This window comes from Cervus canadensis, chromosome 4 (genome assembly GCF_019320065.1).
Source record: "Cervus canadensis isolate Bull #8, Minnesota chromosome 4, ASM1932006v1, whole genome shotgun sequence".
In the NCBI taxonomy this organism is placed as follows: domain Eukaryota; kingdom Metazoa; phylum Chordata; class Mammalia; order Artiodactyla; family Cervidae; genus Cervus; species Cervus canadensis.
The window spans coordinates 90,545,593-90,612,308 of record NC_057389.1 but is presented as its reverse complement, the minus strand read 5'-3'; the positions used below and the strand labels follow the sequence as shown (position 1 = coordinate 90,612,308).

Below are 66,716 nucleotides of genomic sequence, written 5' to 3'. Positions count from 1 at the left end.
GGGAGTGGGTGCTGGGGGTGGGCAGCCAAGTTGTTAACATGAGTGACCATCCCTCCTGGCCTGATTGCTGAGCACTAACCGTCACCCACTAATGCCCCAGAGGGCCCCAGGTATGTCTCTCCTGGGGAGGGCGGGGGGAGGGGGGTCGGGAGACTTGTCGGGCGCCTCACCCCCTCACCCCCGGTCCCCGCAGGCTGCGTGTGGCGCTACGTCCGGGCCAGTGCCTCCTACTGCCCCTACCTGCCCCCGCTCTGCGACCCCAGGGACGGGCACCTGCTGGTGGATGGGTGCTTCGTCAACAACGTGCCAGGTCAGCGAGCCCACGGGGCTGGCCGGGCCTCTGAGTGTGTCTGAGTGTGCCTGTGCGTGTCTGTGTCTGTGTGTCCCGCTGAGCAGGCTCCCTGTGGCGATACGTGCGTGCCAGCATGACGCTCTCGGGCTACCTGCCGCCGCTGTGCGACCCCAAGGACGGGCATCTCCTCATGGATGGCGGCTACATCAACAACCTGCCAGGCAAGTAGCCACCTGCTCGTCCTCCTGCGCGGACACACGGGCGAGCTCACAGCCGGTATGTGCATGTGTAGGATGCACGCATATGCTGTGTTGGACAGGCACGTACACTCACAGATGGGCGGGGTGCCTCCACCACCAGCTTTCTCTCACGCCTGCTGACTTCAAGCATGCAGATGAGAGGCAGGGGCATTTGCAACTTAAAATTCCATACACACAGAAGCGTGCAAACACAAATAGACACCTATGCTGGCTACACAGATGCTTGAGGTCCCATAAGCCAGGGATCCACATAATTCGCTTGCACGCCAAGTTTGGCCCTCTGCCTGATATTATAAATAAAGTTTTATTGGCACACAGCCACTCCCAGTCATTTACCTTTTGTCTGTGGCTGTGTCTGTGCAGCAGAGTCAAATAGTTGCATCAGAGACCACATGGCCTAAAAAGCCGAAATAATTTTTCCTCTGACCTTTTATGGTTTGCCAACTCTGGCACAGGCAGCCCATATAGATACATGCATCAACACAACCACATTCACGTGAGCAGGTGTGTACAAACTCTGGTGCACAGGCATGCTTGGACGCACAAGGAAACATAGACAGACGTTGATCTAGGGACATGTGAAAGGAATACAAACAGTACTGGGTGTATGTACAGAGGAATACCCTACCCAGAGGTGGGTGTATTCACAAACATACAGACAAGAGATGTATATGTCTGATAAAGGTGCATACGGCATGCGCACACACGCAAAAATTTGTGAGGGACACAGGCAGTCTGATGGAGACTCAGGTGTCTTTGGGGAATGGGCGTGGCTATCAGACCTGTCCACAGGCACCCCCAGACCCACGCAGGGACCCTCAGTGGGGCACACAGACTGTGACCTCAGCACCCCACACACACTGTACCATCACTCCACCCTTTACCCTATCCATCCTGCTCCCCTGAATCTCCTTAAACCAGCTCTTTGCTCTCTGTCTCTTGCCTCAGTCTTGAGGTCTCTGGTTCCACCTGGATCCTCTTTCCTTCCATATCTCTGGCCACTGACCTCTGTCTCTTTCTCCCACCTGTCTCTGTTGCTGTCTCTGGTCCCCTGGGTTTTTCTTCCCTTGGCTCTGTCTCCTGGTGTCCTTTTTTGTTTTTAGCTGCTCTGGGTCTTCAATGTGGTATGCGGGCTCCTTGGTGAGGTATTTAGACTTTCTTTAGTTGCAGTGCAACAGGGCTTCTCCAGTTGTGGCACAAGGGTTTAGTTGCCCTGCGGCATGTGGGATCTTAGTTTCCTAACCAGGGATCGAACTCATGTCCCTTGCATTGGAAGGTGGATTCTTAACCACTGGACCAACAGAGAAGTCCCTCCCTGGGTGTCTTTATTCCCACATCTCCCTGTCAGTTTCCTTCCACCCCTGTCTGCCTGCATCTCGGACCCTCTGTCTGTTTCCATGACTGATCCCTTCACCTTTCTTTCCTGATGTCCTTACTATACTCTCTGTGTCACTCTCCTTCCATGTCTCTGTTTCCCATGCATCTGACTTCCTGTCTCTTTCCACAGTGACTTTGTCCCTGTGCTCCATCTTCTCCATTCCCTTGGCCCTGGTTCCCCAAACCCCAAAGCTCCAACACCCGACCCCACTTCCCACACATCATCAGCCTCTACATCCATCCATACACACCCCTTTGCATGCCTGCATGTCGTTCGCATGGTTTTTTTGCATGACCATGTGAGTGATGGTGTTTGTGGGACTGGGTTGATCTTCCCTGCCCCGGTACTGGTGGGGAGCCCCCGGCTGACTCCCTGGCCCCACAGCGGACATCGCCCGCAGCATGGGTGCCAAGACAGTCATCGCCATCGACGTGGGGAGCCAGGACGAGACAGACCTTAGCACATACGGGGACAGCCTGTCTGGCTGGTGGCTGCTGTGGAAGCGGCTGAACCCCTGGGCAGACAAGATCAAGGTTCCAGACATGGCAGAGATCCAGTCTCGCCTGGCCTATGTGTCCTGCGTGCGACAGCTGGAGGTTGTGAAGTCCAGCTCCTACTGTGAGTACCTGCGCCCACCCATTGACTGCTTCAAGACCATGGACTTCGGAAAGTTCGACCAGATCTATGTGAGTTGGTGGGAGCCACCTGGTGACAGTGTGGTGGGCTGGCAGACCTTTACTCCTGAAAGCCCAAAACCACAGAAGGGGAAATAGTCTAGGGCTGTATTTGGGATCTGGGGGGAATAGAACAGTAATCAATTAGTGATGTCTACAATGACTGTCACAAGGGGGCGTGGCTGCACATGCGCTATGTATGAACTACCAAGGAAGTTGCGCTGCCTGAAGCACGGTGTAGAGATTTCTAACACCATTTCTGTGTTGGTGGGAATAAGCACCACGGTCAATTAGTAATGTCTGCCACAGGTTTGTGATGCATTGAAAGCAGCACTGTGTAATGTGCCACTGGTCCAGAAAAATGGATCATAGTGCATGCCAAGAGAAAATGATCAGAAGCTGGGGGCTTCCGTGGTCCAGTGGTTAAGATTCCAAGCTTCTGCTCCAGGGGGCGCGGGTTCAATTCCTGGCCGGGGAACTAGGATCCTGCCTGCCGCATAGTGCCGCCAAAAAGAGAAAAAAGAAAGCATTAGTAGCTGCCTGTCCAGTGCTCTGAGTAAAAAATGTTTGATGCCCTTTCCAGGCTCACTGGGAAGGCAAGCCGTGATGGATTAGTGATGTCTGTAGTGGCCATGGGAAATGGTGATGTTTAGGGGTATAGCACATATTTGCAAGGGCTTCCCTGGTGGCTCAGATGGTAAAGAATCTGCCCACAGTGCCAGAGACCCAGGTTCCATCCCTGGGTCAGGAAGATCCCCTGGAGAAGGGAATGGCTACCCACTCCAGTATTCTTGCCTGGAGAATTTCATGGACAGTGGGGACTGGTGGGCTACAGTCCATGGGGTCTCAAACAGTCAAACATGACTGAGCAATTAACAGTTATTTGTAGAGCTTGAAATAAGCTTGCACACTGCCACCTGTGTCCTTTTGACACACTCCATGGTGCTGAGTGGGGAAAAAAATATGTGCTAAGACAGATTAGTAGTGTTGGGCAAGGGCATAGGATCAAGGATGTGGGGATGAGTGTGCTAAGTACACCCAACTCTGAACTTTTAGTCTCAAATGCCAGCTCCTACAGAGCAGCAGGCTTCTGAGGGGCCAGGGGAGGGGCAAGCAGGGTGGGGATAAGCGGAGAGGAACATTCTGGGGGTCGCATACATGGCCCCAAGCCCCCTTCATTTCCTGCAGGATGTGGGCTACCAGTATGGATCGACTGTCTTCGGGGGCTGGAGCCGGGGCGACATCATTGAAAAGATGCTCACGGACCGGCGGTCTGCCGACCTGAACGAGAGCCGCCGTGCAGACGTAAGCCTGCGCCCTCTTCCATCGGCAGGGCCCCTCCGACAACAGATTCTCCCCACCCCAGTTCCCTCTGGACCCCTCCCCCCCAGCACCCCCCAACACACACACCTCAGATGACCAGCCTCATCCACATCACCCGTCAGGTGCTCGCCTTCCCCAGCTCCGGCTTCACTGACTTGGCGGAGATAGTGTCCCGGATCGAGCCGCCCACCACGAGCTACGTTTCGGTTTCCGACGGCTGTGCTGATGGTGAGGGACCGAGGGCCACCCTAGGAAGGTGGGGATGGTATACGTGGCCGGGGAGGTCAGACCAGTCCTGGGCCGAGTCAGCTTCATCCATGCCATTCCAGGGGAGGAGTCGGACTGCCTGACGGAGTACGAGGAGGACGCGGGCCCCGAGTGCTCACGGGACGAAGGGGGCTCTCCGGAGGGCGCAAGCCCCAGCACTGCCTTGGAGATGGTGAGAGGGGGGTGACCCAGGCCTCCCTCCCCCCGCCCACACAGTGAGGAGACTCTGCTGACGTGCCCCCCTGGCCTGGGCTATGTGATGACACACGCAGGGCGTGGGGGGCCACCCCTTGTCCCCACAGGAGGAGGAGAAGTCGAACCTCCGGCACCGGCGCTGGCTGCCGCAGGAACCCTCCAGCCCTGCTGCGGATACCTGAGGACCTCCAGTGGGGTCCCCGCCTTGGGCTGGACAAGGGGTGAGCCCTGTGGGGGTGGCTCACTCCCCCTCTGCCTGCTGCTATGCCTGTGACCCCTTGGGTCCCCCTTGACCCCCAGGGCCCACACACTGGACTGGCCTGTCCCCCCTCCCCGGCATGGGGGAGGGGCAGCACTGCACTGATGACCCTCGATCAGTCACACCAATAAACCTTTCCCTCTTGGAAGTGGCCTTATGTCATCTTTGGGTTCAGGGGGCACCTCACTCCACCTTCTATGCTCAGGATGGCTGAGGCTGGCGCTGGAAACAGCCTTGAGCTTGTCACAGTGACCAGTGCTCCCAGCCTCCGGCTGAACATCCCCCACTCCCAGTGGGAGTGCCTGCAGTCCCACTCGGTGCGGGCTCTGGACCACACGGCCTGCAGATGCTGTGAGCCTCTCTGGGGATCACGGATGCCCATTCTGGCACCCCTCATTTTCCATACTGGGTTCCCACAGCCTTCGCCCCTTGACTAGTCCTACTGTGTGCAGAAGCTCCATGTTTTCTATGTGTTCCTATTGTGTGTACTCCTGAGCCTGGTCCCCAAAGGACGTCCCATACATACACGCATGAACGGGGCTCAAGAACTTCACTCTCGGAGGCTCCCAGCCAGTTTCCTCTACTGTGTCCTGCTGGCCTGTTGGGGCTCCCCATCACTGCCTCCCCCTCCCCGGAGCCAGAGCGGGGATGTGACAATGGGTGGGCTCATTCACAAGACTATCTTGCGGGCAGCGGGGAACCCTGGATGATTTTTTGTTTGTTTGTTTAGTTGTGTGTGTATGTTTTATTATAAAATATACATAGCATAAGAGACTTCCCTGTCCATCCAATGTTTAAGACCCCATGCTTCCAATGCAGGGAGCATGGGTTCGATCCCTGGGTGAGGAACTAAGATCCTACATGCCACGTGGTATGGCCAAAAAAATAAAATTTTATATGTATATATTTAATTTTTTTGTTTTTAATTGAAGTATAGTTGGTTTACAATGTTGTGTTAGTTTCTGGCACACAGTAGAGTGATTCAGTTATATATAAGACATACATTCATTTTCAGATTCTTTTCCCTTACAGATTATTATAAGATACTGAGGATAGTTCCCTGTGCTATATAATATGTCCTTGTTGGTTATCTGGTTTTTTTTAATAAAGTGAGAGTGAATGTTTTTATTGACTCCCTATTTATTTGGCTGCTTGGGGTTTTCATTGTGGTATGCAGAATCTTCGTTGTGTCATGGGAGATTGTTCATTGTGGCACATAGACTGTAGTTGCAGCTCACAGACGTTACCAGCTGTGGCACATGGGCTTAGTTGACCCTGGGCATGTGTGAAGTGAAAGTGTTAGGACCCCATGGACTGTAGCCGGCCAGGCTCCTCCATCCATGGGATTTTCCAGGCAAGAATACTGGAGTGTGTGGCCATTTCCTTCTCCAGGGGATTGTCCCATTTGTTTAAAATGTATTCTTTTTTAAAATTTATTTATGGCTGCTCTGGGTCTTCATTGCTTTTGGTGCAGGCTTTCCTCTAGTTGTGCCAAGCAGGAGCTGCTCTTTGTTGTGGTGCATGGACTGCTCATTGCTGTGGCTTCTAGTCACGAAGCACAGGCTTAGGCACACAGACTTCAGTAGTGGTGGCTCATGGGTTTAGTCAAAATCTTCCTGGACCAGAGATTGAACTTGTGTACCCTGAATGGCAGGTGGATTCTTATCCATTGCGTCACCAGGGAAGCCCCCACTTGTTTATTTTCTGTTTATATTTCCATTACCCTAGGAGACAAATCTACAAAGATCTTCCTGTGGTTTCTAAGAGTGTCCTCCCTATGTTTTCCTCTAGGAGTTTCATAGGATCCATTCTCATATTTAGGTCTTTAATCCATTCTGATTTTCCTTTTGTGTATGTATGGTGTTAGAGAATTTTCTAATTTCATTCTTTTGCAGGAAACTGTCCAGTTTTCCCAGCACCTCATATTGAAGAGATTGTCTTTTTTCCTTTGTATATTCTTGCCTCCTTCATTGTAGATTAATTGACCATAGATGCATGGGTTAAAGCCTCTTTTCTATGTGAGGTGACACATTCATAGGTTCCAGGAATTACATTTTTGGAGGGAATAGAAATTATTTCGCCTACCATAAGTTCTTAGGAGAAGAGAATGGCAACAGCAACCCACTCCAGTATTCTTGCCTGGAAAATTCCATGGACAGAGGAGCCTGGCAGGCTACAGTCCATGGAGTCACAAAGAGTCAGACACTACTGAGTGACTAACACTTTCACTTTATAAGTTCCTAAGTTCACAAGCTAAGCCAATAGAAGACCCTCAGTGAATTATGGTTGTTACTAGGATGATCAGTAGGTCATTATTGACATTATGACTATTTATACCTGGAACTTCAGCATCTCGAGGGTAGGAACTTAGTCTCCTGTGTCTCCATTGTTGAACCAATGATGGCTCCCTTCTGGGGAACAACATCTCAGCATGTCAGCACCATGGACAGCGAGGGTGCTATCCAAGGTGCTCCCAAGGCCCACCTCCCTCTGCCTTCACCTCCAAGCCTCTGACATCCCTGCCCCCTCCAGATCCTGGGGAACACATTAAGCTGAAAATTAAGCCCCGGTCTGTACCCTGCAGACGTCTCCACTATAATTGTCCCCCACTCCATGCTCACTTGCTCCTCCAATTCCACTAGCATTTCTTCTGCAACTCAAACTCTTCATAGATTCCTGCCTTGGAGCTCTTTACTCTGTGTAGTCGAATAAGTCTATTCTCAAATATTGCCTCTTCAGATTGTCTGAAAGTACTGTCTAAATCAGTTTCCCCACTCCCACTGCCCTGTTTTCTTGCCTTTTTTTTCTTTTTAAAAAGTCTTTTGGCAGCACTGCGCAGCATGCATGATCTTAGTTCCCTGACCAGGGATCGAACCCATACTCCCATATTGGGAGCATGGAGTCTTAATCACTAGACTCCCAGGGAATTCCCCTCCATGCCCTTTTTTAAAAATAATTTTGTTTATTTATTTATAGCTGTGTGGGTCTTTGTTGATGTGCGGCTTTTCTCTAGTTGTGGTGAGCAGGGGCTACTCTCTGGTTGCAGTACTCAGGCTTCTCATTGTGGTAGCTTCTCTCATTCCAGAGCATGGGTGGGCTCTAGGGAGATCGAGCTTTAATAGTTGCAATGTGTGGGCTCAGTAGTTGCAGCTCCTGGGCTCTAGAGCACAGACTCAATAGCTATGGTGCGTGGGCTTAGTTGCTCCATGGCATGTGGGATCTTCCCAGACCAGGGATGAAACCTGTGTCTACTGCATTGGCAGGCAGACTCTTTATCACTGAGCCACCAGGGAAGCCCCCTTCCTTGCCTTTTAATCATACTTACTGACCACAGTCACTTTACTTGTTTATCATCTGTCTCTTTTTGCTCAAATATAAGTTCCAACCCTGGAGGAGCCTTGTGCAGAAGAGCTTTTAGCCCATAGTAGGATCTTAGTAATGTTTGTCTAATGAGATCAAGCTCTAGGGGTAAAGCAAAGATACCTGAGGAGTCCCCTATGCTCTAGGAGTCTCAGAAACCCCACTTGGAAGCCACATAACATCCTCTTTCCCTTAAGCACATATGAGCACCACCAGCAGCAATAACAATGACAATTTTTGGAGAGAATTTCCATATATCATGTCTTGAGCTGATGCATACATATTCTCTCTTTGAACTCTCACAAAAGCTCCATGGACGATGTATATTATTATTATTATTATTATTATTATCCCATTTCATTGAAGAGATAACTGAAGCGCAAAGAGAGGGTCAAGTGACACAGTTGCTAAGAGATGGAGCTGGTTTTCATATTCAGAAGCTTAACCACCAACTTATACTATCTCCCTGGGAAGTGGATTTGTTGAAGTTTCCTTACTAGGCTGCATTCCTGTGGACAGCACTTGATCCTCAGGAAAGAAGTTCTCTGTGGACCTGGAAGGGGTCCCCTGATCACCCAGCTCCCTTCTCTCACTGATGCTGGGAGGGCTGGGACCCCTGGCACTGTGGAGTTGAAATGAAGTCTGTAATGGGATGATTTTTGTTGTTGTTGTTCAGTTGCTAAGTGGGGTCCAACTCTTTGTGACCCTATGGACTGCAATATGCCAGGCTCCCCTGTCCTTCACTGTCTCCTGGAGTTTGCTCAGATTCATGTCCATTGAGTCACCGATGCTATCTCATCCTCTACTACCCCCTTCTCCTTTTGCCCTCTATCTTCCCCAGCTTCAGGGTCTTTTCCAATGAGTTGGCTCTTCGCATCAGGTGGCCAAAGTATTGGAGTTTCAGCTTCAGCATCAGTCCTTCCAATGAATATTCAGGGTTGATTTCCTTTAATATTGACTGGTTTCATCTCCTTGCAGTCCAAGGGACTCTCAAGAGTTTCCGCCAGCAACACAATTAAAAAGCATCAATTCTTCTGTGCTCAGTCTTCTTCTCCCACATCCATACATGACTACTGAGAAACCATAGCTTTGACTATATGGACCTTTGTCAGCAAAGTGATGTCTCTGCTTTTTAATATACTGTTTAGGTTTGTCATAGCTTCCCTTCCAAGGAGCAAACATCTTTTAATTTCATGGCTGCAGTCTCTGTCCACAGTAATTTTGGAGCCCAAGGAAACAAAATCTGTCACTGCTTCCCCTTTCCCCCCTTATATTTGCCATGAAGTGATTGGACTGGCTTCCATGATCTTTGCTTTTTCAATGTTGAGTTTCAAGCCAACATCCCCCCCAAATCCATACATTGAAATCCTTATCCCCAGGACATCAGAATTGGACTTTATCTGGAGATGGGGTCTCTAAGAAGCAATAAAGTTGAAAGGAGATAATTGAGATGGGTCCTAATCTATTATGTGACTGGTGTCCTTAAAAAAGGGGGGAAATTTGAACACAGACACGCATAGAGGATGATGGGGAGACACAGCGAGAATATCACCTAAAAACCAAGGAACCCCTGAGACCTTGAGAAGCTGGGAGAGAGACATAGAAGATTCTCCCTTACAGCCCTCAGAAGGAGTCAAGGCTGTACTGTAGCATCTTGATCTTGGACTTCTAGCCTCCAGAACAGAGAGAATCCATTTCTATTGTTTAAACTACCCTGTCTGTGGTCCCTGGCTGTGACAACCCTATCAAATGAATAGAGAGCCCTTGGTTGGACCCAGGTGCATGAGGTATATGGGCTAGTGTATCAGTCAGGAAAATTTAGATTATACTAACCAGGGTGCATAAAATTTAGATTATGCAGATGACACCACCCTTATGGCTGAACGTGAAGAAGAACTAAAGAGCCTCTTGATGAAAATGAAAGAGGAGAGTGAAAAAGCTGGCTTAAAACTCAACATTCAGAAAGTGAAGATCATGGCATCCGGTCCCATCACTTCATGGCAAATAGATGGGGAAACAATGGAAACAGTGGCAGACTTTATTTTCTTAGGCTTCAAAATCACTGCAGATGGTGATTGCAGACATGAAATTAAAAGACAATTGCTCCTTGGAAGAAAAGTTATGACCAACCTAGACAGCATATTAAAAAGGAAAGACATTACTTTGCCAACAAAGGTCCATCTAGTCAAAGCTATGGTTTTTCCAGTGAACTGTGGTGTTGGAGAAGACTCTTGAGAGTCCCTTGGACTGCAAGGAGATCAAACCAGTCATTCCTAAAGGAAGTCAGTCCTGACTATGCACTGAAAGGACTGATGCTGAAGCTGAAGCTCCAACTCTTTGGCCACCTGATGTGAAGAACTGACTCACTGGAAAATACCCTGGTGCTGGGAAAGATAGAAGGCAGGAGGAGAAGAGACGACGAGGATAAGATGGTTGGATGGCATCACTGACTCAGTAGACATGAGTTTCAGCAAGCTCCGGAAGTTGGTAATGGGCAGGGAGGCCTGGCGTTCTGCAGCCTATGGTGTTGCAAAGAGTCGGACATAACTGAGCGACTGAACTGAACCAGGGTGCCTAAAGAATAGAAAATTAATTTCTCACTCCCAGGATGTATCCATCACAGATCCACTGGGAATTCTTTCCCATGTGCCTTCACTCCATGACCCAGGTGATGAAGCAGTCACTACCTGGAATGTGTCAGGACACCATAGGAGAGGATAGGAACTCTCTGGAGGGCCTCACGCCAGCCATTCAATACTCTGGCCCAGAAATAACACAGCATTTCTGTTCACTTCTCATTGGCCAGAACAAGTCACGTGGTCCCACCCAACCAAGAGAGGGCAGAAAAGAACAGCCCTACCCTGTGCTCAGAAGAGACAGCATTGGAAACATTTGATGAATATTCATCACTAATAGAGTTATTCAGATTTCACTGGATCTTCTTCAGCTGTTTTGGCTACTTCTCTCTATTCCAAAGCTTGAGCCTCAGCTAACTCAGAAATCTCGGGGTTCCAGAGGCCTGACCCTGGAAATGCCCATATAGAGATTAAACAGCAAAGTGACAACTATGTTGGACCCAAGACATCTGGGAAGTTGAGTTTAAAAGACTTCTTATATACAGAGTTAGCTTATGGCCTAGCAATACCACTCCTAGGTTTCTACCCAAAAGATATGAAAGTATATGTCCACAGAAATGTTGTACATGAAAGTTCAGGACATCATTCTTCATAATAGCCAATTAGATGCCCAACCACTGATGAGTGAATAAACAAATTGTGGCATATCCATACATTTGTTTGGACCTAAGTGGCACAGTGGTAAAGAATCCCCATGCCAATGCAGGAGACACAAGAGATGCGGGTTCGATCTCTGGGTTGGGAAGATCCCTGGAGTAGGAAATGGCAATCCACTCCAGTATTCTTGCCTGGGAAATCCCATGGACAAAGGAGCCTGGTGGGCTACAGTCTGTGGGTCACAACTAGTCAGACACAACTGAGCACAACAGAACAAAAAAGAGTGAAGTACAGATACAAGTTACAATGTGGATGAAACCTGAAAGCATTATGCTAAGTGAAGGAAGCCAGATACAAAAGGCCACATGTTGTACTATTCCATTTGTAGGAGTGCTTCCATTAATATGAAATATCTAGAACAGGAAATCCCTGGAGATAGACAGATTAGCAGTTGTCAGGGGTTGGTGGGAGGGGAAATATGGAATGACTGCTAATGAGCTCGGGGTTTCTTTCTGGGGTAATGGAAATGTTCTCTTTTTTTCCACCCAGCTTTTTTATCAAGGTATAATTGACAAAATTGTAAGATATTTTAAGTGTTCCATGTGATAATGTATACACTGAGAAATGATACCCTCCGTCTAGTTCATTAACACCTCCATCACCTCTCATATTTACTTTTTTTTCTTTTTTGGTGAGAACACTTCAATTCTACCCTCTTGGTCAGTTTCAGTCATACTGAAGTTTCAGTGTTATTCACAGTAATCACCATGTTATACATTAAATCCTCAGATCTATCTATTCATCTTCTAACTCAAAGCTTATACTCTTCACCAACATCTCCCTATTTACCTCACCACCAGTGTCTGGAAACTTCTTTTCTCCTCTCAGTTTCTATGAGTTCTACTTTTTTCCTTTCGATTCCACATATAAGTGATTGCAGGACTTCCCCGATGGTCCAATGGTAGAGACTCCGTGCTTCCACTACAGGGGACATGGTTCCATCTCTGGTCAGGGAACTAAGACCCTATGTGCTGCGTTGAGCAGCCAAAAATTCTTGAAAAGTAAGTGATTGCAGTATTTTTCTTTCTCAGTCTAGTTTACTTCACATAGCACAATGCCCTCCATGTTCATCCATGTTGTTGCAAATGACAGAATTTCATTCTTTTTAAAGGCTGAATCATATTCCATCCCCTATATAGTGGGGAAAAAAATACATATCCCATTTTCCTTATCTCTTCATCCACCAAGGAACAGTTAGGTTGTTTTCATACCCTGGCTATTGTGAATAATGCTGCTATGAAATAGAAGTGCAACTGTCTCTACTGGAAAAAGGTATCATTTCCTTTGGATGTAGATCCAACAGTGGGATCACTGGACCATATGATAGTTCTGTTTTTAATTTCTCGTGGAAACCTCATCACTGTTTTCCACAGCAGGTACCCTGATTTACATTCCCACCAACAGTGCGTGAGGGTTCCCTTTTCTCCACATCCTGTGATAGAAATGTTTTCAAATTGATCGTGATGATGGTTGCACAACTCAGAATAGACTAAAGCCCACTGAATTGTACACTGTTGATGGGCGAATTGAATGGTGTATGAATTAGATCCACAGACAAGGCAACAGAGGACTTCGTGATCAAAGACAGGGACCTGGGGGAATTCCCTGCTGGTCCAGTGATTAAGACCCTACACTTCCACTGAAGGAGGCATGGGTTCGGTCCCTGTTCGGGGAACTAAGATCCTGCACGCTCTATGGCACAGCTGAGAAAAAAACAAACAAAAACCAACCAAATAACAGCAAGAAAAAAACAGCCACCTGGACATTTCTCCAAGGGGTTGAGGAGCTATACCTTGCCAGTGGGTTGATTCAAATTTCTCATCTGTGTCTTTTACATAATTTTTGTCGCCAACTCAAAAGGTTGCTTTGTGATGTAAGTAAAATGGAACAGAACTTCTTAACAGGAGGGCAGGCATGTGAGTGTGCACATGCGCGCGCACACACACACACACACATCCCTCCCTGGATCACCTCATCTCTCTACCACCTACCACCAGGGGGCGATCCTGCCATAATGTTTGGGTGTTGGGCCCCCACAGCTAGCTCCCTCAAGGGTGGAGCTTTCCTCTGTGGCTCTGTATGGGTTAAGAGTGGAGTCCCAAGCTGACTCCCTTTTTTTTTTGTCTTTTTGTCTTTTAAGATAAACAACACTCATTGGGAAGGGGTGCTTTTTCTCATTATAAAATGATTATCAGTGTGCTTAGCGTAAAATTTAAAACCACATAAAGCATAAAAATAAAGGTAATCTGTGCTCACTTGGAAATACATATTCATGATACATGCTCCTTAGAGCATTCTGAAAACAAGAAACATAAAAAAAGGAGAAGTCGTCTGAATTCTATCGCCCAGAGGTGAGCATTGCTAACATTTTCTTCTTTCTCAGTTTATCACTCTTTGTCGTTGTTCAGTAGCTCATTCCTGTCCAGATCTTTGCAACCATAGACTGCAGCATGCCAGGCTCCTCTGTCCTTCACTGCCTCCCAGAATTTGCTCAGACTCACGTCCTGTTGAGTTGCTGATGCCATCCAACTATCTCATCCTCTGTTGCCCACTCTATGTTCATTTTAAATGTCCTGGTTTTACTTTTTTTGAAGCTGAGAGCCATGAAAGAAAAGACAGACAGATTTGATGACATGGAAACATGCTAAACAAAGACAAAAGGGCCAACAGAGCTGCAGCCCTGAAGGAAATATTTGCAACATAAATGATAGCAAAAGGGCAATTATTGCTAATGTTTTATGAACTGCTCACGGCATACCGGATGCTCTTCTTGGCCTTTATATACATAAAGTAATTTAATCTTCAACCCTGTGAGATGGATACTATCATTATCTCTATCTTACAGATGAGAAACAGGGACACAGAGAGGTTAAGTGATTTACTCAAGGTCACACAGCCAGTAAACAGCTGAGCTGGAAGCAAAGCAGCTTGGCCATGGAGTCCATACTCCTAAACCCTACATCATCATGCGTCTTTATATAAATTAGGTTGACATCTGGACTGTGTAAGACGGCTAGAAATATAAATAGAAAAAAAAAAAGACAGCAACATGCCCGGTCTCACTAGTAATCAGACAAATTTTAATCCTCATTCTTTAACTTGCGCTGTGCTCAGCTATGTCTGACTCTTTGTGGCCCCATGGACTGCAGCCTACCAGGTTCCTTTGTCCATGGAACTTTCCAGGCAAGAATACTGGAGTCAGTTGCCATTTCCTACTCCAGGGGATCTTCCTGACCCAGGGATCGACCCAGTCTCTTGAGTCTCCTGCATCGGCAGCAGGCTCTTTACCACTAGCGCCACATGGGAAGCCCAACAGTAAAACTATTGCAAGCATCAGATCTTAGGGAGAATTGGATGAATAATAAGCATTGCCACACTGTTTTGCGGGGGAAGTGTGAATTACTGCAACTTTTTTGGAAGGGAATTTGACTGTGGTCAAACAAACTATTTAAAGCACGTCGCCTTTCACCTGGCCACTCTACAGCCAACAATTGATCCCAGGAATATATGTGCCCAAAGATGTGTTCTCATCGAAGCCTCGGTTGCAATGATGCCATTGCTCGTAAAAGCAAAACATGGAAAACAGTCTTGATGACTGACAATAGGGGCATAGTTAGACAAATTAGGGCATGGCAGACTGTGGGAAGGCAGCACAACCATTAAAAAAAATGACATGGAAAAATCCCTGTGTGTGTTGCTGGTATATTGCTCCGTGGGAAAAAAAAAAACAACCATAACATTGTATACAGTCTGATTGCACTTATATTAAAGAACATGAATGATACACAAGTATGTACATGTATAAGATGCCCTGGGAGTTTATTCCAAACAATTGACAGTGGTTTCCTCTTAGGAAGAAGTGGCAGGGTGACAGTTAAAAGTGGAACTTCTCTCTCATCACTTTTTGCATTGTTTGACCCTTTTTTACAATGATATTGTACTATTTCAATAATTTTAAAGCCCCCCAGAAAAAAACTTGTTAAATATTCCCCTAAAACAAGATTCCTGGGACTTCCCTGGCAGTCTAGTGGTTAAGATTCCTTATTTCCTGTGGGGGAAGGAGAGGGTGGGACAGATCGAGAGAGTAGCGTTGAATTATATACACAGGCAGGTGTGAAATAGATAGCTAGTGGGAAACTGCCGTGTAACACAGAGAGCTCAGCTCGGCACTCTGTCCTGACCTAGAGGAGTGGAATGGGGAAGCAGGTGGGAGAGAAGTTCAGGAGGGAGGGGATATTTGTGTACATATGGCTGATTCATGTTGTCATAGGGCAGAGACCAACACAACTCTGCAAAGCTACTGTCCTCCAACTAAAAATAAGTTTTTTTAAAAACTGCAGGGCTTCATGAAAGGGGAAAAAAGATTCTGTGCTTCTACTGCAGGGGACGTGGGTTCAATCCCTGGTGAGGGAACTAAGACCCCAAATGGCTTGTGGTGTGGCAAAGAACAAAAACAACAAACAGAGAGACAAAATCACAGGACTCCTTCTCTCTCCTGCCAACGTGGCTGGCGTAATTATTTAACCAGTTCTCTCCCGCTGGGCATTTAGGTTGGCTCTAACTTGCACTATTATGAATGAAATTGGGATGAATATCCTTGAGTGTTGACCTTTATTTGCCTCTGTGATTTCTTTATGCTATTCCCAACTGATTAGTGAAGAAATAAATACACAAGCACATATTTAGTATTTCTTTGCTTATGCTCTTAAGGAAAATAAACCCAGTTGTGGAAATACTGGGTTAAAAATAAGTGATTTGGATGCAATTCACCTCCGTGGGGAAAGCATCTGGAAAAGAATAGATACATGTATGTGTGTAACTGAATCACTTTGCTATACACCTGAAACTAACACAGTATTGTAGATTGACTATACTCCAACATAAATTTTTTTTTTAATTTTAAGTTAAAAATTTAAATTAATAAATAAGTGATTTGGGGAATTCTCTGGTGGTCCAATAATTGGGACTCTGAGATTTCACTGCTGAGAGCACAGGTTCAAGCCCTGGTCAAGGAACTAAGATGCCACTAAGCTGAGCTGTGTGGCCAAAAGAATAAATGAATAATTTATAAATAATAAAAAGACATGGTTTTGTTAAATTTCTTGATGCATTGTGCCAAGTGGTCCTGGGAAAAAATGTCTGTCATCCCCAGCAGTGGATGCAAGTCTCACTCCAGAGGACACTTGAAGACCTGGGACATGATCACAATTGGAAAACATCTACGGATGGAGGGACTGACACTTTGACTTTCACTGATGCAATTGAAAATGGAATATCTCACATCCATGTAGTGTTACGGTCTTCCCTGGTAATTCAGCTGATAAAGAATCTGTCTGTAAGGCAAGAGACTCGTGTTCAATTCCTGGGTCGGGAAGTTCCCCTGGAGAAGGGATAGGCTACCCACTTCAGTATTCTTGGGTTTCCCTGGTGGCTCAGACCGTAAAGAATCCGCTTGCAATGTGGAAGACCTGGGTTCGATCTCTGGGCTGGGAAAATCCTCTGGAGAAGGAAATGGCAGCCCACTCCAGTATTCTTGCCTGGAGAATCCCATGGACAGAGGAGCCTGGAGGGTTACAGTCCATGGGGTTGCAAAGAGTTGGACATGACTGAGTGACTGAGCAGACAAACATGCCATTGTCCAAGACACTTCCTTTCCACCTTTTTTCATTCTACAGTTCTGCTGGCAGGATTAAGTTTTGGGGAATGATAGGAAGTGGAAAAGAAGCACAAAGCAGGAAGGATGGACTTTTGGGGGATAACAGCTTTGGAGAGAGCAAAGGAAAAGCATGAACAGTGGCTTGGAAATTTCGGTGATGTTTCTACTCTCTCATCTCATTGCCTCATCTACTCCCTGCTTTGGGCCTCCACACACACATATCTTTGTGGCCAGTTTCCCCAAAGTCACCATTGAACTGCTCCGTCCTTGTATCAGCTGTGACTGCCCGCCCATTCTTTCTCCTGCAGACGCTCCAAGCCAGCCCTGACCCTGGGGGTCCCTCTTGCCTTCCAGAAGCCCCTGCCCCCTCAGTCCTTCACCCGTGTCTCATTTTTCTCAGGGCTTCAATTTCTCAGACTCCCACACGGGCATCTCCAGCCCTGACCATTACTCTTGAGGAGTTCACACACCATGGGGTCTTAGCAGATGGGGCCATTGCAAGACCCCAAAGTTTGTGTGTAATTTGCCATGTGTCTCTTAGAGTTGAAAACGGTGGTTGGGCACAGCAGTGAATTCAAAGGATGATACAGACCCTTCATTTGTGTTGAATCTCTACAGTCTTCATCAGCATCTGAAGATCAGGCTCTCATCCTCCACCCTCATTCCCCTACAATCATCTTGTGGATGTCCTTGCTAAGTCATTTCAGTCATGTCCGACTCTGTGTGACCTTATGGACTGTAGCCCGCCAAGCTCCTCTGTCCATGGGAATACTGGAGTGGGTTTCCATGCCCTCCTCCAGGGCATCTCCCCGACCCAGGGATCCAACCTGCGTCTTCTGCATGGGCGGGTGGGTTCTTTACCACTAGCACCACCTGGGAAGACCACAGTCACCTTAGATTTTTGTTTTCTAGCCTGCTTTAGAAAGTCACTGGCTTCCCTGGTGGTTCAGATGGTAAAGAATCTGCCTGTAATGCAGGAGACCCAGGTTCGATCCTTGGGTTGGGAAGATCCCCTGGAGAAGGACATGCCAACCCACTCTAGTATTCTTGCCTGGAGGAGACTTGCGGGATATGGTTCATGGGGTCACAAACAGTCGGACACAACTGAGCATCTAACACTTTCACTTTAGAAAGTCACTGCCTCCATTCTGTCAGCCCACAGATCTTCTCCTCCTAGAGGGAGGAAAAGGGAGAAAAAGGGAGAAAGGAACAAAGTGGATAGAAAATGTCTTTCCATCAAGGACATGCAGAGGACAGCAGGCACACTCGAGATCATCTTTTTTGCCTTGACCCACATCAATAATGAGTATGGCGTGAGTGTGTGTGTGTGAGGTGTTCGTGCACAGATATTTGTGCTCATGAGGATGAGCATGTGGGTATTACTGTGTGTTTTTAAAAATTATATTGGGATACAGTGGATTTACAGTGTTGTGTTAGTTTGAGGTGTACAGCCGAGTGATTCAGTGATGCATATGCATATATTCATTCTTTTTTAGATTCTTTTGCCAGGTAGGCTATCACAGAATATCAAGTAGATACCTGTTGATTATCTGTTGTAGATATAGCAGGGTGTGTAGGTTAATCCCCAGTTCCTAATTTATCCTCCCTCACATGTTTCCCATTGGGTATATTTTAAATGCCCCAGTATGTATTTATGAGTATTTGCTCAGTGTTTATATGTGTGTCTCACTGTATATGTTTATTATAGACTAATGTTTAGAGCAGCTTTAAGTTCACAGCAAAATTGAGCAGAAAATACAGATTCGATTTCCCACACTCCCCTCCCCCCTATAGCTTCTCCTACTATTGACATCCCTCACCACATGGTGCATTTGTTACAATGAACACACCTACAGTGAACACTAACAGTTCATTATCACTCAAAGTCCAGCGTCGACATTAGGGCTCACTCTTGGTGTTGTATGTTCTGTGGGTTTTGGACAAAAGTATAACGGCAAGGGTCTGCCATGATAGCATCACACAGGGTGTTCTCACTGCCCTAAAAATCCACAGGGCCCTGCCTGCCCATCCTTCCTTCCCCCTTCATCCCCAGCAGCCACTGATTCTTCTACTGTCTCCATAGCTTTGCCTTCTCCAAAATGTCCTCAAGTTGGAATCACCCACTCCATAGATTTTTCAGATCAGCTTCTTTCACTTAGTCATATGCATTTTTAAAAGTTGCTCTGAGTCTTTTCACAGCCTGACTGCTCATTTTAGCACCGAACAGTATTCTATTGTCTGGATGTCTCACAGTTTGTTTATCCTGCTGAAGGACATCTTAGTGTTTCAAGCCTCCATTGTGTCTTCTTCTTCTTCTTTTTTTTAAATTTGGCCATGCCAGATCTTACTTGCAGCATGTGGGATCTAGTTCCTTGACCAGGGATCAGACCTGGGCCTCCTGCATTCAGAGTATGGGAGTGTTAGCCAGTGGACCACAACACTATGGAAGTCCCTGAATTGTGTCTTTGTGCCACAGAGGCAAGGAGCCAAATTACCCCTTTGGGACTATTTTACGTCCGTGGACGCACACCAGGCACCACTCATCCAGACAGGTAAGAGATTATGAGCAGATGCCCTCCTTTCCTCCCTCCAGGACCTGAAACTCATCCTGCCCAAGATGAAACTTGGCATCCTCCCCTCCCTCACCCAAGCTGGCCCCTCATCTCATGTCCCCATCTCAGCTGATGACTCCACATCCACCCAGCTGTGAAAGGGAAAGATATGGGCATCTTCCAAACTCCTCCCTTCTCCTGTCCTCTTCCTCCCATCAATCAGCAAGTTCTGTCAATTCTTTTTTTTTTTTTCTTGGCCATGGCAGGAGGCTGGCAAGGTCTTAGTTCCCAACCAGGCATTGAACCCTCACCTTGGGCAGTGAAACCACTGAGTCCTAATCATTGGACTGCCAGGAAATCCCCCAATTCTCTCTCTCTTTCTCTCATTTTTTAATAATTTTATTTATTTATTCTTGGCTATGCTGGGTTTTCGTTGCCGCACGCGCTTTTCTCTAGTTGCGGAGTGTGCGCTTCTCCTTGTGGTGGCTTCTCTTGTTGCCGAGCAGGGGCTCCGGGTGAGTCGGGCTTCAGAGGTTGTGGCACATGGGCTCTAAAGCACAGGTTCAGTAGTTGTGCTCAGTACTTGTATGGGGTTGGTTGCCCTGCAGCCTGTGGGATCTTCCTGGACCAGGGATGGAATCGATGTCTCTGGCATTGGCATGTGGATTCTTTACCATTGGGCCACCAGGGAAACCCCTCAATTTTCTCTCTTCACACATTCTGAATCCTTGCTCCCTCTCTAGCCCCAAAGCCCAGCCCTAGGATTGGCCTCCTAAGACATGCTTCTGTGGTCCACCTAGCACAAGGAGGATTGTTTGGGAGATCCCAAGCCCCTCAAGGCAGCTGTGAGGTCACAGACATGCCTAGGTCTTTGCGGACTGTTACCAGGTTTGACCTCATCACCTGTACACATGTATGGTTTTCAATGGGCAAGTGATTGATCCAGGTGGCCTGGGGACGTTTGGTAACGTCTGGAGACAATTTTGGTTGTCACAATTGGAGGCGTGTCTGCTACTGGTGTCTAGTGGGCAGAGGTCAGGGATGTCGCTAAACATCCAACAATGCAAAGGACCGATCCCTACAGCAAAGACTGATCTGTTCCCCAAATGTCAACAGAGCCGAGGGTGAGAACCACTGACCTAAAACTGCTCAGATCAACCCACAGACCAGCACTGGTCCCATCCAGCTGATTACCCAGCCAGATAAGAGAGTATAGACAACGATAAGGAGGCACTTCCCTGGTGATCCAGTGGCTAAGACTCTGCATTCCCAATATAGAGGGCCTGGGTTTGATCCCTGGTCTGGGAACTAGACCCCACAAGATGGAACTGAAGCTCCTGCTTGCAGCAACAAAGACTTATGCAGGCACAGACAACTAAATAGATACTGTTTTAAAGAGGAAAGAATAAGCATTTAGAAACTTTATAGCAACTTGCCATGGTCATTTCATGAACTATTGGGCCTGTGTTTTGCATGTTTTGTAAATTCTTTTTTGTAATCATTTTTTATTTTTTTTTTAATTAATTAATTAATTTATTTTTTCAGTGGGTTTTGTCATACATTGACACGAACCAGCAATAGATTTACAGGTATTCCCCATCCCGATCCCCCCTCCCACCCCACTCTCCACCCGACTCCTCTGGGTCTTCCCAGTGTACCAGGCTCGAGCACTTGTCTCATGCATCCCACCTGGGCTGGTGACCTGTTTCACCATAGATAGTATACATGCTGTTCTTTCGCAACATCCCACCCTCATCTTCTCCCACAGAGTTCAAAAGTCTGTTCTGTACTTCTGTGTCTCTTTTTCTGTTTTGCATATAGGGTTGTCGTTACCATCTTTCTAAATTCCATATATATGTGTTAGTATGCTGTAACGTTCTTTATCTTTCTGGCTTACTTCACTCTGTATAATGGGCTCCAGTTTCATCCATCTCATTAGAACTGGTTCAAATGAATTCTTTTTAACGGCTGAGTAATATTCCATGGTGTATATGTGCCACAGCTTCCTTATGCATTCATCTGCTGATGGGCATCTAGGTTGCTGTAATCATTTTTTAAATTGACATATACTTTGGCCACCTGATGCAAAGAGCTGGCTCACTGGAAAAGATCCTGATGCTGGGAAAGGTTGAAAAACACAAGGAGAAGGGGCGGGCGGCAGAGGATAAGATGGTTGGATAGCATCACCGACTCAATGGACCTGAATTTGAGAAACTCTGGGAGATAGTGGAGGACAGGGAAGCCTGGCATGCTGCAGTCCATGGGGTCGCAGAGTCAGACACAACTTAGCGACTGAACAACAACAAATAGTTTACAATGTTGTATAAATTTAGTGTGCACAGCGAAATGACTCAGTTATACAATCATATATAAATATTCATTTTCAGATTCTTTTCCATACAAATTCTTTATTTTAATTAATAGACTTTTCTAGAACAAATTAAAATTTACAGAAACATTGGGCAAAGAGTACTATTTCCATATATTCCCTGCCCCAACACACACACATACAGTTTCTCCAGTAACTAGTGGAAGTAACATCTTCCACTAGTCTGGGATTAGTGGACCAAGGTTTCCCTGGTAGCTCAGCTGGTAAAGAATCCGCCTGCAATGCAGGATACCCCAGTTCGATTCCTGGATCGGGAAGATCCCCTGGAGAAGGGATAGGCAACCCACTCCAGTATTCTTGCCTTCCTTTGTGGCTCAGTTGGTAAAGAATCTGCCTGCAATGGGGGAGACCTGGGTTCAATCCCTGGGTTGGGCAAGTCCCCTGGAGGAGGGCATAGCAACTCACTCCAGGATTCTTGTCTGGAGATTCCAATGGACAGAGGAGCCTGGCTGACTACAGTTCATGGGGTCACAAAGAGTTGGACAGGATTGAGCGACTAAGCACAGCACATCTATACATTATCATTAACTAAAGTTCATGCTTTATTCATATTTCTTCAGTTTTCCCAGAATATACTTTTTCTGGTCCAGGAGCCCACATGACAACTAACTGACATGTCTTCTTAGATTTCTCTTGGCTGGGGAAGTTTCTTGAGGGCCCCCTGTCCTTGACGACCTTGAGAGTTTTGAGGATCATGGTCAAGTATACAGGAGGATGGGGCTTCCAAAGTGGCATTAGTGTTAAAGAACCCACCTGCCAATGCAGGGAATGTAAGAGATGTGTGTTCGATCCCTGGGTTGGGAAGATACCCTGGAGGAGGTCATGGCAACCCACTCCAGTATTCCTGCCTGGAGAATCCCATGCACAGAGGAGCCTGGCGGGCTACAGTCCATGGGGTCACAAAGAGTGGACACGACTGAAGCGACTCAGCATGCATGCACGCATACAGGTGGATGCCTCTCAACTGAGACTTTTTGGATTATTTCCCTCATATTTAGACTAGGGTTATGGGTTTGGGGAGAGAAAGATCACAGAGGTAAAGTGCCATTTTCATCACATCACCTCAAGAGTGCATATGATCAAGAGTACAATTATGACTGTTGGTGTTGACCTTGAACACCCAGCCAGGTGATGTAGCATGTTTGGCAGTTTTCTCCACTTAAAAGTTACTCTTTCTTTCCCCTCTTTACATACTGTTCCTTCTTGGAAGGAGCCCACTGTGTGCAGTTCTAACCATCCCTCGGGGTGGAGTACTTACAGAAATTATCTGAAAACCTTCCATACCTGTCCTTCATGTGTTAATGTATTCCATCATTTCTGTGTATCGCTGACAAACTCATGGACATTTATTTTCTTCCTGGGTTGGTTTTTTTTTTTTGGCTGTGCTGGGTCTTCTCTACTTTGCTTTCTTGTGATGCGGCAAGCAGGGGCTACTCTTCGTTGCAGTGCATGGGCTTTTCATTGCAGTGGCTTCTCTTGTTATGGAACACAGGCTACAGGCTGGAGGGCTTCAGTAGTTGCAGCTTGCGGGCCCTAGAGCACAGGCTGGGTGGTTGTGGCACGCACAGGCTTAGTTGCCCTGCAGCATGTGGGATCTTCCCAGACCAGGGATCGGCAGGTGGATTCTTATCCATTGCACCACTAGGGAAATCATCTTCCTTGGGTTATAATCCAATACTATATATATATATATATATATTTTAATATTTATTTTATTTGGCTGTGCTGGGTCTTAGTTGTGGTATGTGGGATCTAGTTCTGTCACCAGGGATCAAACCCAGGCCCCCCTGCATTGGGAGCTTGGAATCTTAGCCACTGGACCACCACAGAAGTCCCCTGATACTTGATTAATTTTGTTGTTCAAATGGCTCTGGCTTTGTCCTCTGGAAACTCTTTTTTTTTTTTTTTCAGCATTGCTGTAGATATTTTATTTTATTTTTTTCCATTTATTTTTATTAGTTGGAGGCTAATTACTTTACAATATTGTAGTGGGTTTTGTCATACATTGACATGAATCAGCCATGGAGTTACATGTATTCCCCATCCCGATCCCCCCTCCCACTTCCCTCTCCACCCGATTCCTCTGGGTCTTCCCAGTGCACCAGGCCCGAGCACTTGTCTCAGGCATCCAGCCTGGGCTGGTGATCTGTTTCACAGTAGATAATATACATGTTTCAATGCTATTCTCTCGAAACATCCCACCCTCGCCTTCTCCCACAGAGTCCAAAATTCTGTTCTGTACATCTGTGTCTCCTTTTCTGTTTTGCATATAGGGTTATCGTTACCATCTTTCTAAATTCCATATATATGCGTTAGTATACTGTATTGGTCTTTATCTTTCTGGCTCACTTCACTCTGTATAATGGGCTCCAGTTTCATCCATCTCATTAGAACTGATTCAAATGAATTCTTTTTAATGGCTGAGTAATATTCCATGGTGTATATGTACCACAGCTTCCTTATCCATTCATCTGTTGATGGGCATCTAGGTTGCTTCCATGTCCTGGCTATTATAAACAGTGCTGCGATGAACATTGGGGTGCACGTGTCTCTTTCAGATCTGGTTTCCTCGGTGTGTATGCCCAGAAGTGGGGTTGTTGGGTCATATGGCAGTTCTATTTCCAGTTTTTTAAGAAATCTCCACACTGTTCTCCATAGCGTCTGTTCAAATGGCTCTGGCTTTGTCCTCTGGAAACTCTGTTAGTTGACTCCTGTGGATGATATCCTCTCATCCTTGATCCTTGTCAGCTGTTCCTTGCTTTCTGGCTCTAAGCACATCTTTTTCTTTCTTTCTGGCCATATGCCACATGGCTTGTGGAATCTTAGTTCCTGGATCAGGGATTGAACCCGTGCCGCTTGCAATGAAAGCCCGGGAGTCCTAACTGCCAGGGTTATTCCCATGCATGTCTTTTTCAATCTCATTTTCAATCTTATTTTCCTAGAAATTAATTTCTATTGCATTTTAGGGATTGTAAAAAAAAAAGGGGGGCGGGGGTCTGCGTTTCAGAGAGTTTAAGGAGCACTCCAAAACCTTCTAACATCTTCCTCTGCCTGCCTCACTCACACCAGCTCCAGGGGCCTGTCCTGAGCACCAAGCTTTTACCTGCTTCCCCATCCCCCCTTGCCCTTTGCCCAGGCAGCTCTCGCCTGGAATGCTCTCCCTCCAACTGTTCCGGGTCATCAATCCTGTCTCAGCTCCATCTCCCCCTCCTCAAAAAAGTCTCCTGGTCTCAAACTGAAGCAGCCCCCACCCTGGCTATTTCCAGCTCCCTCCCCCTGCCCCCACTTTGTTTCATTCCTGTCTTACTATTTTGTCCCTTGCTGAAATGATCTCTTTGATGGATTTGTTTATTGCCTCTGCATGGAAGTGTCATGAGGACAGGGACAACCCTGGGCAATGCACCATCGTGTTTTAGTTTTAAAAGACGTTATTTTGAAATATTTTAGAAATGTCTCCTGGAGGCCTCTGGAGGTCTGATAATAATCTCCCTCTACTCTGGCCAAACTTCAGAGGGACCACCATGGGAATACTGTGGGGATGTGGAGGACAGAAACACTGACCATACCTGAATCCCATCACCACAGTTTGCTATATAGGCTGCAGGTGCATAAAAGGGACCTCAAACTTCTTCTTCCACTCTGAGATCCCCAAAACTTGAGGCCTCACCCAACTCTATTTGAAGGTTCATAGATATGCAGAGAATGTGGGCCAGCCTTGGAATGGAAGGGCAGCATAATTATTAGGCAGATGCAACTTGGATCCTGGTGACTTGGGCTCAAAGTCTCCTTACATTCTCCTTACCATGTGACTTCGTGGTGCTCGGCCTCCGTTTTCCCGTCTGTGAAATGGGTATAATACTATGCTAGGGTGGTTGTGAGGATTAAATGAGACTGTGCTGGGCATATCATACTCTCAGAAATTGCTATCTGTTAGCACAATCCCCGGTAGTGCACCGCACATACAGAATTTTGCAGATGGCTTTTACGGGGTTCACCAGTTCCCTAAACTTAGTTCTGAACCCTTGACCTACAAAGGCTCTAAGTCATCCCCACCCCACCCCCGTTTAATAACCAGGGCCCATCGAATGAGTTAAGAGGCTTGAGAGCCAGGCCCGCAGGTGAGCGAGGAGGCTGGAGGCAAAGATGCCGGTAGGGCGGGAGGGGGCTGCTAGGATGGGGCGCCTGGCGCAAACTGGAGAGTCGGTGTGTCTGGAGCCGCCCGGGCCCCAGGAACAAGCCCCCGGGGGGGAAGGTGGGACGTGGTTTCCAGCAGGCGTGGGTGGGGCGGTCCAGCCCAGCCAGGCATTCCAGTCCGCCCAGTGTGGGGGCTGGGCGCCAGGAGGCCACTGGCTCCGGCTCGCTACACCACCGGAAGCCCCCTGGCTCTCCCACCCCGGGACGGTTGAGGGCTAGTGGAGGCGCCTCCCAAGGCGGGAAAGCCTTTGGCTGCGTGGTCACAATGCGTCCCCCGGGAGAGTGCCCACAAGCGGGAGGCACTGCCTTCACGCATGTATGCCCTTGGGGTCCACAAAGGTCATGAGAACTTCCCCAGGGAAAGCACAGACACGTGTGCGCCGGCAGGACACGCCACGCCCCCAGGAGGGGCAGGGCACGCAGGCACGCCCGTCCCCGCCAAGTCACCTCCCTACGCCCCTGAGCCCGGGATCCCCTGACAGCGTCGCAGATGGGGACACTGAAGCCCAAGGAAAAAAGGAATGAAGCCCAAGGGAAAAAGGACTCATCCAAGTCTTTCAGGCGGGAGGGGCGGGGGGGGGGGGTGGTTGGGGATAGGGGCCAGGGCACGTGCGCCACACACATCCCACACGTGTGTTCAGACACATCCACACTGGCCCCTTTGTGAGTGCGCCCACACCCACTCCTGCACGGGCACATCCAAACAGGAGGGCCCACGCCCCAGCTCCCCTCCCTTGGGCACACCCACCTCCTGCCTCCCACCCGCCCTGGACCAGGAGATCCACTCCTCAAGCACCCCTGTACCTTGTATGTTAAGCAGATGGGCAATTTCTACGAAGGATGGGGCTCAGGGACCCCCATGGAGGTGGTTCTCGAGAGACTGACTTGCTGTAGTCAGTTTCATCTCATAGAATTTTACACCGTCAAGAAAACATTGTTCTGTGTGTGTGTATATAGATTGAAACACCTTCTATAGCTGTAAATGCAAAGACTCACTTACGTTCCCTTACATGGAAGTCACCCACCCAGTTTCACATATATGACACCCAAGTGCATCTAGATGCACAAATACTTACCCTTATTCACCCACAAAGCCATTCAAAGTATGACTTCTTACACACATACACCTACACACACATTGCAGCCATATGTTCACAACCAGGCACCCACAAAAGCACTTATACATAAAGAGATACGTTCAGACACTCAGTTTACATTCAGAAACCAGATACACATTCTCTTCCAGGTGCAATATCCACAAATCCACAGAGGTAAACACCAGCTCCACACACACAAATATACACACAATACACTCAGCGATACAGGTCAATGCTCATATAAACAGATAACATATAAATCCAAACAGACACGTACATTTACTATACACACAAAACTGCACTCTGATATACACATCTAGACCTACACAAATACCTAACATTCGCAAACACTCCTGTGTTCACAATTACACACAGTTAAGAGGCCCACAGTCAATATTAAAAAAAAAAAAAACACTAAGGAACACACAAGCAAATATTAAATATCCTCCAATAGGCGCTCAGGCAGTTACAAGTATACCCAGTAACATCCACACAATTGCATCGTGTACACAAATATCTGAGCTCACACACATATATTCACACAGACACACACACCTCCATGCCAACATACACAGTCAGGCTCATATCACACACAGATTTGCTCACACATATCTGCAGTTCCTACAGAAATAGGCACACACACTCATAAAGGGCTTCCCAGGTGGTGCTGGCTAGTGGTAAAGAACCTGCCTGCTAATGCAGAAGACACAAGAGACATGGGTTCGATCCCTGGGTCAGGAAGATTCCCTGGAAGAGGGAATGGCAACCTACTGTAGTATTCTCACCTGGAGAACTCCGTGAACAGAGGAACCTGGTGTGCTACAGTCCATGGAGTCGCAAAGTGTCAGACACGCCTGAAAGGACTTCGCATGCACACACACTCATAAATGCATCCAAGAAATGGACATTCTTATACAATTACATCCCCTTCCACGATTTACACACCCTGTCACACCACCTTGGTTCACACCATACGCCCAAACGCAGTCACCCACAAATACACTTACATGGAAATACATATATATGCACAAAGCACATGCTGCCATGTCTCCCCCCATAGACAGCCATTGCACACAATCACACTCATAGACTCATATACAAATGCACTTGGATACAAATACATAATCCCCATCTATACAGTTGGAGCCCTGCCCCCAACCAATTCTGTTGACACCACAAATCCACACACGAATGTAAATATATTTGCAGATATACCCAATAACAGCCACTCAAACACACTCACAGCTACAAGCCATCACATTCCTCTATAAATACACATACTCGAATTTTCACATATCTTCCTTCATTGACATTCATCACACTCTGATACATAATACAAGTACATTTAAATGCTCACAAATAGGCACACTCACAAGCACAATGACAAAATACAAATACTCCTGTATCTTAAGGACACAGGCACCTACACAATATAGATCCTTGAAAACACAACACTCATGAAAATCAAGAACACACACACGCCTTGTCCCACACTCACACAGATACGCACATGCAGACACCCTCAAACACACTCGTTCACCACCCAGACACGTGCAGAGACCACACACTGGTGCCAACACAGACACCCGTTTTTGGACGCTCCCAAGACACAATGAGAAACAGGTGCACCCACGGGCGCGCTGCCTCCGGGCCAGGAATGACAAGCTCACACTCTCATCTAAGGAAACAACACTTGTGCCGGCACACACACCCGCAAGCCGAGGGTCCCTCATCCTCCCCAGTGCGCGCACACAGACAAGCGCGCGCGGGCGCGCACACACACATACACTCCTCCGCAGCCTCCCCCGCCGCCACCGCAGTCTGGGCCCGCCCCACCCTGCGGCGGCGAGGGGCCGGGCGAGGCGAGGGGACCGGGCGAGGCGAGGGGACCGGGTCAGGCGAGGGGACCGGGTCGGGGGCCAGGGCCGGGGGCGGGGCGCACCTGGGCTCCGCCCCGGGGCGGGGCCGACGCAGCGTCGTGAGCGCGAGCGGCCGCACCTGGCTCGCCTGCGGTGGTGGTGGTGGTGGTGGTGGCGGCGGCTGTGGTGGCGGCGGCGGGCCCGGCCTGGGTGCGAGCGCGGCGGAGCCCAGCCCGAGCGAGCGCGGAGCCGGTGCCCGCAGCCCCCGCGCCGCCATGGTGGAGGCGGCGCCCCCGGGGCCCGGGCCGCTGCGGAGGACCTTCCTGGTGCCCGAGATCAAGTCGCTGGACCAGTACGATTTCTCGCGGGCCAAGGCGGCGGCCAGCCTGGCGTGGGTGCTGCGGGCCGCGTTCGGGGGCGCAGGTACCGGGGCCAGGGGAAGAGGGGGGCGGCAGGTGCGGGGGGCGGGGCGCCGCGCTGGGGAGGCCGGGGCCGTGGGAACAATAGCGCCGGCAGCCGGGGGCGGGGGGGTCCCCGGGCCTGGGCCCCTCGGCGCCGGGCCTCTGGGCTTCCTGCTCGGCCCGGGCGGTGGACTTTGCCCGCGCGGCTGCGGGAGCGCGGTGGGGGTGGGGCCGGCTGCCCGGCTCCGCGCCACGATCGGGGCGTCCGGGTCTTCAGGTGAGCCGGGCAGGGTCTGTGGGCCGAGTGGTGTCCCCCAGTGCGAGCCTCACCTCTGGCACGTCCTCCCCCCACCCTTTACACCCTCACATCACGCGCCCGCGAGGACCCCCGCCCCTGTCCAGGCCGGACACACACACCCGGCGTCGGCCCTGCCTGCGCTGCGGGCGGCGAGGGGAGCTCCAGGAAGCCCCTCTCTCGCCTCCATGGCCCCGGCCGGCGGCTGGCAGCTGTGACTTATTGCCCCATTTTACTCAGGAGGCAGGCGAGCCCGGCGGAAGGGAAATGGCTTATCCATGATCGCCGGGAGTGGGGCCCAGATGTGGGGCCTTGTCCCACTTCCTCCCCAAGACCCACATGTGTGGAGACCTCGGGCCACCCCACGGGGGGAGGAGGATGCGGGTACATCCCTAGGATTTGAGGCCCAGGGCAGTTTCAGTCATGGCCTCATGCCAGAGCCTGGAGTCAGGGCCTGGCCATGGGGAAGACGAGTTAATTAAGGTCTGGGCCTTCTGGGGGGACGCCCTGCCCGCCTACGGGTCCTGCCCACTGGTCTTGGCACCAGCTGAGCACAGCCCATCCCCCCTTCAGTGGCCTTCCCAGACCAACCTGTTCTGGGTGTGGGTCTTGGTGACAGCTGTCCGTCTGTCTCCTGGTTCCGCCTGAGCCTGTCTTTTTCTCCCAGTCTCTTTCCCTGCAGTCTCCCAGGCAGGGCCCACTCTAGGGCCCACCAACCCCCGAATACCAGCTTGAGGAAGAGAGGAGGGATTTGCAGGCAGAGAGCCCAGCCTGCCCCAGTCCCCCAAATCCCAAGTTATGAGGCCACAGAGGACTCAGCTTTGGGAATCAGCTGGGTTTGAGTGCCACGCTCCCCCAGAATGTGGATGAATTAACCCAATTCTCTGAGCTTCCGTTGAGTCCTCTGTAAAAGAAGGCATGTATTCACTTTGTTATCCATTTCACAATTGTCCACTAAGTCCCAGGGCAGTGCTGGGGTGAGTGGGGTCCCAGTTCCATCTTTCACAAGGTGAGACAGACAGACCATGGGATTCTTCTGTGTCTGGCCCACTGTACACACTAAGCGGATGTCGCTATTTCTGCTGCCATGACTGGTGGTGTTTTTATTAATGATTATATTATTTGTCATCTGGCCAGGGGACCGAAGAGAAATTACTATTCCATTTTGCAGAAAGAAAAGTCAGGTCTCTGGGAGGATGCCCTGACTTACCCGGTTCTGTTTTCACTGACTCAGCTCCCCCGAATTGTGTGATTATGGTCCCGGAGGGTCAAGTTCAGTCTGTCCCCTCACCCATGTTCTCTGAACAGAGGGGGACTGAGGAAGGGGGGACCCCAGGCTCTAAGCAGGAAGTGGTGAGCAGACCCCTGCTTGACCCATGAACTCTGGAACTCTTTTACTGATGCCTGTTGGGTGCCAGGCCAGTGCTGGGCGCTCAGGACAGAAAAGATGGGGATGAACTCTGGAGAGAGGACGATGGGACCCAAAACCAGACTGTTGCTTCTTCTAGTGATAAAGCCAGTGATGTCCAAGCAGTGTTGAAGCGGGCTGCCAGCCCTGCAGAGGGGCTGGGGGAGGAAATCCTAGAAATCTTCCAGGGAAGGGAGGAGAAGGGACAGACAGCTCACTAGAGGAAGGAGTGTTTGGACCTTGAAGGGTGTGTAGGAGTTTTCTAGGGGGAGGAGACCCACAGGGAGTTCTCCGTGCCGTGCCCAGGAGTGGCTGGGGGTGATGAGGGAGTCTGGTGCTATTGGAGAGGTCCTTTCAGGCCACATGTGGGGATCTGAGGGCCCTGGGGAGCCGGGGAAGGTGTTTAGGGACTGACAAGATGATATCAGTTATGCAGTTGCCCCACTGGGGAAAAATGGCTAGGGGGAAGGGGTCTTTATGGTGGCCCAGGGCCCAGTCCTGAGGAGGTTGGGCAGGAATGCAGGCTAGTGGGCTCCACAGTGAGCTCAGAGATAAGATAAGGAACAGTGCCATCTTTATACAAGTTTGGGAAACACTACATGCAGTCCCTCAGGCCACCAGAACCTCCCTGTGATGCTTTAGGGAGCTAGGGTCCCGTCGGCTCCACCTTTTACTAGCTCTTTGATCTTGGCCAAGTCATCTTAGCTGTCTGGGTCTATGTTTTCCCATCTGTACAATGGATAAGTTTCATAAGAATTCCATGAGCAAGGGGGGTGGGAGGAGGCTCAAGAGGGAGGGGATATACGGATACTTATGGCTGATTCACGGTGTATGGCAGAAACCAATACAACATTATAAAGCAGTTATCCTCCAATTAAAAAAATAAGGAATGCCATGAGCAGATGCACACAAGGTGGGTGGTCCAAAAGCTAGCCGTGCTGTCCAGTGTGGTAGCCACAAGCAACATATTGTTGTTCAGTCACTTAGTCATGTCCACCTCTTTGCAACCCCATGGATTGCAGCACACCAGACTTCCCTATCCTTTGCTATCTCCTGGAGGTTGCTCAAACTCATGTCCATTGAGTTGGTGATGCTGTCCAACCATCTCATCCTTTGTCGTCCCCTTTTCCTCCTGCCCTCAATCTTTCCCAGCATCACTGTCTTTTCCAATGAGTCTGCTCTTCACATCAGATGGCGAAAGTATTGGAGCTTCAGCTTCAGCATCAGTCCTTCCCATGAATATTCAGGGTTGATTTCCTTTAGGACTAACTGGTTTGATCTCCTTGCAGTCCAAGGGACTCTCAAGAGCAACATGTGGCTGATATGACTTGTGAGAGGCTGTCAATGTAAAATACACAGTGGCTTCTGGGGACCTGGTACCAAAAAAAAAAAATGTGAACATCTCATTAATAATGTTTTTATCTTGACATGTTGAAATAATATTTTGGAGATATATATATATATATAGTGAGATATATATATTATATATATATTGGGTGAGATATAAGGTCATGTTACTCCTTGCTGCTGTTTAAATGGTGCAATAGAAAAATTTAACCTTCTTATGTGGCTCATATTCTATTCCTGTCGGACAGTATTAAATGCTCCAATAAACATTTTATAGTATAGAGCTGCAGTTCTCAACCGAGGATGAGTTTGACACTTAGGGCATGTGGCAATGTTTGGGAATGTGGCAATGTTTGGGAATATCTTTGGTTGTCACCATTAGAGAGGACAGTGCTCTTGTCAGCTCCTGAGGAAAGACCAGGAAGTCTGCTAAACATGTTACAATGCCCAGAACAGCATTCCCTGCCGCAATTCCCCACACCTACAGCCCCACTAAACACAAATCATCCAGCCCCAAATGCCAGTTGTGCCTTGGCAAAGACACGCTAGTATAACCTAAGTACTTGATAAACATTGTGTGTGCTTGGTCTTGTCCGACTCTTTGCAACCCTATGGACCGTTGACCACCAGGCTCCTCTGTCCATGGGATTTCCCAGACAAGAATACTGGAGTGGGTTGCCATGCCCTCCTCCAGGGGATTTTCCCCTCCCAGGGATCAAACCCACGTCTCTTGTGTCCCCTGCATTGGCACGTGAATTCTTTACCACTGCACCACCTGGGAACCCCCTGACCCCGGAAGCCCCTTAATAAACAGTAGCCATCAGTAGCTCCAGCTCAAGTTGTCATCTTCAAGTCCCTGACAAGTCCTGCAGGAAAGAAACTTGTTTCATTTTGCTGATAAGAGTAGGAAACAAACCAGGAGCTAGAGAGAGAGGGAGGAGGGTTTGGTTTCAGGGGATACCTGGAGCTGAAGCCCAGTGAGTGACTGACAGGATGTTGGAGGTGGGGAGAGAGAAGGAGGGATGGTGTTCTCTCACTGTGATGGGAACAGAGAGAAGGAGAAAGATGCTGAGGATTAGGGACAATGCCTGGGCTGCAGCAGGAGGCAGGGCTCAGATGACCATGGAAGCCATCACTGTGGTGGGAAGGAGGTGGGGGGAGGATGTCCATTGACAGGGCTGCTCAGACAGAGCTATCAGAAGCCCAGCAATGAAAAGGCATAGGGGCAGGCAGCCAGGCTTGAGTGGTGGGAGAAAGAGAAAAGTTAGGATGTCGGGAGACACCGGAGGGAGGAAGACTTCCCAAAGAAGGAGGTGCTCGGCAGAGAGCCCAGACAAGATAGTGGGCATTGGAAGGCCACTGCTGGCCTTGGGGAGGCTGGGAGCTACAAAGGAAGGAACAGATGGGGAGGGGTCTGAACTGGAGTAGGGTGAAAGGAAAGAGAACCTGGAGAACTCTTTTTTCTTTTTTTAAATTGGAGTATAGTTACAATGTTGTGTTTAGTTTCACATAAACAGCAAAGTGACTCAGTTATACATACATATATCGGCTTCCCAGGTGGTGAAGTGGTAAAGAATCCACCTGTCAGTGAGGGATATGCAAGAGACATGGGTTTGATCCCTGGGTTGGGAAGATCCCCTGGAGTAGGAAATGGCAGCCTGCTCCAGGATTCTTGCCTTGAAAATTCCATGGACAAAGGAGCTGACGAGCTACAGTCCATGAGGTTGCAAAGAGCTGGACGTGACTGAACGACTGAACACACACACACATTCATTTTCAGATTCTTTTTCAGTATAGGTTATTACAAGATACTGAGTGTAGTTTTCTGTGCTCTGCAGTGGGTCCTAGTTGGTTATCTAGTTCATAGTACTATGTCTATGTTAATCCTAAATTCCTAATTAATCACTCCCCACTTCCCCTTTAGTAACCCTGTTTGTTTTCTGTGTCTGTAAGTCTTGTTTCTATTTTGTAAATAAGCTCCTTTGTATCATTTTTTTAGATTCCACATATGGAATATTCCACATATTCCAAGTTTGACATTTGTGTTTCTCTGTCTGACTTCACATAATATAATCTGTCGCTTTGGAGAACTTTTCCTTGAAGGGGCAGGGAGATGGCCCAACTCTTAACAAAGTTTTGGTATTAAGTGGGAAGGTCAAGTGTGAGTTTAAAGGGTGGGGAAAGATCAGAGGGGGCAGAGGGGTTGAAGGCAAGGGTGCCTGGGTCCTTGTAGCTGAGGGCCAGGATCTGGGGGCAGCACTGCTGTGAATTCAGGCACCTGAGGAAGGCCTGGTATGTCATGTTCAGATGTTTCTAAGCGGTATAATCCCACCTCCTCGCATTCTTCCAACACAGGCAGAACCCAAGTGTACAGAGCAGCGGCTCTGACTGGGATAAGACTTGGGGCCTCCCTGGAAGGCCCAGGAGGGCAGATCCAACTCAGTTGGATCCTCCTTCTCTACTTCCAGAATCTTCTAGTGGCTCTGATTTTTCTCCTCCTCACCCTTGGGTTCTACTTGGTTGGGGTTCTGCTACTGCCCCCCTCACCCTGGGGCTTCCTCAAGCCTCCTCTTCTTACCTTGCCCCTCTCTTTCAGAGTTTCCATGGCTGCCTCTAAGTCCCAGGCCATCCTGTACCCCCATCTCAGCCAACACCCTGTTTCTCCCATCTGCCTTCCCCCTCCAAATAGGGCTCTGGGTGCCTCTCTCCCCCCACCTCCTCCCTTCAGTCACCAAGTTCAGGCTATTCACCCCTCTCAATGTGTTTGCAGTCTGTCCCCTCCTGTATTCTATGCCCCTCCAGCCAGACCCCCACTCCACAGCTCATCCCACCTCCAGCCTTCACTCTAAGGGTGTAGTCTCCTTGAGACCTGGGTTTGAATCCCAGTCCCAACCTTTTTTTTTTTTTTTTTTTAATATTTATTTGTTTGGATATTTAGTAGCGCCATGTGAACTCTTAGTTGAGGCATGTGGATCTAGTTCCCTGACCAGGGGTGTGCGGAGTCTCAGCTACTGGCCCCCCAGGGAAGTCCCCCAGTCCCAGCCTTGATGAGCTGTGTGGCCTTGGTGACTAGGTTTCCTCATCTGTAAAGCGGAGTTGCCACGTGTGCCCAGGCTGCCTCTTCGTAGGGTTGCTGTAAGGGGAAGCGAGTCCACTCAGGGTGGTAAGAAGCACCAGGGAGGTCCATTAACCCTTCTAGTCACTGTTGCCCTTAGGTGAGGGCGAGAGGCGTGGCTACAAGACCCCGCCTATCTGACCTCCATTTCCACTCTGGGTCCAAGAGACCGCCATCTCCTCTAGGCAAGGTGCTCTGTCCCACCCTCTCTTCTTAGTATGCAGAAACACCGTCATCCCTTACTCTGGGAAACTCCCCCACATGTGCGCCTCTTGTCTTAGCCCAGGTCCCCTATTCTCCCATCTTGGTGCCATCCTTCTTGGTAACAGACCTGCCCCAACCCACACCCCACCCACCCCCTGCTTTAATTGGGGCCATGTAATTGTATGTAAGGGCTTCCCTGGTGGCTCAGACGGGAAAGAATCTGCCTGCGATCCTGGAATTCCGGGTTCAATCCCTGGGTTGATCCCTGGGTCCTGGAGAAGGGAATGACTACCCACTTCAGTATTCTTGCCTGGAGAATTCCATGGACAGAGGAGCCTGGTAGGCTATGCAGTCCACGGGGTTGCAAGTATGGGGGTTTGTGCCCCGTGGCCCTGACCCTGCCATTACCCCCACTCCGCCCCCACAGAGCATGTGCCCTCGGAGCTGTGGGAGCCCTTCTACACGGATCAGTACGCCCAGGAGCACGTGAAGCCCCCGGTGACACGGCTGCTGCTCTCGGCCGAGCTGTACTGCCGGGCCTGGCGCCAGGCGCTGCCGCAGCTCGAAGCGCCCCCTAGCCCCTCTGCGCTTCTGGCACTGCTGGCACGGAGGGGCACAGTGCCTGCGCTGCCCGAGCGCCCGGTGCAGGAGGCCGACCTGAGGCACCAGCCTATCCTCATGGTAGGCCCCGCCCCTGCCCAGCCAGGCCCCGCCCCGCCAAACAAGGCCCCTCCCCCACCAAGGCTCCGCCCATCAGGCCTGGCTCTTCCTACCAAGTCTGGCGCCTCCCAAAAAGGCGCTACTTTGGCCGCCAGATCGCTAAGGCCTAGTTTGTGACCTCTAAGTATTCTGGCCTGGAGAATTCCATGGGCTGTATAGTCCATGAGGTCGCAAAGAGTCGGACACTGAGCGACTTTTAACTTTCCCTTTCAAGCTTGGCCTGCTTCCCAAAGCCCGTTTCACTACAAGACCCTCCCACCTCCAGGTTTTTCCTGTTTCTTTTCCCTTGGAGGCCTCCAACCTGCGCTCTGGGCTCACCCTTCAGCCCTTGCCCCCACAGGGAGCCCACCTAGCTGTCATTGATGCCCTCATGGTTGCCTTCGCCTTCGAGTGGACAAAGACACTGCCTGGTCCCTTGGCCCTAGCCAGCTTGGAGCACAAGCTCCTTTTCTGGGTAGACACGGTAGGTGGGATTTGGGCCAAGATGGGGAGGGGGGCGGGCGGCCAGGACCGGTCCAGCGACTGGAGCGCTAACCTTTCTCTGTTCCGCAGACCATCCGGCGGCTGCAGGAGAAGACGGAGCAGGAAGCTGCCCAGAGAGCATCTCCGGTGGCCCCTGCAGATGGGGTGGCCCCAGCACAGCCTTCGGTGAGGCTGGGGTGATGGATGGAAGGAGGGAGGGGCGGATCTTTGAGGGCTGGATGGGCAGGTCGGGGCTGTGCCTCAAGGCCATTCCTGCTCTTGGGGGGGCCGGAAATGACTCTCTCTCTCTCTCTCTGCCCTCTTGCCTCTGCCTACTCCTGCCACACTCTCCTCTCTGCCTCTCTGGCATCAGTGCCCCACACGCTGGTACTGGAAGCTGGTTCCTGTAAGTGGGGCCGTCTCTCCTCCCTGTCTGCCTGCCCTGCTTGTCGCTGTCTGTGTGTCTTTCTGCCTGCCTGTCCCGTTCCCTCTCCTATTCTCCCCTGCTCCCTGTTATGAGCAAAGGAAGTGGGACCCAGCCCTGGGGGACAGAGACAAGCCCTTTGGGGAACCAAGGCAAGAGGGTCATCTCTGCTCTTACTTCTCCCCTGGTATATGACTCCCCCTCCCAGTAATCCAAGGCTTGTCCCCCTGAGCCGAGGTGGGGAGACCTCTGGGGCTTCTGAAGGGAGGACCCCAGCCCATCAGACACATGGATCCTGACCCCAGCAGGCAGGGCACAGGGAGAAGACCCCTCTGGCCAAGAGGAAGATCCTCAAACCCAAAAGAGGGGAGAGGAACCTCCTTAACTGAGCCTCCAGCTTCCCTAAGGACAGCTCCCTGCTCCCAGCTCTGGAGGCAGTGGGGTGTCCATCCCTGAAGTGCAACAAGGGGAAAGTGACCACTGCAAGTGGGGTGAGGGTGGGGGTGCTTTGGGCTGAAGCCCCTGCCTTTGCTCACTTCAGGGCCTTCTCCTTTCCCCCACCCTAGGGCCTGGGTTGGGGGCTCCTCTCCTGCCTACCTGCTTCCTCTGCATCCCCTGCCCCAGCTGGGGCCTGGGTCTTTTGAGTGGGTGGGGAGGGCTTTCTGCATGAGAGGCTGCTCTGTTGGGTCCCTCCGTGCTGGGAGGTGCTGGGGTCCCCAAAGCCGGCCAGAACACAGCCAGGGAGCTGGACGGCCAGGGCTCAGGACAGGGGTCAGGGCCGTCCCCCATCCTGGAGGTGTGCTTGGGGGCCCAGCAAGTCAGCACCCCTCCCGCCCCGCTGACGGCTGCTCCTCTCCCCCCCAGCACGCAATTGCCTTCTGTTTGAAGGAGTCGGGGAGCAAACCCCCCATGGTAATGTATCCCCCGCCCCAGAGTCACAGGAGTCTCTGCCCCCAGCCCCCGCTGCTGGCCTGGCTGCTCGCGGACACCTCCTCTGCCTCTTGCTGCTGCCCTTCCCCACCCTGCTCCAGGCTGGCCCCCTTCCCACTCTGGCTCTGGGACCCCCCTCTGGCTTCACGCCCCTCCGTGGTAGAAACCCCAGGCCTCCCCACACAGCTTGCATGACTGCTAACTTGGGGGCCAGCCCGACCTCTGACCTGACACGGCTCCCACCCGCAGATTCGATATCGCAAGGACCGCGCTGTGGCCCGACGCGCCCCCTGCTTTCCAACGGTGACCAGCCTCCAAGACCTGGCAAGTGGGGCTGCGCTGGCTGCCACAATCCATTGCTACTGTCCCCAGCTCTTGCGACTTGAGGGTGAGTGAACGGGTCCGAGCCAGATCCTGTCCTGATGAGCCTGGCACCCAGGCCTTGGCTCCTGGCCCCAGAGTATCGCAGAGATTGTAAGTGTAGCTCCCAGGATTGGTAGACCTGAGTTTGAACCTCTCTCTTCTATTAATGAGCTGTGTGACCTTGCCCAAGTGTCTAAACCTCTCTGTGCTGCCTATAATTCAGTGTGTGTTAATTGCTCAGTCGTGTCTGACACTCTGTGACCCCACTGTAGACCGCCAGGCTCCTCTGCCCATGGGATTCTCCAGGCAAGAATACTGGAGTGGGTTGTCATGCCCTCCTCCTGGGGATCTTGCCAACCCAGGGATCGAACCCAGGTCTCCTGCATTGCAGGAAGATTCTTTACCATCTGAGCCATACTGTTTGATTCCATAATTCAGTCCTGCAGCAAATATAAGCAGAGTACAAACTGTGTGCCAGATCCTATTTTAGGCACCAAGAGATCCAACGAAAACAATATAGTCCTGCCCCTGGCCTCAGGCAGCTCACATCCTAGTTGAGAGAATGAACCGTCAGTTCATCTAGAGGAATGTTCTGCATGTTAGGTACTCTGTTAGGTGCTGGGTAGTCAGAAGCCTTTTGAGTTGAGTTCTAGGGGGACTAGCATTCCAGGCAGTGGGGAGAGTAGATGCAAAGACCTGACGGACAGACAGCCTGTCACGACACCCACCTGTGAAGGGGGCCTGGCTCAGCTCATCAGTCGAAGGTGTCCGTGTATACTGTGTGCTGGGACCCCGTCCTCTCTCCTGGAGAGCCAGGGACCCAGGCATCCTGTCCCTACAGAGGTATGCCTCAAGGACCCCATGTCTGTGGCGGACAGCCTGTACAACCTCCAGCTGGTGCAGGATTTCTGTGCCTCCCGCCTCCCTCGGGGCTGCCCGCTGTCCTTGGAGGACCTTCTCTATGTCCCACCACCCCTCAAGGTAAGGCTACCTCGTGGGCCTCATGGGCATCCGGGGCCGTGGGTCCGGGCGACTGACTCTGCCTCTTGCCTCCAGATCAACCTGATGGTGCTGCTGGCTGAGTTGTTCATGTGCTTCGAGGTGCTGAAACCCGACTTTGTGCAGGTCAAGGATCTGCCCGATGGTCACGGTAAGGAAGGCCTGGCCCCAGACCTGGGGTGGGATGGGGTTGAGGGGGATGGTGGGGATAAGACCAAGCCCTGCCTGACTCTCTGCTCTGCATGCAGCCGCCTCCCCCCAGGCCACAGAGGCCTCTACTCCCCAGAACAACAGTGGCAGCAGGTACATCCCCTGGTGGGTGGAGACTTCCCAGCCACGATGGGCTCCTCCTCCTGCTGGGTCCCTCCTCCTGCTGGGTTGGCTAGAGGGGAAGTGTTGGGGGGTACTCTGGTCTCCACTCCCAAGAAGGGTAGGGGAGGGGGATGGGGGGACCCTTAGCTGACACACCTCTCTTGGCAGCTCTCCTGTCTTCAATTTCCGCCATCCACTCCTGTCAGCTGGTGGCCCCCAGTCCCCACTCCGAGGATCCACAGGTGAGGGCAGGGGGATGGCTTATCACTGGCACCCAAAGACTGCCCCTGCTGACCTCATGTGGGCACCTTGTGACCCCTCCATTGGGTCTGTCTGGTGCCTGAATGACTTCCTTGGTGACATTCACTGGCCCCCACAGTGACCTCCCCAGGGGCTCACAAGGACCCCCTAGTGACACCATGTGGCCCCCAGCTATCCATCCACATAATGCCCCATCAGTGACTCATCCACTGACACCCCATGGCTCACCCCACCCAGGGTCCCCAGTGACCCCAGAATGACCACTTATCACCCCTCCCTAGGCTCGCTGAAGTCCTCCCCGTCCATGTCCCACATGGAGGCCCTCGGCAAAGCCTGGAACCGTCAACTCAGGTGAGCACATCGAAAGGGCCCGGGTAATGGAGTCAGATGGGCCTGGGTGGGGCCTGGACCTGTCCCAGGGGCTGACCCTTCCCTCCGGCCGCCCAGCCGTCCCCTTTCCCAGGCCGTGTCGTTCAGCACCCCCTTTGGCCTGGACAGCGACGTGGATGTTGTCATGGGAGACCCCGTCCTACTGCGCTCCGTCAGCTCAGACAGCCTGGGTCCCCAGCGCCCTGTGCCAGCCCGGACCCCCGCGCAGCCACCCCCGGAGACTGGCGACCTGCCTACCATCGAGGAGGCCCTGCAGATCATCCACAGTGCCGAGCCCCGGCTGCTCCCAGACGGGGCTGCCGATGGCAGCTTCTACCTCCACTCCCCCGAGGGGTCCTCCAAACTGCCGCTGGCTTCCCCCTACCCACCAGAGGGGGCCTCGAAACCACTGCCTGACGGGCCCACCAAAGTACCTGCCTACTTGCCCCACCCCGAGGGCCCCTCAAAACCGGCTCCCTGTCCAGCCGGGGAGGTATCAAAACCACCAGCCCTGCCTGAGGGTTCCCCGAAGGTGGCAGCTTCGTCCCCAGCAGCCAGCAACTCCGAAGTGAAAATGACCAGCTTTGCTGAACGCAAGAAGCAGCTGGTGAAGGCCGAGGTTGAAGCCGGGTCCCCCGTGGCCACCCCGGGGGCACCGGAGGCCCTGAGCTCAGAGATGAGTGAGCTTGGAGCCCGGCTAGAGGAGAAACGCCGGGCCATCGAGGCCCAGAAGCGACGGATCGAGGCCATCTTTGCCAAGCACCGCCAGCGACTGGGCAAGAATGCTTTCCTGCAGGTGCAGCCCCGGGAGGCCGGTGGGGAAGCGGAGGCAGAGCTGGGCCCGGCCCCTGGCGGGGAGCGGCCAGCAGGTGAGGGCCAGGGAGAGCCGTCCCCACGGCCAAAGGCGGTGACCTTCTCACCAGAACTGGGCCCGGTGCCCCCCGAAGGACTGGGGGACTATAACCGGGCAGTGAGCAAGCTGAGCGCAGCGCTGAACTCTCTGCAACGGGACATGCAGAGGCTCACAGACCAGCAGCAGCGGCTCCTGGCCCCACCTGAGTCCTCCGCGGCCGCCCCTACTCCCGCGGCCGCCGCGTGGGTCATCCCCGGTCCCACAACGGGCCCCAAAGCTGCATCCCCCAGCCCCGCCCGGCGCACCCCAGCTGCCCGGCGCAGCCACGGGCCAGGCCCCAGCCCGGGGCCCAGCCCCACCCCCCGCAGCCCCAAACACGCGCGGCCAGCAGAGCTGCGGCTGGCGCCCCTGACCAGGGTGCTCACGCCCCCGCACGACGTGGACAGCCTCCCCCACCTGCGCAAGTTCTCGCCGAGCCAGGTGCCGGTGCAGACGCGCTCCTCCATCCTCCTGGCTGAGGGGCCGCCCCCCGAGGAGCCCACGGCACGGCCCGGCCTCATCGAGATCCCACTGAGCAGCCTGGAGGAGCCAGCGGCTGAGGAGGAGGGAGATGGGAGCCCCCCTGGGGCTGAGGATTCCTTAGAGGAGGAAGCGTCTTCAGAGGGAGAGCCCCGCGCTGGACTGGGGTTCTTCTATAAGGTGAGCACCTGAGCAGGTGGGGGCGGGGCCAGGTGGGCGGATGGATGGAAGGATGGGCAGACAGGCAGGTGGACAGGTGGTCGCATGGATGGGGCTTTCTCAGTGTATGATCAAACAGAGCTGGTAGGGGAACAGAGATGGGTAGACGGTTAGTCAGATGGGAGCAGGCAGACCTACAAGGTGTGCGTGGTCAGATGGACATGTAGATGGGGTGGGTAGTGGGTGAAAGTAAGTGGTAGACAGATGGACAGGGGTGGCCCGGTGGATGGATGGGTGGGTGGGTGGGTTATGGACAGATGAATAGGAATAAGTAGAGGGACAGATGCAGCTGGTGTCTTCCACGGCATCCCCTCCCTCCTGTTCTGTCCTCCCCACTCTCCCCAGCATGGCCCCACCAGTTCCTCTTTTGAATTCTTCCATATCCAATCACTCCTCTTCCTGTCAGCATCCCCAGCCTGGGCCAACGCCTTTTGCTTGGACACCAGCAGTCTCGCCCTAGTTGGTCTCACTGCCCACCCCTCACCACACACCAATCCCTGGCCACTGTGAACTGAGCAGTTAGCATTTATTTAAAATGTAAATGGGACCTTGTCACCCCCTATCTGTGGGCTTCCCCAGTGGCTCAGACAGTAAAGAATCTGCCTGCAATGCAAGGCATTGCATTGGAATGGAATGCGTAGAACTGGAGTTCGATCCCTGGGTCAGGAAGATCCCCTGGAGAAGGGAATGACAACCTGCTACAATATTCTTGTCTGGAGAATTCCATGGACAGAGGAGCCTGACAAGCTACAGTCCATGGGGTTGCAGAGTCGGGCACAACTGAGTGACTAACACGTTCCCCTATTTAAAACCCTCCTGTGGCTCCCCTTTGCTCCTAGAATAAACTGGTCTCCCTGCTCCACACCTGCTCAACCTGCTCTGGCCTCAGGGCCTTTGCACTTCCTGTTCCCTCCCCAGAATGCTCTCCTCACCACTCAACCCCACCTAGTTCAGTCCACCTCATTCTCCAAGGCTGCTTCCTCCAGGAAGCCTCTCCGGGTGTCCCCAGACTAGGATAGATCCTGCCCCACCAGTGTGCTCACCAGTGTTGCATCCTGGCTGGTTTGAGGCCTTTGTGTGCCCAGAACCCAGCATGGGGTCACACACACAGCAGGCACCCACCAAGTGCCTTCAGACCAATGACAAAAACTCAAGGACACGTGAGTGGCTGGCAGGCTGGGTCGAAACAGACTCCAGCCAAACCAGGGGAGGGACAGCCAGCTACACTCGGTGCCTGCCCCCAGGATGAAGACAAGCCCGAGGACGAGATGGCTCAGAAGCGGGCCAGCCTGCTGGAACGGCAGCAGCGGCGGGCAGAGGAGGCGCGGCGGAGGAAACAGTGGCAGGAGGCCGAGAAGGAGCAGCGGCGGGAGGAGGCCTCGAGGTGAGGCTGAGCCCAGCCCCAGGACCTCTGCCCCCGGGAACCCTGCCACCTGTCTGACTGCGTCCATCTCCTCTGTGCGTAGGCTGGCCCAGGAGGAGGTGGCCCCCAGCCCCCCTGCACCCACAGCTCCTACGGCCTCTGCTGTAACCCCAGCCCCAGCTGCCCGGGCCCCCGCTGAGGAGGAGGTGGGTCCCCGGCGGGGGGAGTTCACACGCCTGGAGTATGAACGCCGGGCCCAGCTGAAGTTGATGGACGATCTGGATAAGGTGCTGCGGCCCCGGGCAGCAGGGAGTGGGGGGCCAGGCCGCGGCGGTCGGAGGGCCCCCCGGCCACGCTCTGGTTGCTGCGATGACTCGGCCCTGGCTCGGAGCCCAGCCCGTGGGCTGCTGGGTGAGGCCCCCTGGGGGCAAGTGGGGCAGCTTGGGGTACACACACAGGGCTGCAGTGTGGGGGATCAAGGCTTCCAGAAGGATGTGGGCGCCACAGCAGGGTGAAGGGTACTGGCCCAGAGTTCTCTCCGCAGCTTAACAGGTCAGGCACTGCTTCCTTACAGCCTGGCTTAGGGGGAACAGGGGGCGGTCAGTGTGGGGTGAGGGTCTTTGGCAGGATTGACCCCCATGTTCCCTCTCCAACCGGCCAGGTCAGGCCCCCTGGGCATACATGGAGGTAAGGGGGCTTGGTAGGGGGTGCCTGACCCGACACTCTCTGCTCCCAGGCTCTCGGCTCAGCAAAATCTACTCCCAGTCCACCCTGTCTCTGTCGACAGTGGCCAACGAGGCCTCCAGTAACCTTGGCGTGAAGAGGTCCACATCTCGGTGAGTTTGGCCTGGACGTGCAGGTGCTTGTGGGCCAGGTGGCCTCTCGGAGTGTGCATGCGTGTGTGGGGGGGTGGGTGGGCTGTGAATGCGTGCCTAGGAGTGTGATATGGCACGAGGGTACATGTTTACTGCCAGAGATGGAAGGTCACACACCTGAGACGGAACCCAAGGATGCGCCTCTCTGCTCCCATGTTCAGTGTGCCCAGGGCTGGGACCTGGCCCTGCAGGGACTTAGGAGCACAGACAGTATCTGTGGATACATCCTGCTTTGCGGTGTCCTGGGCACACCCTTCCTGGGTCTCACTGCATACTGACTTGTTCACCACTGACCGCAACCCCCCCCCCCGCCCCGCCCCCATCCCACCTCCCCCCGCAGGGCTCCATCTCCATCTGGCCTCATGTCTCCGAGCCGCCTGCCCGGCAGTCGCGAACGTGAGTGGGACAATGGCAGCAACGCATCTTCCCCGGCCTCAGTGCCTGAGTACACGGGTAGGTGGTGGGACTTTTGGGGGTGGGGGGGTGGTGAGCACCGGCCCTGACCAGTTCCTACTCACTGCCCTGCCCCCTAGGTCCGCGGCTATACAAGGAGCCGAGTGCCAAGTCCAACAAGTTCATCATCCACAACGCCCTGTCACACTGCTGCCTGGCGGGCAAGGTGAATGAGCCACAGAAGAACCGCATTCTTGAGGTAGGCCCTCTCCAGGGCTTTATGGGGGGGATCGGGGACAGATGGGGGGAGTCTCTGGTGGCCTGGCTAACTGTGTCTGCCACCCACCAGGAGATCGAGAAGAGCAAAGCCAACCACTTCCTGATCCTCTTCCGCGACTCAAGCTGCCAGTTCCGGGCCCTGTACACGCTGTCCGCGGAAACAGAGGAGCTGTCACGGCTGGCGGGCTATGGCCCCCGCACGGTCACGCCAGCCATGGTCGAGGGCATCTATAAGTACAACTCAGACCGCAAGCGCTTCACACAGATCCCCGCCAAGACCATGTCCATGAGCGTGGATGCCTTCACCATCCAGGGACACCTCTGGCAGAGCAAGAAGCCCACCACCCCCAAGAAGGGCAGCAGCACCCCCAAATAGCCCCGTCCTGGGTGGTCCGCAGGCCGGGCCCTGTGTACTCCGACTGCCGCCCCCTCTGGGGACCAGCCTGGAGGACAGTCAGTTGGTGTTCCTGGGTCCTGTCTGTCCCCGACCTTGTCCGGGTGGGGCTGGAGTCCCCACCCCCTAATTTTTGTCCCGTCCTGCTGTGGGGGCTGAGCTGGGAGGTTCAGGGACTCAGGGCTCAGCTCAGTGCCCCCCACCGTCTGTCCTCCCCACCTTCTTGAATAAAGTAATTTAAAGAGACGAGACTACCGGCACCTCCCCGAGAATGGCTGCAGGGCTGGGGACCTCTCTGCAGGAGAGCGTTTCCCACACTCGCCGACCGCTTCCTGTCTCCCAGTTCTCTCTTGATCCTGCTCCAGCCTCTTGTCTGCCCCCTTTGATGGCTCTGGTGCAGCTCCTGCCAAGGTCTGGCATGACTCCCCTGCCAGGGCCCCGTGGCCGCTTCCCAGCTGCCTCTTAGCTGAACTCCTGGGCACCTGGGGCTTCCGGCCAGCCCTCCCCACCCCCACTGGCTTCATTTTCCTCCTCAGCCTGGCTGTTATTATCGGCCCCTCCTGTCATTTGGTCCTTGGCCAATTGCTAAACTTGATCTTCTCTTCCCCAGCCGCCTGCCTACGTTTCTAGGCTTGGTGACCACCTCTGGGCCAAGGGGTCCTGTTTCTCTCCTCCAAGCTCCAGGTCTGAGGTTGCTGCCTTGGCGTGGCCCCCGGATGTCTCAGGTGGAGGAGCTATGTCTCAAGCTCAAGTGGGGAACCTCAGCCTCCCCAGGGTCACCTGATCCTGCACGTTCGCCTCCTGAAGATCTCCCTGCTCACTCGCTTCTCTGTCCCCCAGTCACCTCCTGCCACCAGCCGGTCCTACAGCAGCCTGCCTGGCCTGTTAAGGGCACAAATCTGATTAAGTCCCTGAATGCTTCAAATCCTTTAATAGCTTAGAGCCCGCTAATGGCTTCCCAGAGCTTAGGACTAAGGACCACGCCCTGGCCATGGCCCAGGGCCGAGGTCTGGCTCCTGGCTGCTATCCAGGTAGAGAATAGCCTTGCTAAGATCTCGGAGGTGGTCAGGGCCTGCCTGCCTCCAGAGCTCTCAGACTAGTCACCTCCCAAGGGTGGGGGGGGTGCCACCCTCGCCCAGGGAGGCAGGGTTAGAGGTGGGGTGCTGTCTACCTGCTGATGGGGAGTGGGGTGGGGCCCCTCCAGGATCAAGCCCTCAGGCTGCAGAGAGACTGGCCTCAGAGTCCAGAACTGGCTCAGTGGGGTGAGGTTGGGGCGGGTGCCTGCCCTGGCCTGGAGCCCAGCTGCCCCACCTCCCACATGAGCCAATCCGGGGGTGGAGGGGGGCAGGGCGCTGAGTTGGCAAACCCCTCAGGCACCTGGGCAGCAGGAGAGGGCGGGCAGGAAGGAGGCTCAGACCAGGACATACAAACACAAGCTTCATTGAGGGGAGAGGCAGAATGGGCAGGGGTGGGGGTCAGTCTTCCTTCAGGCTCCCGAACACAGCGGCTGGCACGCTCTGCTGCTCCAGGCGCACCTCTGGATGGGGACGGGGTGTGAGGAGGACTTGGTCACTCTCTGGGAGGGGGTCCCGCCCCCACCCTCCACCCCACCTGGCCCACTGGCCCCTCACCGTTGGGCTCCAGGTCCATCTCATCCTCATCCTCGTCTTCTCCCAGCTCAATCTCCTCCGGGTTGGCCTGATGGGCCAGCTCAGCCAGCTCCTCCCGAGAGGCGTCACTCCTGGGGCGGGTGGGGGCCACACTGCTCAGCTGGGCCGGCGGCCCCCCACCTCCCGGCGCCTCCCCTCCTGAGAGCTGGCTGGCCCCGAGCCCTGGCCTCAGGGCGCCCCCTCACCTCACGAACAGGATCTTGCTCTGGGCCCTGGAGGGCTGGTCCCGCTCAGCCTCCGCCGCCAGCTGCTCGGCACGCTGCTCCAGTAGCTTCATGTCATCCATGCCGCTCTGCCCGGGTGCCAGGTCGGACACTGGGGGCGGGGGCAGGGAACGTGGGGCTCAGACGCCACGGGGACCGCGCCTGCTTTGCTTTGGGTGCAGCTGAGCGCCCCCCACGTTGAGCCTGAGGCCCCGGTCCCCCAGGGAGTTCCCAGCCTGAGGCGTGGGGGACAGGGTGGACCCTGATGCTCGCAGACCTGGGCGGCCAGCGCCCATGGCAAGGGCTCACTCACCGGTGCCTGTGGCGCTGCCCGACACCTTGAGCATCTGTGAGGCCATGAAGTTGACCTGTGTGTTGTATGTGGCCTGCACACTGCGGCGGATCCGCAGCATCTCCCGGATGGTGTCCTCGTTGCCATGCCGGACCTCGAAGTCCTTCCACGTCTGCCAGAAGGCACCGGTCGTCTGCAGAGGAGGGTAGCAGGAATGTGAGCTGGTCAGCTTGGCCACAACCTCCCACCCCCCGCCCATCCCTCCCCAGGCTCAGGACCGTCCCTACCCGGGGGTCGCAGATCTGCGAGCAGAAGCTGTATATGGCCCGGGCGCGGTCGATCTCCCCGAGCTTGCACTCCATGTCAGCAAACCGCAGGCACATCTCCCGGGCATGCTCATCAGACAGCACCTGGTGGGGTTGGGAGGGGTCAGGGAGGCTGGGATGGGGGTGGGGGTGCACACACCGCTCTGGGCACACCAGGCTGGCTCCTGGGCAGTGGGCCTGCCATCTGCCACACACACACAGGCTCACTCAGATTCCCTGCCTGCAAGACCCTCCTCTTCCCCCCTCCCCCCACCCCCCAAGGCGGGCACCTCAATGGCCTTCTGATAGATGCTGCGGGTGTGGGTGACGCCGTAGATCTCCGCCGCCTGCTTGATGTAGATGTTGAACATGTCGTACTGCTGCGCGGGCTCCACGGCCCTGGTGGCGCGCTCGTACACTGCCATGGCGTGCCGCGCCAGGCCCCACTCTTCCTCCAGCTGGGCGTACAGCAGGTACAGCGCTGCGGCAGGACGAAGCCGGGGGTGGGGTGAGGTCAGCGGTGGGGCCCGGGATACGACGCCCCCCCGCCCAAGACCACATGACCCCTCTCACTCTTGGCGTATTTGGGAGGGCAGCCATCCAGCGCCTGCTCAAAGAGGTCGCGTGCCCGCTCCAGCTTGCGGCCCCCGTAGCGGGCAATGAACTTCGTCAGGTAAGTACTCCAGATGTCCGACACGTTGGGCCACTTGAACAACGAGATGCCGCGCTCATATGCCTGCCCAAGGGGGTGCTGTGTGTGAGCCCTCAGCAGGAGGACCCCTCATGCCCGCCCCTCCCTCCTGCTCCTCCCCATGATCATGCACTTAAAACCCAGCCTGGTGGCCAATATGTGGCCTGTCTCCCTCTACAGACTGCCAGGACCCTAGACAGAGCTGGACTAGGACTCACTAAGGTAACTCAGCAACTTTATGGCTGAAAACGGGAATAAATCCTCAGCTCCACAGACACTGAAGCCTGGGGAGAAAGGTCACCCCCCAGGCGGGGGGCAGGCCTGACACTCAGAGGCGGCACTCATGTGTACAACACCCCCCTGTCCAGATATGTGCACGGTCCCCACATGTACACAACCAAAACTTCTGAGTGTACATACACATATGGAAAACCCGTCAAGTGCACACAACCCGTCACCCGAGCAGCAGGGCAGGGACACCCCACCACACACACACACACACACAGGCAGAACTCTGTGCCTGTCGCAAGCTGACCCGTGTCCCTGTGTTCCCTCAAATTCAAGTCAAAACCCTAGCTCCCAGTACCTCAGAACAAGATTGCGTTTGGAAAAAAAATTTTTACAAGATGTGACTTGAATTAAAATGCGATGAGTAAGGTGACCTCGCTCCAACACAACTGACATCCTCATGACAGCAGAGGCAGCCACACCAGAACACCACAGAGAGGAGACCTCTGCAAGCCAGAGGCGGCGGGTGGGGGGGGTGTCTCGGAGGAAAACAACCCTGCCCACACCTTGATCTCAGACTTCGGGCCTCCACGAGGATGAAAAAGCACCTCTGTGGGTTAAGCTGCCCAATGGGTGGGTACCTTGTGGGGGCTGCCTGAGCACATGAACAGTTCCCCAGACACCTGGGTGGGGACCCCCTCACCTTGAAGCTCTCCTCAAAGTACTTGTGCTCCTCCAGGAACATGGCGTAGTTAATGACGATCTGTGGCGTAGCGATGCGCAGGTCCAGGATGCGATCATACACTGCCTTGGTGGACTGCGGGGGGCGGGGGGTGGGGGGTGGGGGTGGGGACAGGCACACCCCAGGGGTGGAGTCAGCCCCCTTCCCCTCCCAGGGAGCGCGTCCCATCCCATCCCCCACCCCATCCCAGGGGCTCAGCTGGAAGGTGCAATCCCACCCCCATCCTGTTCCAGGGGCTCACCTGGAAGGTGCCGAGGCTCTCCTCCAGGTCGGCCAGCATGGACCACACCTTCAGAGACTTGTACACACGGTTCTGCACAGGCTCTGAGCCATCGAAGTATTCAGCGCGCCGGGCAGGCAGTGCTGTCGCCTTCTGCAGGGGCAAGGACCCCAGGGGGAGGCGCTCAGGGGTCCTCCGGAACCCTGACCGCACACCCTGCAGCGCCCAAACCCGTCCATCCCACCCCTCACCTGCCTATCCCACCCCTTGCCCGCCTATACTCACCCGCAGAAGTCGCAAGGCCTGGTCGTAGTTCTCGTGCCGGAGCTCCAGCTCGCCACACTCGCACCACACGCTGGCCAGGTCGTCCACCTGCTTGAAGCTCACCTTGGTGGCTTTTTCCAAGATGACGCGGGCCTGCGGGGCGGGCAGAGGCCAGGCTGAGACCACGCCCACCAGGGGGCGGGGCAGAGAACCCATAAGACGCCCATAAGCGACACCCATACTCACATCGTCCAGCTGCCCGTTGTCCTCGTAAAACTTGGCGAAAGCGACCCACAGCGTGTGGGGCTTGCCGGTGGCCTTGAAGGGGTCCACCGTCTGCACAGCCTCCGTGTACGTATTGATGATCTGGGCGGGAAGGGCTGAGTCAGGCTGGGCGGGGAACTGGTGGGAAGGGGGCGGGCCTTGGAGGAGGGCGGGGCGAAGACAGGCTCTGGAGGTGGGGCCGTCACGCACCTCCCGGGGGCGGCCCTGGTGCAGGGCCACACGCTTGTGCCACTCGTGCACGTGGTGCGGGTTCTGGCGCAGCAGGACGCTGTTGAGGAGCAGGGGCCGCCGGCTGATGAGCTGCTCGAAGCGGGCCAGGCGCAGCTCCAGGTCTACGTCGTCTGGGAAGTCGGGGCAGAGTGGAGGGCGTCAGCTCACGGTCCCGGGGGGTACCTCCAGCTCACAGCCAGTCCCTAGCCCCACACCCCCACTGTCCATCTGGGCACTCCCTCCCCGAGCTGCCCCAGGGCCACTCTGACCCCACACTTGCACAGGGTCCAGGTTATCCTGGAAACCCCTCAATCCCACTCCCCTCCCCAGACATCCTTCCCTGCAAAGTGCTGGCCCAGGCCCCCTCTCCACCTCGCTGTCCACCCTGCTCTCCCTTCCCACCAGCGTTCAACCCAAGCCCCACTGAAAAGTGTCTCCAGTTCTGGCAACCCACCCACTCACACTCCCCTGCTGCTGGCCTCTGACCCCAAGACCCACTCACCCTGAGCAAGTCACTAGGGACCCCTCTCCCCCAGCTCACCCTCCTCCTCCCGCCCCAGCTCCGAGGCGGTCTCCATCTTCGCTGCAATCATACTCTCCTCGAATTGGGCGTAGCTGTCGAACACCTGGGTGAAGTCCCGCACAGTCATCACAGTCCGGATGGCCTCCTCATACACGTCCCGAGCCTGCAGGGAAGGGACGCGGGGGAGGGGGGTGTAAGGAAAGTGCAGGGGAGAGGCACGTGTGCCCACCGCAGGGACCCTAAGCATCTGACAGAACTGGCCTCTGAGCACCCGTCCCAAATCAGAACCCCTGCAGGGTACTCCCGGGGCCTGCCCAGCCCCGCCAGCACCCAACAATGGTCAGAGCTCTCCCTTCCCCTCTTCTGCCAGATGATCTGGGGACCTTGGCTCCTCATCAGTAAACAGAGTGACAGCTCCTCGTGCAGGCACCATGGGGCTCAAGTGAGATACATGACGGCCCAGCCCCAGTGGGACCCAAGAGGAGACCAACCACCCTGCCAGGATCTGAACCTTAGCAGGCCACGCAGAGCTCAGTTGTTGCTACAAAGTATCCCACACACCAGTCCGACCCCCTTTTCCAGCACACATTCTCCCTGTCATCCCCCAAACCCCAAGGGGACAGGTAGTATGAAAGGAAAGTGGTGGGAGGCCCCATCACTCTGCCCCTGCCTGGCCAGTCTCCTGCTGTCAGCCCCGGCCTATGTGGTCCACTCAAAGTGTCAGCCTGAAGGGTCTTTGTATTTTTCTAAAACGCACAGCTGGTCAGGCCTGTGTCCTGCTCACAGCTGGCTAACTGGCAGCTCCCTGTAGCGGGACACAGTCGGCCCCCTCTTGGCCTGCAGGGCTCCCCCTTCCCCCAGGCCTGCATGGCCCCCTCTGGGCCCCGACTCCAGCTCCGCCCTCTTGCTCTGATCGCCCCTGGCCCACCCCTTCCCCACCCTCGCAGCCCCAGCCAGCCCCTCCAGGGATCTCTCTAAGCCACCCCCACACTGCCCCCATCCCCAAGCTTGCCACTCCACTGCCACAAGAACAGCTAACATGAACAGATGGTAACACCAACACTCAGGAGGGACCCTCACACCAAACCCCGACTCCAGCCCGAGTCCCAGTAGGTGGGAAGGCAACTGTCACTCTCAAAAGTTCATTCTCAGGAAACTTCAGCAAATGAGGACACCCAAGCTAAAACAGGTCCAAGGCTACCACCATGGACCATAGGTTTCGCTGGTTCAAGGTGGGTGCGCTTGCTAGCAGGGCCGGGCAGTCTGCCTCGCCCCACCTTCAGGAAGGCATGTGCAAAGGTGTGTACTAGCAATACATCGGCATGTGTTTTCTGCTCATATGCACATCCACAGGTGTCCCCCAAGGCTGAGTGCTGGAAGAAGGCCCTGCCCCGCTCCCAGACCCCTGCCTGCCCAGGCACCTTCTCGAAGTGACCGCTACGGATGTAGTAGTCGGCCAGCGAGCACCAGAGCTTGCCCAGCTGGTCGGTGAAGCGGGTGAGACCCCCGCGGATGATGGCGTCCACGTTGAGAGACTGCACCTTGTCAGGGTTCTGGGAGATGAGGTCACAGAGCTCGTGCCACAGCTGCAGGGCGAGGGAAGGTCAGCCTTGGCCCCAAGCGGCCAGCCCTCCCGCCCGGCCAGCACCCCAGGGCCCACCTGGTAGTTGGACTTGCCGGCCTTTGACACGAAGCGTTCGTCGTTCACTACGGTGGCCAGGCGCTGCGCCGCCTCATCCAGCCGGTCGCTTGACTTGAGGTACTCGATATACTCCTCAGCACTTTCAGGGCTCAGCTGGGCACCCACACACCACCGGCTGTCAGTGGGGCCACAAGGCCACACCACCATGCCTCCTCCCACCCCACCTCCGGTCAGCCACCCACCACTGTCCTGGGCAGGAGCTAGTGCTGCACTCCCAGTCTTAGCCACACCTGTCTAGCCCCAGCCCTCACCAGTCCAGTTCCAGCCCTCACTGGTCTGGGTTAGACACCAGTAGTCCAGCCTGCACAGACCAGGCCTTGCTTTCATCACAAGCCCCCTACCTAAATCAGCACTGCGCTAAGGATTTCACAATGCAGAAGAGACTATAAATTTGGGAAAACCACATGAGGCCTCCACACTGTTTGCCCCTCAACTCTCAGCCCTGCCTGGTATGTGTTTATCTCCTGTTCCCTGCTCTCTCATGGTTGCAGATTTACTCTGGTTTATGCAGTCAGGTCATAAGCATTTGTCTGCCAGGTGAGACTGAAAGCTCCATGCAAGCAGGGACTGTCTTAGCCACGCTGTCCCCAGCACCCGTGTCCTGATGTGGAGTGGATGCTCGCAGACTCTCTGGAGATTGAACACAGAACTCACAAACAAAAGCCTGTCTGTCTCAACAAGCCATATTCCCATTTCCTGTCTGTCAGGGCAGACAGTGCCCCAACAAGCCCGTTTTTGGAAAGCCCTGACCTGGGGAACTGGCCCACCTGCCTGAACCTGGCCCCGTCTCGCCCTTTTGGGGGCTCACCTTGAGGAAGCGCCGGTAGCCCCGCACGGCAGTCTCAGGCAGGGGGTGTGAGCGCAGGAAGCGCAGGTACAGGGGCCAAATGCGAGAGTGCTGGGTGATGGGCAACGCCCGGAGGGCCCGGTCGAAAGTTCGGCGCGTGTGCGTGACACGTCCCTGGTCCATTAGGAACTGGCAGTAATCCAGCCACAGCCGGGGCATCTGGAGGGGTGGGGAGAGGAGGGGCTGAGCTGCCAGCCTCACCACTGGGCCCCAGGATGCTGGATGTCCCCTGCAGCAGGACCCAGAACCCCAGTGCCCCTGGAACTAAGTCTCATTCAGCCAGGCATGCACAGAGGTCACAGAATTCCCACCCCTGCTTTGTCCACCTCTGTGGACTCTGAGCCCCACCTCCCTACTCATTCCCTGGCCCAGCCACGCCCCCTCCCCACCTTGTGCATGAACACAAAGGCCCTCTCATGGCAGTTGTTGACATCTTCATAGGCGGGGTCGGTCACACAGCGATGCTTCACCTGTGCCCGGCGGGCCTTCAGGTAGCGGTACCAGAGTTTGTAGCTGGGAGGTGGAGGGAGGCACAGTGACTGGTCAGCTTTTCTGGACTCCCAGGACCCTCCCCTCTGCCCTATGAGATGAGTGCTGGGAGCAGGGGCCTGGGGAGAATGGCCAGGACATCAGGGAAGGTGTGCTCAGCGATTCCTGGGATGTTTACTCGCTGACACAACACCGAGGAGGGACCTGGGACCTACTAGCCAGTTCTGGTGTGATGGGAAAAGGTAGGGTGGGGCAGGGGGCGGGGCCAGGCAGGGCAGCTGCTGCCAATCTCACCTGCAGGGCAGCAGCTTGAGCGCCCGCTCATACAGTTGATTGAGCCTGGGCTTGGGGGCCCCCTGCTTGAACTCGATATAGCGGAGCCAGCACTTGACGGAGAACTGGTTCCGCATGATTTCCTCCTCATAGGGGAGGTCCTCTTCCTCCTGCCAGGGCCAGGGTATGGGGAGAAGAGACCTGCTCTCAGAGCCTGAACACAGCACCCTCCTACTGGGACCCCTACCCAGGTCCCAGATGCCACTGCTCACCACTGCAGCCCAGTCACCCAGATACCAGGACTCTGGGCCAGACTTTTACCTCTCAGAACCTGATGACCTACAACGTGACCCAGACTATCAGACTCCTCGGTCACTGGGTTCCAGGCCAGGCATGAGACTATTACCCAGACATCACTCTCTTGGCCTTCCAAATCAAGCTATCCACTTTCTGGCCCAGGTCACCAGACTCTACAGGCACCAAGGTTCTGATCCGGCACTAGGCCTCTACCCTAGTCACCAAGTCTTACCTCCTCAGAGCATGACTCTCCCCAAACAGCAGACCTTTGGCATCTCAGGCTCCCACCAGCCAGTTTAGCTCAACTCTGCCCCAGAAGTTGGAAGCTAGATCCTTATCTCAGGAAGAAAGGTATGGACAAGTTCCCTAGCCTTTAACTAAGACACCAAGGATCAATCTAGTGAAAATGCCACGCCTCTACTCCAAACACCAAGACTTTGACTCTCCAGGATTCTACTGGCTGTCGCCCACTCAGCTCCACATCACCAGGTCTTTACTTCTTTTCCCAAGATTCTCCCCGTCCAGGCACCATGCCTTTATCCCATAAACTATAACGCTCAGGACCAGACCTGGACCGTTACCTGTAACACTTAGATTTTACCAATGAAACCAGCCCTGGACTGGTCACCATGGTTTTACTTCAAACACCAGGACTCTCAAAGTTTAGCTACATGAGTTTCCCTTCCCGCCCACATCCCGCGCACTCCCATTTCCGTCCCACGTCCGGGATGCCAGGCCGTTAACTTTGACCACTTGCTCTTTACGCAGGTCACCTGGGCTCCGGCACCAGATCTTTGCTCTTGACCAGCCTGGTCCAGACATCACCAGCCGGTCTTCGGCCCGTAAGGGTCCTCCTGCCCTCAGACCGGCACAGTTTTAAACTAAATACACCGAGTGGCCAAGCCCCAATCCCCTGAGGTATCTAAGCCCCGGTGCCCCTATGAATGCCACCCCCGGGCCGCCGCGGACTCACGAAGACAAGGTCCGGCCGCTCGGGCCTCGAGAGCCGCGCCATCACCACCATTTTCCAAGCTCTCCAGGTACGGACAGGAGTCGCGGTATGATGACGTCTACGCCTAAAGGCCTGCACTCTCGAACCAGACTAATTTCCCATTGGCTGAACTCTTCCCGATCATGTACCAGGTGTTGTTGACTTTCCGTTCGACCGCCCCAGCTACCGGAAGCAGAGGCGAGCGCTCTAAGATGACGTCATTGCAAAGCTAATCGGACCAATCAGCTTTAGCAGTGCATCCCGCGGACTCCCAATGACCTACTGCCTTGTTGGACGGTTTGCTTTGGGCGGAAGCGGCTGTGAAGCCTAAGAGGAGAAACATGGGGGTGAAGCTTGAGGTGTTTCGGGTCAGTGAGCAACGGAGCGGTCGGAAGGCTGGGCGCGGGGTTCTTCCTGTATGAGGAGAAGGCTCTGAAAAGGGAGGCCTTCGAGAGAGGGGCTCTGGGGCGAAAGCCCCAGAGATTTGAAAGGGACCTTTACAGTTGGAGACGCAGAGGAGGGGGCGCTGGTTTCGGGCTCTGGGAGGGCAGGTGTGAGGAAAGCCCTCTGAGAGATGTGACCTGGGGAGGAGGCTCTAAGAGGGAAGACTAAAGGCTCTGGCGGAGCTCTCGGGTTTACAGTGGGTGTGCGTCTTTCTCCTAGACCGATTCCTAGACTCTGAAGAATGAGTCCTGGGTCTGAGAGTGCCCTGGAATCTAGCTGGGGTGGCTTGAGGTCTCAGAGAGATGCCTTTATTGTAGTAGAGTTCTTCTGCTCCTGGGGCCAATATGTCTGTGTTTCTTTGAGAAAGCGTCTTCCAGACTCGGAGGGGGCTTTCGGGGTGGGGGGGTGGGGTGGGGAGGTGGCTCTTGGATTCTGGGGACTAGACTTAAAGGTGTGTGACTTCTGTATCCTTGATGGGAGTTTTGAGGCTCTGGAGAGCCCTGAGGAAAAACCTCGTCTCGGCCAGAGGATGGTCTTCCAGACTCTGAGCAGCCTCTGTACAGTAGGGGTGGAGGCGGGGATGGTACTTCCTGACTACTCATCCGTCCTCTTCCCTTCCAGATGACCATCTACCTCACCTTCCCTGTGGCTATGTTCTGGATTGCCAATCAGGCCGAGTGGTTTGAGGACTATGTCATACAGCGCAAGGTGGGCACCGGTTCATTCCAGGGGGTGGGGAAGGGTATGAGGGACCAGGGTCAGCCTCCCCTGAGCCGACCCTGCCCTGGATGCTGGGCTCTGGAGGCTTCTGGCTTGTGATTCCAGCTGTGACTTTGTCCCTACAGAGGGAGCTGTGGCCCCCTGAGAAGGAGGACCAGGTAAGCCATGTAATTTTCCTCCCACCGGAGGGGGGCGGGGCCTGGATTCCTGTGGCCACGATGAGACCCTCAGTTGTGGGCAGGGCACCTAGAGTGGAGGGACATATGATTTCCTTAACTGCCCTCTCCCTGAAAGTGAAAGTGAAAGTCGCTCAGTCTCGTCTGACTCTTTTCGACCCCATGGACTATACAGTCCATGGAATTCTCCAGGCCAGAATACTGGAGTGGGTAGCCTTTCTCTTCTCCAAGGGATCTTCCCAACCCAAGGATTGAACTGAGGTCTCTCACATTGCAGACGGATTCTTTACCAGCTGAGCCACAAGGGAAGCCCAAGAATACTGGAGTGGGTAGCCTATCCCTTCTCCAGCATAGCTTCCTGACCCAGGAATTGAACTGGGATATCCTGCATTGCAGATGGATTCTTTACCAATTGAGCTATCAGGGAACCCCCCTGAAGGTTGAAGCTAATCTGGGGTTGTAATTGACACAGGCTTCACTGTAGACAGTGAGCTCTGAAGCCACGATCTGGGGGGTTAAGGGGAGGCGGGCTGGGAACAAGATCCAGGCCCTGAGGTGCATTTGCCTCTCTTTCCTTCCCATCTCACCTCCCCAGCGCCGAGAGCTAGAAGAATTCAAAGAGAGGATACGGAAGCAGCGGGAGGAGAAACTCCTTCGTGCTGCCCAGCAGAGCCCCTGAGGCCTCCACGTGCAGGAATTCCAGCCCTCCCCACAGAATAACACACACACGGTTCTTTGTTTGCTCATGGAAGTGCTTTATTGTCAGCTCTCAGGGGCCAAGTGGGGCCCAGGACGCCGTAGGCCCTCAGGGGGCTTGTGTCTGGGGCTGGGGGCTGCTGTTCCGACGGAAGCTGAGAGCAGCTGGGTCCTGAGGGGTGAGGAGGGGTTGGGGACTGAGGGTCCCAGCTCGTTTCTGCACTCCGTCCTGTTGATACACAGGGATCAACCAAAGAGAGGGGGCGAGGGTAGTGCCAGCCAGAGGGGGACACAGACACTGGAGGGAGGCGGCAGATGGCAACTGAGTCACACCTCCCCCCTCCCCTTACCTGCTCCCACCATCCCTGAGCCTCTGTGCTCCTCGGTTACTCAACATTAAGGGTGGTATTTTGGGGCTGGTGGGTCTTGGGGGCCTCACTGGGGTCCTGATCAGAAGCCAAGCTGTGGGCAAGTATGTGTGATGTGGACCCGTGGGGGTCTGGATGCGTCCTCTGCACAAGCTCACCTGTCCTCTACCCTCGGGGTGCCTTCCCAGGGAGGGGTCTATTCTCCGTCACCTCTTCACAGCTCTCAGACACCCGGGCTCAGGAGCCTTGAGTTCCCGCCATGTCTCTGACTTGAACATGCCCCAGACATGACTTTGATCCCTTTTCAGTGCTATCTGGGCCTCTGCCCTCCCTCCGAATTGGGATATTGGATCCACTGGGGTGTTGTGACTGGCGGGGACTCAGGATGAGTGCTCCTACCAGATGATGGACGGACAGAGGTGGGGGTGGGGCCCCTTGCACTCCTGGCTGGGGGTGGAAGGCAGGGTTAAAGGTGTCAGCCTGGTTGGTCTCTCCTCAGCCCAGGAAGATCATCACCTACCTTGGGGCCCAAAGGCTGGAAGCCAGGCAGGGCGCTGACCGTCACTCGCTGGTCATCCATGCGGCGGCCCTGGGTATTGGCCAGCATGTCCATGAGGCTGTCCATCTCGGGTGCAGGGCCACTCTCTGCGTGGAGCCGAGGCCGTGGGGAGCTCAGACAGCCCAGCTGGAGCCCCCGAGCCCACCCTGCCACCCCCCACTCACATCCTCCAAGAAGCATGCTGGTATCTGCCCCCAACCCATGGGCATCTCTGTCCCCAGTCACCGGCTCACTTTCTCAGACTCTTGCCCACAGGTCCCCCAGGTGGCCACTTGCCCCATTCATGCCCGGCCACCCACATCACAGCCACTTCTGCACACCCTGCTGTCCGCTCTCACGGCTGTCAGAGGCTGGGCTCGGCCCCGCCTGCAGCGAGCAGCGCTGCTCCTCCATCCGGCCGCCCTGCACGTGGCTCAGCAGGTTGAAGAAGCCCTCCTGGTCTGGGGAGCCAGCCTGAGGAATAGATAGGCTCAGTCCAGCCGGCCCTCAGCCAGGGGACCCCTCAACCCAGCCAGCCAGCTTCCACCTGGCTCCCGGGCCCGCCCTGAGCTTCTCCGTGGCTCTCACCATGGTCCCCGCCGATGTGCTGCTTTGCAGAGCTGCTCCAAATGAGACATGAGTCTCCTCAATCTCGCCCTGGCCCCTGCCCCAGGGGCCCACCAGCAGTGCCACGTGACTGCAGCACTGCCCCAAGAGAGAGGGCTGACGTCCTACATAGGGGTCTGACTGCGGGGCGACCTGGGACTCAGGCACGAGCCAGGGGACCTTCCCAGGGGCTGCTCCCTTATCCCAGCCCCCTCCCCCCATGGGGTCATCACTGAGAGCCCTGACCTCGCTGGGGGCCGGATTAGGCATTCAGAACCTCAAGTGCCCTCCTGCACCTTCTTAGGTGGCAACTGGGTCAGGGGTCCCAGAAGACTCCTTGCTAATTAGGTGCCCTACAAACGAATTAGTCTTGTCATTCATGGGCCCTTGAGTGGGGGGTGGGGGGTGGGGCCTGCTCACCTTGTCGCAGGCAGAGCCCACATCCTCCTCTTCCTGGTCCATTGTTGTCCCTGCTCCCCTCCCCTGGATCCAGTCCACCTCTCCGCTGGCCTCTGCCCCGGCCCCAGGCCAGAGAAGGCTTTTTAAGAGACTGGGATATGGGGGGGCAGGGTGTGTGTAGTGGATACCCAGCCCCAAATCCCTAGCTCATGCCCCATCTGCTCCCACCCAAGCTTAAGCCCCATAAAGATGATCCAGATAATTGTTTTTGCAGCGTGAGGCTGGGGTTGCTGTGGGGGCAGGAGGCAGGGTGACCTGGGTTTAGGACCTGCTGGGCCTCATGGACTCTGAGGTGGGGTGCAGGGTCCCCACAGTGGAGAACTTGAGCTGACTGGACCCCCTTGGGAGAGGACTGGACCATGGGACAGCTCAGGTGAGATCTGCATCCACCTTGCCCACCCGTATTTGCTGGAAAGGCAGTTGCATCCACAGGTGGTGGGAGGAAAGGAAGCTCAAGGACACCTGAGCCACCACCAGCTAGCCTGGCTCCACCTCTCTCTCCTGGCCACCCCTTCTACTACTGTCCCCAGGCCTGCTTGTCCCCACCCCATCCCCCCCCCAAAACCAGGAAGTTGTGGGAGCACCTGTCTCCCCATCACCAATGCCAAGTGGACCTGTCTCCTCCCACTTGACGCCCCTCCCCCAGTCCCGATTAGGGATGAGAGGCTAGAGTCCTGGCGAGGGAGGCAAGAGGGAAACCCCCCCCCCCCCAGCAGCTGTGGCTCCCCATCAGTGCCCCGGGAGAGGGTGCTGTTGGGAGGACCCCATGTGCACCCCACCCCCTTCCCAGGATGCCTTTCTGGAAACCAGTTAAAGCTTATTCTCAGGATAAAGGGGCTGCACCATGACCATCTCTGCCTGATTGTAAAGCTTGGTCCTCCTCCCCAGACAACCCACTGCCCTCTGGAGCCCCTGTCCACATCCTCTCCGTGGCCCCATGACCCCAAATGCCAACGTGATGTCCTGCTCCTCCCCAGACATATTGGTTCCCCAGGCTGTCTTAACGAAGTGTGCCAAACGAGGTAGCTTAGAGCAGCAGACATTTATCGTCATACAGTTCCGGAGGCCAGAAGTACAGGTGTTGGCAGGGCCATGCGGAGGAGAGAATCTTCCCTTGCATCTCCCTGGGTTCGAGTGGCTGCCGGCAGTCCTTTGCATCCTGTGGCTTGTCGCTGCAGGACTTCAGTCTCTGCCTTTGTCATCACAGACATCCCCCTCATGTACTTGTTTCAACACGGCTGTCCTAAGACATGGACACTAGTCACACTGCTCTGTGGACTCACCCTACTGCAGCACAACCTCATCTTTTACTAACCGCACCTGCAAAAACCATATATCCAAAACAGGGCACATTCTAAGGTACTGGGAGTAAGGACTGTAACATACTTTTTTTTTTTCCTTCAAGGGGGTGGTTAGCACACCCTTGAGCCCATAGCAGCAAGAAGACCTGATTATCCTCACCTGGTAGAGTGAGGCCAGACCCTACAGAGTCTCACCACCAGGGGACAGACTGAGACGCTAGAGGTGGTCCCAGCTTCCTCTGGGTTTTCCAGTTCCACCCCTCCCCCGCCCCCCTGCCCGGCCATTGCCCCTACAATCCATCCTTCCTCTCAGGAAACACAGGGGTCCCCTCCCTCCCCCACTCAGAACTCTCCCTTGGCCCCCATTGTCCTCAGGAGAAAACCTGAACACCATGGGATCATGGAGATGTTCTAAACTTGACTGGTGATGCTGGTCAGAATGGCCATCATTTAAAAATCTTATAAATGCTGGAGAGGATGTGGAGGAAAGGGAACCATCCTACACTGTGAGTGGGTATGTAAGATAGTGCAGTCACTATGGAGAACAGTATTGGAGGTTCCTCAAAAAACTAAAAATAGAGCTACCATATGATCCAGCAATCCCACTTTTAGGCATACATCTGGAAAACTGTAATTTGTAAAGATACGTGCACCCCAGTGTTCACTGCAGCACTATTCACAATAGCTAAGACACAGAAACAACAGGTGAATGGATAACAGATGGAGAATCAACAGATGGATGTGTACATATACACAATGGAATATTACTCAGCCATTAAAAAGAATGAAATAATGCCATTTGCAGCAACATGGACCTAGAGGTTATTATACTAGGTGAAATAAGTTAGAAAGAGAAATACCATCTGATTTCATTCATGTATGGAATCTAAAATATGACACAAATTATTTACATAACACAAACAGACTAGCAGACATAGAAAGGAGACTTGTGGTTGTCAAATGCAAGGAGGTGTGGAGGAGGGATGGATTAAGAGTTTGGGGTTAGCAAATGCAAACTTTTACATAGAATATAGCACAAAACTGTATTTAATATCCTGTGATAAACCATAATGGAAAAGAATATGAAAAAGAATGTGCGTGCATATCTGAATCATTTGCTGTAAAGTAGAAATTGACATAAATCAACTATACTTCAGTAAAGAACTTTAAATTGACAGGTAATGGATACACAACCGTGAATATGGCAAAAGCAATTGATTGTCCCCTCTCTGTGGTTAAATTGTATGTGAATTATATTGTAATAAAGCTAAGAAACAAAAAAGGATGGTAGAGAGGGGGAGAGAGAGAACATGAGAGAGAGAAACAAAAGAAAAACCCAAGCTCCTTTGTAGAAAGGCCAGCCCTCCTGGTTTGTCCAGGACTGTCCCAGTTTTATCACTGAAAGCCCTGGGTCCTGAAAACCTCTCAATCCCATGTAAACTGGGCTAGGTTAGTCCTGCCATGTCCCACTGGGGTCTGGTCTCTGTGGCCCCTCCAACCTCAGCTTCTGTCGGGGAGGGGGGCATCCCCACTCTCATCTCACTCCAGCCACTCCTCCAATCTCATCCCCTGCTTTTCTATGCACGGCTGCTCCCTAGTATCGTTCAGGGTTAAAAAATCACCTCCTCAGGATACCCCTCTGGCACCACCCCCAATAGAGTGCCCCCATCCCACCCCCAAATTTGCTATCGCGTCACTTTATTTCCTCAAGGCATAATTGATCATTCTCTCCCCTCCTCCTCCATTCAACTTTAAGTGTGCCTGACAGGCTTTCTGGTCTTATTCATTATGGACGGTCCCATGCCCATCCTGTGAAAGTGGCAAAGGGCCTGGCACCTGGCTAAACTCTTAAAAATAACACGGCCAAATAAAAGCACACATTAAAGACTGAGCCAGCTCAGGAGGCTGCATCCACACATGAGTGTCACACCTTAAATCCTCATCGAAAAGAGGTGATGCTGGACTGTGCCTGGCTGTGTGATAAAGTGTCAGCCCTTTGCTGGCACACAGCCGGGGAAGGCCCTGAAATTTCAAGTCGAGTGTAAATTGAGATGTGTGTGTGTGTGTATGGGTGCAAGCAGTTGAACATGCCAATGAATTCAAGTGTGCATCAGCAAGGCTGTGACTAGCATACCTCCTGGGACTGACTCGTGCTTCAGACTGCAATAGGCCTATTCATCACCGGCCTTGGACAAGGGTCAGTCCAAGCTGTGGTTTCATTGTCCAACCTGCACTGCCCATCAGGGCCTCTGCAGCATCGACTGAGAACCTGTGTGTGCGTGTTAGTTGCTCAGTCGTGTCAGACTCTTCGTGATCCCATGGACTGTAGTCCGCCAGACTCCTCTGTCCATGGAATTCTCCAGGCAAGAATGCTGGAGTGGGTTTGCTATTTCCTTCTTCAGGAGATCTTCCCAACCCAGGAATCGAACCCCTGCATTCCAGGCAGATTCTTCATCATCTGAGCCACCAGAGAAGCCCCAACTGAGAACTTAGCACCCAATAATTGCTGGCTTAGCGCCAACCTTCCCCCAGGCCTCCTTATCAAGTGTTGCCCAAGCCCATTGCTGCTACTAAACTCGGGAACAGAAGTTAAGTGGATCACCGGTTTGTGGTCCCGTAGCTCCAGGCAGGCACACACAGTATCCTTCAGACACAAGGGAGAAATTTCTGCCAGCGTGGAACTATGCCTGGGGAAGATAAAGGGGTTGATATTGCCTTGCGATCCCACTTTCTCTCTGCACACAAGCTAGGGAAGTGTGTCTGAGCTCACGTCTATGAACGTGTCGTCGGGGCGTGCTCCTCCGGCAACTTTGAAAGTGTCTGCAGTGTCTGCAGGGACGCTTTCGCCTGTCATTTCAGCAGGGAACGCAACTTCTCCGAGAACCAGTGGAGGGGCGGGGCCAGGTGGGCAGGGGGCGTGCCCCGGCCCCGCGGGGCGGGGTCCACGTGGATGACGTGCGGGGCCACGCCCCCACCTTGGGACAGACCCGGAAGCGGCGGCGCCCCTAGGGAAAGATGGCGCCCTCGGGGCTGAAGGCGGTGGTAGGGGAAAGTGAGTGCCGCCCCCTGGGGGCGGGGGGCCGGGGGCGCACGGGCTCTGGGAGGCAAGCGGCGGGGAGTTGGGGACCTGGCTGGGCGTCTAGCACCTGACCCTCGAGGGGGTGGGCGGGGACTTGGCTCTCCCTTGATGGAGCGGAACAAAGTTGGGAGACTAAACTCCGGGGACCCAAAGGAATCAGACTAAGGGTGGCGAGACAGGCGCTGGGCATGGACTCCTAGACCCCCTAGAGAATGTGCGTGGGGAGGGCACCGCTGGGCAGCCAGGCTCCCGGGTGTCTGAGCCGGGCAAAGTCCGGCGGGCTGGACTCTTGGGGCCCCATGGTGCGGACCGCGGCCGGCCGGGCCTGGGTGCGCTGGTCAGCGACCCCAGGTGGTGAGAGTGCTCAGGATGCGCGTCCAGGCTCCAATGCAGATCCAAGGGCGGGGGACGCCTTGCTCCTTGCCCGGCCCCCAAGAGCCCCGTGCAGCCTGGGGACCCTGGCATCCAGGCCTGGCGGGCCGGGTGCTGGGGGGAGGGGTGGAGGTCTTCCCCTCCCCCACCTCCTGTAGTTCCGGCCTCAGAGGCTCCTTCCGCCCTGGCAGTCTTGATAACAGTGGACAGGACACTCTTGCTGGGCGGGGCCACCCTGGCCCTTTTGCCCACTCCCTCCACTAGGGAGAGCCGAGTGTGGCTCAAACTCCCCAAACCCCAACTGAAAAAGGAGCCTCCTCCTATGAAGGGGTTGATGGGGAGACAGGAGAGCCACTGATTCCATTTTACAAATGAGGAAACTGAGGCTGGATATTGGGTAATGGGATGACCACAGCCAGGCATGTTTCAGGCAGGGATCCAGGGGTCCTGCGTTCTGGTTCAGGGTAAACGATGGAGGTGGAATGAGGGTGGCTGAAATCTACATGACAGGAGTACTCCAGTAGATAGGGGGATGGAGAGCCCAGCTCTGGAGGCAGGTAGACCTGTTATGTGAGTCCTGGCTTTCCAGTTATTCGTTTATCTAAAGCATATTTATCTACTACTTATGCTTCAGGCACTTGCCACTTAGGTGCTGAGGGTCCTTAGGCAACTTACTTCTCCTCTCTGAACCTCAGTGGCCCTGTCTATAATTTGGGGGTGACCAGGAGCTACCTCAAAGGACTGAGGGGGAGGAGTAAATGGGAGTTCCGATGGAAGTCCAGCCCAGGACCCAGAATGTTAGGGGAAACCGTGGGGCCAGAGAACCCCACATACTGAGCCCACCCCTCATTTCCCTGCAGAAATTTTGAGCGGAGTCATTCGGAGCGTCAAGAAAGATGGGGAGTGGAAGGTAGGGGCAAGATAGAATGCCTTGTTCAAACCCATATGGGGGGGCCCTGAATGTGGGACACCCCCCACCTCCAGCTCCTCGAGGAGGCTGCTGGTCCACAGAGGTGGGGTCACATGGGTGGGTCTGGGATGGGCTTGGGTGGGGTCCTGGGTCCTCTCGTTCAGCCAGCTCATGAAGCTGAGAGACTTGTCCATGGCTCCAGCCCCTCCTCGGGGACAGCTTCAGCCTCTCCCACCCTCTTTTCTGTCCATTCCATCCATCTGGACAGGTGCTCATCATGGACCACCCGAGCATGCGCATCTTGTCATCCTGCTGCAAGATGTCAGACATCCTGGCCGAGGGCATCACCAGTGAGTGGCTACCCCCACCCCAGGCTGCCCAGCTGGGACCAGTGTGTGGGATCCCCTGAAATTGTCCAGAACTTCCACGGATGCAGTTTCCTGTACAGACAGCCCAGATATGGCAACCCCTAGATAGGCAGACTTCCCACACAAGGGGCTCCCCAGCTGCAACCCCGAAGGGGTCAGCCTCCCCAGCTGTGTAACCCCCTTGTGTGGAACTCCATGTGGGACTCTCAGCATGTGACCCTGAGAATGTGTAACTTTCTAAGGTCGATCCCCAGGAGGCGATGACTGTGTGATCCCAAATGTACAGAGCCCTGCCCATGTAGCTCTTAGCCCTGTGATCCATGGATGTGTCCCCTGAAGCTCAGGAGCCTCAGGGAGTGTGCATTTCCCCTCCTGCCTCTGTACCCCAAGTGTCCAGCTCCCTGAGTGTGAGACTCTGCCATGTGCCCTGGCCCCAGTGCCATCCACACATGTCCCCTTTCTCTGTTCCTACTAGTTGTGGAGGACATCAACAAAAGACGAGAACCCATCCCCAGCCTGGAGGCTATTTATCTGCTGAGCCCCACGGAGAAGGTGCCTATGATAGCGTGTCTGTGTGAGCATGCGTGTGTGTGGGGGCGCATGTCTGTGTGTGTATAGGGGGCAGGCAGCAGCTGGGAGGTTGGGTCAGGGGATGGTCTGTCTAAGGGTACTGGGCCAGGCCTGGAGCGTGATCCGCCTTCCCCAGTCGGTACAGGCCCTGATCGCAGATTTCCGGGGGACCCCGACCTTCACCTACAAAGCAGCACACGTCTTCTTCACCGACAGTGAGTGAGGAGAGCCGGGTGGGGGTGCGGTGTGGGGGTCAGGGTAAGGGGGTATGAGGGCTGCCCTGGCCTGATGCCCCATCTTGCCCATTCCCAGCCTGCCCTGAGC

General features: G+C 53.8%; 6 protein-coding genes across 24 annotated transcripts in view; 4 read left to right on the top strand and 2 right to left on the bottom strand.

The window, feature by feature from the left end:
* Positions 1-4,796, top strand: part of PNPLA6 (patatin like phospholipase domain containing 6) — a 23,301-nt gene extending 18,505 nt beyond the window's left edge. For 7 of the 12 annotated variants that reach the window (XM_043466499.1, XM_043466498.1, XM_043466500.1 and 4 more), the window contains 6 exons: positions 397-513; positions 2,315-2,616; positions 3,793-3,909; positions 4,050-4,155; positions 4,257-4,366; positions 4,467-4,796. In XM_043466499.1, coding sequence (XP_043322434.1) covers positions 397-513; positions 2,315-2,616; positions 3,793-3,909; positions 4,050-4,155; positions 4,257-4,366; positions 4,467-4,571 — 857 coding nt within the window. In that variant the 3' untranslated portion in view covers positions 4,572-4,796. Of the gene's footprint in view, positions 1-193; positions 311-396; positions 514-2,314; positions 2,617-3,792; positions 3,910-4,049; positions 4,156-4,256; positions 4,367-4,466 lie in introns of all 12 variants that reach the window. The other 5 variants (XM_043466502.1, XM_043466503.1, XM_043466497.1 and 2 more) reach the window with 2 other exon arrangements.
* Positions 4,797-29,118: 24,322 nt separating this feature from the next.
* Positions 29,119-45,804, top strand: CAMSAP3 (calmodulin regulated spectrin associated protein family member 3). Of its 6 annotated transcripts, XM_043466486.1 has the most exons (19): positions 29,120-29,471; positions 36,246-36,499; positions 36,879-37,001; positions 37,091-37,186; positions 37,374-37,406; positions 38,289-38,336; positions 38,604-38,742; positions 39,559-39,698; positions 39,774-39,867; positions 39,965-40,019; positions 40,197-40,270; positions 40,571-40,640; positions 40,737-42,210; positions 43,494-43,633; positions 43,716-44,023; positions 44,349-44,448; positions 44,828-44,940; positions 45,021-45,139; positions 45,230-45,804. In XM_043466486.1, the coding sequence occupies exons 1-19, from the start codon at positions 29,324-29,326 to the stop codon at positions 45,533-45,535; spliced, it is 3,834 nt and encodes a 1,277-aa protein (XP_043322421.1). In that variant the 5' UTR covers positions 29,120-29,323; the 3' UTR covers positions 45,536-45,804. The 6 variants fall into 6 exon arrangements, with proteins under 6 accessions (XP_043322419.1, XP_043322421.1, XP_043322416.1 ...); XM_043466484.1 differs by lacking the exon at positions 37,374-37,406 and having other exon boundaries at positions 29,119-29,471; positions 40,788-42,210; XM_043466481.1 differs by lacking the exon at positions 37,374-37,406 and having other exon boundaries at positions 29,121-29,471.
* Positions 45,805-46,977: 1,173 nt separating this feature from the next.
* XAB2 (XPA binding protein 2) lies at positions 46,978-55,960 on the bottom strand. The gene is made up of 19 exons (XM_043466487.1): positions 55,768-55,960; positions 54,519-54,667; positions 54,125-54,248; positions 53,697-53,894; positions 52,847-52,981; positions 52,608-52,772; positions 51,205-51,349; positions 50,643-50,794; positions 50,415-50,534; positions 50,190-50,321; positions 49,926-50,057; positions 49,646-49,759; positions 48,597-48,759; positions 48,314-48,504; positions 48,006-48,128; positions 47,740-47,911; positions 47,409-47,538; positions 47,185-47,294; positions 46,978-47,090 (listed from the first exon to the last, which is right to left on the bottom strand). The coding sequence occupies exons 1-19, from the start codon at positions 55,816-55,818 to the stop codon at positions 47,029-47,031; spliced, it is 2,568 nt and encodes an 855-aa protein (XP_043322422.1). The 5' UTR covers positions 55,819-55,960; the 3' UTR covers positions 46,978-47,028.
* A 51-nt stretch (positions 55,961-56,011) lies between these two features.
* Positions 56,012-57,871, top strand: LOC122440362 (protein PET100 homolog, mitochondrial). Its single transcript, XM_043466491.1, has 4 exons — positions 56,012-56,153; positions 56,851-56,937; positions 57,075-57,107; positions 57,721-57,871. Exons 1-4 carry the CDS (start codon positions 56,127-56,129, stop codon positions 57,802-57,804), a joined length of 231 nt encoding a protein of 76 aa, XP_043322426.1. The 5' UTR covers positions 56,012-56,126; the 3' UTR covers positions 57,805-57,871.
* Positions 57,865-59,433, bottom strand: PCP2 (Purkinje cell protein 2). 2 transcript variants are annotated; one of them, XM_043466490.1, is made up of 4 exons: positions 59,316-59,433; positions 59,087-59,201; positions 58,710-58,834; positions 57,865-58,050 (listed from the first exon to the last, which is right to left on the bottom strand). In XM_043466490.1, exons 1-4 carry the CDS (start codon positions 59,316-59,318, stop codon positions 57,931-57,933), a joined length of 363 nt encoding a protein of 120 aa, XP_043322425.1. In that variant the 5' UTR covers positions 59,319-59,433; the 3' UTR covers positions 57,865-57,930. The 2 variants fall into 2 exon arrangements, with proteins under 2 accessions (XP_043322425.1, XP_043322423.1); XM_043466488.1 differs by having other exon boundaries at positions 59,069-59,201; positions 59,316-59,366.
* A 4,623-nt stretch (positions 59,434-64,056) lies between these two features.
* The window catches only part of STXBP2 (syntaxin binding protein 2), an 8,526-nt gene continuing 5,866 nt past the window's right edge, over positions 64,057-66,716 (top strand). Inside the window, exons 1-6 of one of the 2 annotated variants that reach the window (XM_043466479.1) lie at positions 64,057-64,145; positions 65,405-65,454; positions 65,723-65,804; positions 66,298-66,374; positions 66,529-66,607; positions 66,705-66,716. The exon at positions 66,705-66,716 is cut by the window's right edge and continues 92 nt beyond it. In XM_043466479.1, coding sequence (XP_043322414.1) covers positions 64,109-64,145; positions 65,405-65,454; positions 65,723-65,804; positions 66,298-66,374; positions 66,529-66,607; positions 66,705-66,716 — 337 coding nt within the window. In that variant the 5' untranslated portion in view covers positions 64,057-64,108. Of the gene's footprint in view, positions 64,150-65,404; positions 65,455-65,722; positions 65,805-66,297; positions 66,375-66,528; positions 66,608-66,704 lie in introns of both variants that reach the window. The other variant, XM_043466480.1, reaches the window with a different exon arrangement.

What these genes read in the sequence shown, in the direction of transcription:
- XAB2 (XM_043466487.1), bottom strand. Translation starts at nt 55,818, where the DNA reads ATGGTGGTGATGGCGCGGCTCTCGAGGCCCGAGCGGCCGGACCTTGTC. An exon ending in GCTGGGGCGGGAGGAGGAGG is followed by an intron (nt 50,795 to 51,204) that starts GTGAGCTGGGGG and finishes CCGACTTCCCAG; the next exon opens with ACGACGTAGACCTGGAGCTG. An exon ending in GATGGACCTGGAGCCCAACG is followed by an intron (nt 47,091 to 47,184) that starts GTGAGGGGCCAG and finishes GTCCCCATCCAG; the next exon opens with AGGTGCGCCTGGAGCAGCAG.
- PCP2 (XM_043466488.1), bottom strand. An exon ending in CCGTGAGAGCGGACAGCAGG is followed by an intron (nt 58,835 to 59,068) that starts GTGTGCAGAAGT and finishes GGCTCCACGCAG; the next exon opens with AGAGTGGCCCTGCACCCGAG. An exon ending in TCCAGCCTTTGGGCCCCAAG is followed by an intron (nt 58,051 to 58,709) that starts GTAGGTGATGAT and finishes GTGTATCAACAG; the next exon opens with GACGGAGTGCAGAAACGAGC.
- CAMSAP3 (XM_043466486.1), top strand. Translation starts at nt 29,324, where the DNA reads ATGGTGGAGGCGGCGCCCCCGGGGCCCGGGCCGCTGCGGAGGACCTTC. An exon ending in TGGCCCCAGCACAGCCTTCG is followed by an intron (nt 37,187 to 37,373) that starts GTGAGGCTGGGG and finishes CTCTGGCATCAG; the next exon opens with TGCCCCACACGCTGGTACTG. An exon ending in GGATCTGCCCGATGGTCACG is followed by an intron (nt 39,868 to 39,964) that starts GTAAGGAAGGCC and finishes CTCTGCATGCAG; the next exon opens with CCGCCTCCCCCCAGGCCACA.
- LOC122440362 (XM_043466491.1), top strand. Translation starts at nt 56,127, where the DNA reads ATGGGGGTGAAGCTTGAGGTGTTTCGG. An exon ending in ACTATGTCATACAGCGCAAG is followed by an intron (nt 56,938 to 57,074) that starts GTGGGCACCGGT and finishes TTGTCCCTACAG; the next exon opens with AGGGAGCTGTGGCCCCCTGA. An exon ending in CCCCTGAGAAGGAGGACCAG is followed by an intron (nt 57,108 to 57,720) that starts GTAAGCCATGTA and finishes TCACCTCCCCAG; the next exon opens with CGCCGAGAGCTAGAAGAATT.